This window comes from Brassica napus, chromosome C3 (assembly GCF_020379485.1).
Source record: "Brassica napus cultivar Da-Ae chromosome C3, Da-Ae, whole genome shotgun sequence".
Lineage (NCBI taxonomy): Eukaryota > Viridiplantae > Streptophyta > Magnoliopsida > Brassicales > Brassicaceae > Brassica > Brassica napus.
Window position 1 is genome coordinate 14,974,646 of NC_063446.1, and position 61,086 is coordinate 15,035,731.

The window sequence follows — 61,086 nt, forward strand, 5'->3', positions numbered from 1 at the left end:
CAAAAAAAAAAAAAAAAAAACTAACCATAAATTCATTATTAATGTCATTTATTATTTCCTTAAATAAAGATTACGGAATTTCCTAATGTGACTAAAGTATATATGACAATTAATGATTTTGAATAATAAAGATCTGATAAAAAAAATTATGTATCTTCAATCAAATTTGTTTAATTTTAAACTATTAAAATAATTTAAGAAAATCACAATAACCATATTACAAAAATTTAGATTTTTATGTATATGTTATATTTTAAATTTTAAAAAATAACTATAAATTACTAAAACTGTTAAAAGTCTCACATTCAAATTTTGCGATCCACGGTTTAAAATTTTTGTTATGACAAAATACAAATGATTACATTAATATAAATAAAAGTCTAATTTAATTAATCATTAAGATTTAAAATATATATTTATATATATCATTCTAAATTAAACTATAAACCATATTGAATAAATAAATATTTTAATTTCAAAATTTACTTTGAATAATTTTTTTTGATAAAATTTTTGAACTAACATTGATAATTTTTTTAAAATTATAAATTACTAAAATTATTAATCCCACAATAAAAATTTGTTATCAGTAATTTAAAGTTTTTGCTATTAAAGATACACATGATCAAAAAAACATATGAGTAGAAAAAATCATTTAATAGACATTAATATTAAAAATATACTATGTATGTTAATATCATTTAAATTTAATTATATATGCTATCAAATTTTTAAAAAACTTGTTTGGATTAGTAAAATTGATTTATACGTTCGCACCAATTTAATTATATATATAATAGTTACTGATTTTTAATTATTCAATATATATTTATTATTTCATAATATGTAAGAACATATAATACATAAAATAATTTTTATATATAATGTTTATTCCGCGCAAGGTGCGGATCTTAATCTAGTAATAAAGTAAATCATGAGTTAATTCAAATTTGTACTTCACTTTTAATAGATTAAGATACTATGATCATTTGAATATGGACTTGGTCTTAACGTTTAGCCGAGTTTTAATAAAATCGTTCTCAAGATAATCTTTTCTAATCAAACAAGTCCGGGATCGGGTCGGTTCACATACACCAACAACCTATTTGAACGATTAAAATCTAATGACCTTAAAAATACATTCTATATCGTGATGTCTAACCAAGAACAAAGAACATATTATATAGGGAAAATTGCCAAATATGACTTACAACTTGATTTCAAACACAAAGGTTAACCCAAACTTGAATCAAATGGAAAAGTAACCTAAAAGACTATTGAAATTACAACCAACCCATTGTGAACAAACAAAAAAACCAAAAAAATTTTACGTTTGTAACCTCCGTAAGTCGTCTGGACTTGTTTTACTTAGAAATAATTTAAAAATTTTGTAAAAAATATTTTGATAAGTGAAAAATTGAAATCATGTAATTAACATATGTTTTAAGAGATATAAATTAAGATATAACAAAAGTTAATTATTTTCAACATAGATGAGTGAAAGTAGTGAGTCATGATATTCTTTGGTTTAGGTTTTGCCAACATATGTTGTAGTATTATATGTGTTCCTAGGGTTAGATTTTGGAATGCATAAATGCTTTTTGAAAACTTTAAAATTTACCTAAGTGTTTTTATTTTTGTGTATAGTAAACACTATTTAAGTATAACTACGGGTTTATAACGTGGTTAGTTAGTTAATTTAGTCAATTTAGTTTAGGGGTTAAATTTAGGGTCTGGGACGACTTACTAGTAAGTCGTCTGATGTACAGTATTCAACAGACGACTTACTAGTAAGTCGTCCAAACCGGACCAAACCTTTAATTTTACAATGTACTTTTAAACCTAACCGGATTATTTACCGGCCATATATAAGGTGTTTTTTTTTTCACTGTTTATCGAAAATCAGAAAACCCTAAAGCTGTTTCTCTCAAAGGCAATTTCGAAGGCGATTTCCGTCGATTCTCTCTAATCCATCGTTCTCATCGTTCTCACCGCCGGTTATCTCTCCGCCGTTATCACCGTCGTTCTCACCACCGTTCTCACAGCCGCTTCATCTATTTAAGATCCGAGAGGAAACCCTAGCGCGCATTCTCTCAGAGGCGTCTCGTTGAACTTCACCGCCGGTAAGTTATATCTCTTACTGTCGAGTGATTGATTGAGGAAAAGGTGAACATAAAACTCGAAGTCTTGGAAGACTTATAATTAAGTCGTCTGGAAAGTCTTCCAGCTGGAAGACTTTCCACACGACTTAATTATAAGTCTTTCAGATGGAAAACTTGCCAGATGACTTAATTATAAGTCTTTGTTGTTTGAAATGATTTGTCTTTGATTGTGTTGCAGGCAAAAAAAATGGAGATGCCATAACTCCCCCGTAGGATATATACATTAGAGGAAGAGCCCCCCGCAGTGCATAGCATTTCGTATCATACTTGTTGGACGTTGCATGCTGCTTTAAAGAAAGCTCTTCATGATGACGAATATGAAGAGCTAAAGGAGTCGAAGTTGGGAGTTTTCATCAAGTTTCAAGAGCTGGGATTTGATTGGGCTTCAAGGCTGGTTCACTACATGCTCGGTTTCCAGCTGGACATAAAGAAGAAGTATGAGCTGTGGAGTCTTGTTGGTCCAGAACCTGTGAGGTTTTCACTGTTAGAGTTTGAAAACCTCACTGGTCTAAACTGCGAATACATCGAGGACCTTGAGAGACCTCACTCTGTTGTTATAAAGGAGTTGACTTCTTTTTGGGAGATGCTGGGAGTTCATGTCGAAACTGGGCCATCTACTCAGGAGATAATAGCAGCACTTGAGAGATACGAAGGGTGGTCTCGGGATGATCGCAAGCGGCTCGCGTACCTTGCCATCTTCACTGGATACATTGAAGGGAGAAAGTATTCAACCCCTACACGGGTTAGGCTGGCAAGGCTAGTGATGGAGCTAGAACGGTTTGAAAATTATCCATGGGGAGAGTCGCGTTTAAGGTGCTGATGGACTCTGTGAAGGGCAGAGATATTTCGGGTTGTTACACTATTAATGGGTTTGCGCAAGCTCTCCAGGTCTGGGTGTACACAGCTCTTACGGAATTGGGTGCTACTTTTGGTAATCCTCTCCCAAACAATCCGTCTCCACCGATACTGGCTTACAAGGGTCGCAAAGGACGCAGACAGTTTAAAGAGGCTATCCTCAGTCAGGTATTTACTTCAATCTGGACGACTTCGCAGAAAACTTATAATTAAGTCGTCTGATAAGTCTTCCAATTAGACGACTTAGTAGAAGACTTATAATTAAGTCGTCTGAAAAGTCTTCCAGCTGGATGACTTAGTAAAAGCCTTATAATTAAGTCGTCTGGGAAGACTATCCAGACTACTTAATTATAAGTCTTCTACTAAGTCTTCCAGCTGGAAGACTTTCCAGACGACTTAATTATAAGTCGTCTACTAAGTCGTCCAGCTGGAAGACTTTCCAGACGACTTAATTATAAGTCGTCTGTGAAGTCTTTTCTTTCCATCTTTCTTAATCCGTCAAATATCTAAGTTCATATCTTCTATTTACTGCAGACTAGGGTGATCAACTTTGTTCAAAAGGACACTGGTGAAATGTTTCCAAAATGGGAGTTTGATGTTGAGGACACGCTCGCGGAGAACATAATTAAACTCATGTTTGTGAAGAACCCGTGGAAGTGGACCATGGATTGCTGGGAAGTCACCGGTACTTGAGTCAATACAAAGCTGGCGGTTGTGAGTCCAGTGAAGAAAAAGGTAGTGAAGGAAGACAGTCCAAGACCTCGGAAGAAAGCTCGTAAAGAGGCACCTACTGAAGCTAGTGAAGAGGCAGCTGCAGAGGCTAGTGAAGAGCCAGATGCAGAGGCTAGTGAAGAGGTGACTACGACTGTTGGTGGGTTGACCAAAGAGGATATTAAAACCATGTTCAAGGACATAGCTGATGCTATGAGGGAAGGGTTTGGAACATGCCTTAAGGAGATCAAGTATCTGTCGGAAATGGTGGAAGCTGTGGAGAAGAAGGTTGGTATCACCACAAAACGGAAAGGGACATCATCTCAAAACACTACCTCTCCACCTAAACCGACGCTCGAACCCGGGGTTAGTAACGAATCCTCTCACAACAAGAGATTGACTAGACAAAGTCTTAAGAATAAGAATTGACGAGTTGCATTTGCTTTGTTTCTTGTATGTCAGAACATGTGTGCTTTGTTTATAGTGTATGGATTTTATATATGTATTTTGTTTCATGTTTGAAGACACTCATTGGTTATTATTATTTGAAATGGATCTTTGGTTATTATTGTATAAACCCATCTTGTATATTGCAGAGTGAAAGTGTCAATGGGACGAACGCGGGAAGGAAGAGCTTGGCGGAGGATAAAGGTCCAGATGTGCCCGCAGATGTGCCCGCAGCTGTGCCCGCAGATGCTAGTTCCTCGGAAGATAAAGCTCCAGAACCGAGCCTTGTTCTATTGGACAAAAATCAATCCACTGTTTCAGATTTACAGAAGGAGGATGCTAGATATCTAGAAAAGAGGGATGTTGCTTTGGCACTTTGCCGTGCAAAGAGTGATCGAACAAGGAAACTTGCTGCCTCACAGAAATCTCCTTATACGGCAAACAGCACGGCCAGAGTGATCATTTCAAACAGAAAGCTTTATCCAGGCTATAATTCTTTTGCACCAATTGACAAGACGAAGTTGAAGGAGCTCGCTGATTGGTTGAAATCTTGTCCGTAAGTGTTTGCTTTTCCCATAATAGCTTGCTTTTCACATAATAGCTTGCTTTCCCATAAAACCTGATTGCTTTTCAACATTTTGTGTTTGCAGTCATTATAAAACAGCTCTCGATAAAAAACCACGTAAAAGTAGAACTTGGTGGTATCAAATCCTCCGAACCTCCCTAGAGTAGCTGGAGGACTGTGTAAGTCTTCTGCTATGACGTAGATGACTTACTTGTAAGTCGTCTACGTAGAAGACTTACCACTAAGTCATCTGATATCTTCTGATTTGTACTCTATTTTATATGCAGCATATTGATGCTTGGATTAATGTGCTGAGGAAGAGGTACGACGCTAACCCACAACATTTCAGGAGCGAGAGAAAGTCCTTCCTTGATCATCTCTTTGCTCAGCAATGGAGATTCAACTTCAAGGATTTTAAGGACTCGAAGCCCGATCACAACGGTTTAGGAAGAAGACTCCCTGGTGGGGCGTGGAATTATTATGCAGGCACTATACCATCATTTTGCCAATCGAACAAGGTTTGGGGGACGGATATTGATGATATCTATGCGCCAGTAAACTTCGCCGACAGTTATTGGATTGCTATGTGGATATCGATCCCTAAGAGGCACATAGTCGTCTTTGACAGCATTTGTTCCAGTATCTCCCCAGAAGAACTCGATGTGGTAATGGAGCCTTTTCTCTACATGGTCCCTTATCTGCTTGTTGAGTGCTGTTCCTCAGACGAAGTACGTGCCCAATACAGCCTGGAGCCATTCACATATGAGAGACCAACCAATATACCTCCGGCCCAAGCTGGTGATTGTGGCGTGTACACTCTAAAGTACATTGAATGTCATGCTCTTGGGATAGAGTTTAGTAAAAAAACTGTGCTAAGCCCAACGGGAAGAGTATGAGGGATAAGATGGCGGTGGATATATTTCAAGAGCTTCCTGACGTGCATGAGTTCGAAAACAAGGACATGGATGACATCCTGGGTACGTATGACGGGTGATAAACAAGCCACTTTAGATTATTTTGTATGATAGATTAGGCTGATGTGTGTATTTGAACTTGATCCCTATTTTGTATTTGAACTTGATCCCTATTTTGTAACTATATTCTGCGCATAAGACTTACAGTTAAGTCGTCTGGAATGTTGGACGACTTAACTATAAGTAGTCTGGAAATACTTCTGAACAGTGACCTTTTGTAACTATATTTCGGATAATATAAAAGGCAAGACCATCTCAAATTTGTATGGTAGTGCAATTTGACAAAGAAGTTGACACAGATAAGTTCATAACACAAATTTTTAGTACATAGACTGAACACTGGACGACTAACTTGAAGGTCTTCTGGAAGAAAAAACCCTGGACGACCTTCTGGACTACTTCATTGAAGGTCTTCTGGAAGACTAATCACTGGACGACTAACTTGAAGGTCTTCTGGAAGAAAAAACCCTGGACGACTAACTGGACGACCTTCTGGACGACTTAATTGAAGGTCTTCTGGAAGACTAATCACTGGACGACTAACTTGAAAGTCTTCTGGAAGAAAAAACCCTGGACGACTAACTGGACGACCTTATGGACGGCTTAATGGAAAGTCTTCTGGAAGACTAATTACTGGACGACTTACATCGTGGTTTCGTATGGCCAGTTTCCTTGCATTTTGAGCATCTATAAACCCTGTGTTGCTTCCGGGGTTTGCGTTCTCTCATCCTGGATAGCTCCAACCAAGATTGCCATCTTGATTTCTTCTGTCTTCCCGGACCACGTTTTACTTCCGGAGGAAAGCATGTGTGTTCCTCAACTTGTTGTCCAACACAAGGATATATATTCTCTGAGTATCCTGCAAACAGAAAATCCTTTGAGTACACTGGACATACAAGTGTGGAGATATGCAAACCAACAGATGTTCCAGCAGCTATAGAATGAGAGCAAGGTATTTTCTCCACTGCATAGACACCACAATCACACTTTCCATGTTCCAAATCAACCACACAGTCCATTTTCCCACCTTTCACAAAGAATCGCCATCCATCAATTGGTTGTACCATCATCGTATCCGCTATCTCCGATCGAACGTCAAGCAAGTATTCAACACCTCGACTATGTTGAGTTGGGAGACTCAAAGCATCTTCTCTCCTTTTCCAAAACCACTTTCCTAGCTTCTCCCTTATGAATTCCAGCAGGAACTGAACCGAAAATCCTCTAGCTCGCTTCAGAGCGGAATTAATAGATTCAGCGATGTTGCTTGTCTTTATGTTGTACATGTCCCCCTGACAATAAACCCTTGACCATAGGCTGACGTCGGCATTCTCCAAATACGTTGCAAGGTCCGGGTTTGCACTCCGTATCTCAGCCATGTACCGGTCAAAATCTGAAACCGTGTGAGCATAAGCAACACCTTTCACCAAGTACAAGAGATGTTTTCCTTTAAACTTTTTGACAATGTTATCTTGAAGGTGATAATAACATATTCCTCGGGTTGCCCAAGGAAACACCTTATCACACACACTTTTAATGGCCGCGTGCCAGTCAGAGACTATCACCAGAGGCTGCTCATCAGATACACAACTAGCCAATTTTGTGAAAAACCATTCCCAAGAAGGTTCATCTTCAGCATCTACGATCCCAAAAGCCAATGGAAATATCTAAAAAATCCCATCTTGTGCGGCTGCAACTAACATAACACCCCTATATTTCCCACTTAGGTGAGTCCCATCCACCACAATGACTCTTCCCTGATACTTAAAACCTTTGATAGAAGCTCCAAAAGAGAGAAATAGATACCTAAATCTATTGATAGAATCAAGTTCTATAGCCATGATAGAATCGGGATTTGCTAAGGAGATTTGCTCGAGATATGATGGCAGACGCGAACACCCATCTTCTGCTGATCCTCTCACCAATGTTTGTGCATATAAAAGTGCTCTGTATGAAGTGGTGTAATCAAGCGTCATGCCAAACATGTTCTTCATTGCATCAGTGATATACTGCGGATTCAACCCATCAATGATTCCAACACGATCAATGAAAAGCCTACCAACATACTTCGGAGTACAGTGTCTCCGCTGAGCGAGTCGGTCTCCCGCTGAGCATGTATGTTTTTCCACATACTTTGTTACCCAAAAAGTGTTTGTCCCATGTTTCACACTCGCTCTGACCTTCCATTGACAACCACTAACCGGACATGTTGTCACAAGGAGCGTTTTCGTTGACTTGTATATTCTGAAGGAGAACTTAAACCTCACTGCTGTCAACCGCAGCTCTGAAAGCAGTGCATCCTTGCTAACAAAACTCTGGTTGACATAGATACTGTTACCATTCGATCTTCCTCCTTCAATCTTTTCGATATCTTCAAAACACATATCATCATCTTCCTCATCCTCATCTTCAACCTTTCCATAAACACTGTAATCCTCACCATTCTCGTCCGCTTCAGCAACAATAGAAATACCAGCATCCTCCTCCCCATCGTCCTCCTCCCCATCATGATTTTCATCTTCAACCAAATCATCATCATCATCTTCAAAACATTCATCAGCTTCATCATCTTCCCTGAACTCTGAAACCGTTTCCACCTTGCTACGGCTTGATACACATAGCCGTACTCCATGCGCTTTGGTTATCTCGAGCAAGTTTCGAACTTGTCTATCACTTGTAACATGAATAGGTGGGGTGTCTGGAGCCTGCATCATTTCTGCTGGTAATGAGTAGGTTATCTCCACAGATTCTGTGCTCATGTCCAGGTTATAATCTTCTTGAGCCATTGCAAGAAGTTCAGCATGTGTCGAACCTTCCCCCAAAAAAATGATTCTCGCTCCTTTGACATTATCAACAACATAATTCCAACGACAATCATTCGACAATCATTCTCCATACACTGCATGTAACTGACGCATCATCTACAAAAATTCAAAATAAAACACATTAGTAAACATATAGAAAATGAAAGTTTACTAAACATTGACGCAGACGACATACCAGTAAGTCGTCTGGAAGACTTACCAGTAAGTCGTCCAAACAGATCATTTTTGCAATTGAATTTTAAATAAGACGACTTACAAGTAAGTCGTCTAGCTTTGTTTGTTAAAAAAAAAAACCTTGACGACTTACCAGTAAGTCGTCTAGTAAGTCGTCTAGGATAAATGAGTTAGTTTTGCATTTGACCGAATTGTATCAGATATTTGACTTTTCCTGGACGACTTACCAATAAGTCGTCTCAGGGAAAACAAAAATTCAATATTTTATTAAAGCTAGACGACTTATTTGTAAGTCTTCTCAGGTTAGTTTGCAATTCGAAAAAGAAACTTATATATTTAACTTTACCCAGACGACTTACTTGAAAGTCGTCCATGCAGACGACGTACAAGAAAGTCGTCCGAGATAAACAAGGTTTGACCATAATCTAGGAAATAAATCTGGACGACTTTGCTTATCCTGGACGACTTTCAAGTAAGTCGTCTTACTTGACGACTTCCGCGTAAGTCGTTTGGGAAAAGTTAAATATTTAAGTTTTATTTTCCAATTGCAAAAGTAACCTGAGACGACTTACAGATAAGTCATCCAGATTTAATAAAATATTGAAATTTTTGTTTTCTCGGAGACGACTTACTCGTAAGTCGTCCAGGAAAAGTCAAATATCTGACACAATTCGGTCAAATGCAAAACTAACTCATTTATCCTAGACAACTTATCAGTAAGTCGTCTAGGGTATTCTCTAGATTTTTTTAACAAACAAAGATGACGACTTAAAAGTAAGTCGTCCGTTTGACCAGAAGACTTACCCGTAAGTCTTCTACAGCCAGACTACTTACGGGTAAGTCTTCTACACAAACAGATCTGGAAAAAATTTCAATTTCATACCTTAAACTATTCCTTAGCACACAGAGTCTTTTCCAACCACCCAGAATCTCAAACGAAAGTAACCCACCAAGAATTGTATGTTTGAATGGCTCTATAAACCATAAAAAATTTTGAATCAAAAGCTTGAGTTTTTTGGATGAATATGGAGGCAAAGTGAAATAGATGTTGTTTTTAGTTCATAACAAGTGAGAAAGAGAGAGTGTAAATCGATTTTAGGTGCATTAAGAGCTTCAAATTGGTTGTTCATGGTTGTTGGGGTATTGATGACAATGACAATCTTGTAATTACTTGAATATGATTAGGGTGAGAGAATAAAAATATCATTTTCGAAAAAAAAAATAAAAAAAAATTTGATGGCATTTTCGTGAATATCATGAACTTATGGGGTAAATAGAACAAAATAGGTTTGACTTTGAATTTTGAGTCAATCTTGCAAAAAGCCCTATTATATATGTGCATTCGTATATACAGCTAAACTGATTAGCTCGATAGCCTCGATCCATTATAGTTCGATATTCGTTGAACTAAATCTAAAGTCTCGCTTTATTATTATTTTTTTTGAAAACTGAGTCTGGCTTTATTATTTTATCAAATAATTCAGATGAAAAGAACTAGAAATTTTACATCGTACGTCACTAACATTTAAATATATATATATATATATTTGGTTGCATAATTAACAGTGGTTGCTTAAGTAACGGTGTTATTATCACATAATATATGGGTGTTATATGTTCTTGAAGGTTCTACGATCGCGTAAGACCTGTATACGGACATTTTTTTTTCTGGTAGAGAGATTAAGAACTTAAAACTCTACAAATAAGGGAAGCAAAACCAAAACTAAGAGCAATAATGGAGGATTTTTAAAATATTAAGGCCGGATCCATGTCGTGTAATAGCTTTGAAAATTTATATTAATCAAATTTAATACATACTAGAGATTGACCCGCACGCTCGTGCGGATGTTAGTTTTTATGGTTTTATTAATTTTTATTCGTTATTTTATAATTAGTGTTATATATTTAAGATGTGTCATCGTATAACTAATTGTATTCAAAAGATTTTGATTGAATCAGGTAATAAGAATATTTTTGGTACAAATATACGAACACCTTTCAGATATATTGGTTATTTAGATATTTTTATGTTTCGCACATCAGAATCAAAATCATTCAGACCCGGAAAGATCCAACTCAAACCTCATAGATAAATTTATAATATCCATGTGGCGCCTAATTTCAAAATCTAAAAAAGTTAATCCCGAAAGAAACAATTTGTACCTAAATGAGTATCCGAATGTCTATACTTAACTGATTCTGCAAATAAATTAAAAAGAAAGCTATTTCTATATATTTGGCAAAAATAAGAAAATAGAAAGAATTTTTTATTTAGTATAATAGTTATATGAAGTGAAACATTAAGTGACAATAAATGTAATATTTTTTAATTATTTTGATTTAAATTATTATTTTGTTCACATAAATTATGCCTTTGAATTATGTGTTTGAATATGTAATTTTTCACCAATTGGAACTAATACAAAATAAAGTTTTAGTAAAACGGATTAAACCAAACTATTAACCATATGCAAAGCTCGGTTATCTTACATTTTTGTTTTTTTATAATAGCACAAAGTTAATATTGATTAAATAATAAATAAAAAATCTGCATTATTACTTTTATGATATATTATAATTAATGATTTGATGTATTGTTACGGTAAATATAATTAATGATGTGATGTATTGTTAAAGTAATATAATTAATGAAATTACTAAAATAACACTATAATTATATTTTATACATTAATATATTTTTTTCATAATTAGTATTTTATATTTAGGTATGTCGTAATATAACTAATTGTATTCAAAAGACTTAGATCAAATCAGATAATATGGTTATTTTGGTACAAATATCCAAACTCGTTTCAAATACATTGGTTATTTAGATATTTTTAGGGTCATATACATCAGAACCTAACTCATCCACACTCAAAAGGACTCAACTCAAAACTTACACATAAATTTATAATATTCAAGGAGGAATTTTAAAACATAAAAAACAATACCCGAAAGGAATAACTCGTAACTAAGTGGATATTTAGTGTTCATGCCTAACTGATTTTATAAACTAATAAAAAAACATTTTCTATGTGTTTTGCTAAATTAAGTGAAATAGAAAGAGTTTTTTTATTTAGTAAGACAATTATATTGAGTGAAAAAATAAGTGACAATAAATGTAATTCATTTTTATTATTTTGATTTAAGTTATCATTTTATTCACAAAACATATCTTTGAATTATGTTTTAGTAAAACAAACTAAACCAAACGTTTAACCTTATGCAAAACTCAGTTATGTTATTTTTTTATTTTATAATTGGCACAAAATTAATATTGATTAACTACTAAATAAAAATCTACACTATTATTAGTATGGTAATATAATTAATGATGTGAAATATTGTTAAGGTAATATAATTAATAAATTTGTTAATATGAGTGAAATATGGAAATACAATTAATCTAATATTGTTATTCTCATTTCCAAACAATTCTAGGTTGTACTACTATTCATGTTTCCAAACATTACTAAAGTGTAGTTCAGTTTTAATAATATAGATGATGTTATCCAAAAAAAAAAATTTGTGTAAAAGATTTTTTCTTTAGTAAATCATACATATTAGAATGAAAAAAATATTAGATATCTTGGGAAACTTAATTTTAAAGAACTCACCAAATATATATAAATAGTTATAATCTACCACAAAAATTTGAAAACCATTCTCTACGGTAGAATTTTAAAATATCGAACCATTACTTGGTTGGTGGTAGCCTAGTGACAATTTTTGGGTGTTTGGTGTGTACCCACATCAGATTTTGATACAATTTCTTTGGAGAACTAAATTATCATCACTTGGCCAGTATACGTTTGGGCTTCGGTCCAAGTAGTTTATACGGTGGATCGTAACAGGTGATCGGTTCACCTCTTTGCATTTGTTGGAATTTATTCCAAACTCGGGTTAGGCAGTGAGATAGTCAGTCCATTTTATAACACTAAGTGTGTTCCTGCCGAGGCCAACTTGATTATGATGGGATTTATCAAAAAAAAAAAAATATCGAATCATATATATATATATAGTGAAAGATATGTGATACGACTTTTTCAAACATATGTGTTACAAATAATTTGAAACTCGGGTAGATGAATCCGTATTATATTATAAATATATCTCCATATGAGAAGCGAATTGCCACATACAATGTAAGCACGTACGTTTTTAAATTATTACGACATAGTGTTCAACTTTCAAGGACTGCGATGGTTTGGAAATGATAATATTCATGTTTCTCACGTAGAGATAATTTTAGCTAACATTCCAAATCATTAATAAGTGTATAATTAACGAATCGTTGAATTGACTGACTATGTTTTCTTATTTAAAGGGGTTTACTTAGCGAGTCACGACAATTAAGAGGTTTACTTCAGCGCTAATTGAGGATCCTTGGAATGCGCCGGCGTGGCCCTATCCTTTCAGAGTCAACTCAAGCATGTCCCATGTTCACATGAAGGAACTCTCCTTTGTTTCCCGGGTCAAAAGGTAAGAACTTATTACTATTTTAATTTTCTTGACAGTCCTGTGTTTTAAAAAATAATAATAATAAGTTCCAGTCATTCGATTCGTAATTTTAAAACTGAAAGTATTATACTTGCGATGATTCCATGTTACACAAACCATATGTTTATATTCGCAATAGTACTCAAATTCTGATTTTGATCTCGAGTGATTTTATTTTTCATTCTTTATGCCATAGAATCATAGATCACTAACTTTTTAATTAACGCCATTTGAAATGGAATAGTTTATTAAATTATTTTTTTATTATTCAATAGATTATTATCTATACTATTAAAATAAAAGTCATGATTTTTTTTTCATCTGTGATATTTTAAATAGACTATCCCTAGAAAGTTGTTTATATATTTTTTTTTATTTTCATGATAAAATCTTAACAACCTATTTAATTCTCTTTTTATTCCATCAAAATATTATAAGATATGCATAATTTCGAAAATATAATATTCCATCAATATATATTAATACTATTAAAAAATATATTTTTTATCTACTTGCAAATAGTCTAGATTGGACTATTTCATTTATTTAGTTTTTATTATTTGGCATAGAACAAACTTAGTTATTATTAAATATACGCATAATCTTTACATATTATTTAAATAATTTCAAAATAAGATCAAAAGATATTATTGAATATTTTTTTTCTAATATTTCTTTTTAACAATATCTTTTGATATCTTTTTTTTTAAAATATCATTATTTTTTTAATATTTATTTTAAATAATGAAAATTTGTAATTATTTTAAATTTTACATATGAATATTAATTCATTTTTGTTTATCGAATAAGAAATAAAAATTATATAATATTTATATATACATAATTTATATTCATTATTAAATCATTACAGTAAATAATATATATAACATAACTTAATGTATTTACTGACTGTTTTATAAGTTATAAATTAAAAGATTACATATACATAATAACACATATTCATACAGTTTACAACATACTTTGATCAATTTACTAATGCAAAATATTCAAAACAAGATATTTAAAATTAGTAAATAATTTAATATTTAATATAATATCAAATTAGAATATTAAAATATAATTTAATCTAATCAAATTTGATAAATAAAATAATAAATCTAGTTGACATTAATATTATTTGATTATATGGTATATTGAATTATATATCATGATTTACAATTACAGATATTGCAACTATTTCATAAAAATGTAAACATATATCAAGTATTAGATGGGTGTCATATAACTAATTTATATTATAATAAATATTTAAGATACTTATTTAAAATTTAAATACTTATTTTTAGATATAATTTCAAAATAAATATATAATTGAATATTTGAGGTACATATTTATGTTTCAAATTTTTACACTTGTGATTAATTTAGATATCTTTAACGGCCTGATTTATTCAGCTAGGTGGGTCACCGGTTTCTTGGAAAACATTCAAACAAGACACAATCTCTCGCTCGTCGACGGAGGAAGAATACAAGGCAATGCCGGATACAGTTCAAAAGTTTATTTGGTTGAAAAATATACTGACTACATTTGGCATCTGCTTTGACAAACCAATTACGTTTTATTGTGATAACATTTCAACAATTCATATGGAAACTAATATCATTTTCCATGAAAGGACGAAGCCTATTGGAACTAATTATCATTTCATAAGAGATAAGATTGCGAGAGATTTTGTTACAACAAAACATGTTTCGACAAAGTTGCAACTTGTTAATATTTTGACATAGGCACTTGGTAAGAAGGTGTTTATAGCATTTCTTGTATGTCGAGTTGGAAGTTCGAAACTTACACCCTCCAACTTGAGGGAGGGGGTATTGAGATATGTACAGATCTACAATAGTTATGATTGGATAGGATTATATATTTTGTGTATCTATGTTTTAGGATAGAAACCTTTTAATAAATATAAGATCTTGGACCTTAGAATTGAAAAAAAAAACACTTTTCATATATTCTGTTTTTGACAAAACATTTTCAATTTTAGTAAATTAATGATTCTTAATAAGAAAATCTAGACTTTTCAAAATTATATGACTTATCCACATTGTAAATTCAGTATCAACATACATGTATAAATACATATATATTTATATGTATAATTGATTAGTAGGCTAAAAGAAGAAGAGAAGACAACTTACAAAGACTGAAAAGTTCGGTGAACAAATAAAAAGAGGAAAATGGATACAGGTTCCTTAATCATAGTCTTTGTCTTTGTGGCGGTCAGCATCTTAGGTTGTGCAGCTTGTTGTATCATCAAACGGTTAGTGGGAGAGAAATATGTCAACGATTCATAACTATTATTCTGTTGCCAATTAACTATGCCTTTTTGTTAGTTTTCAATCAAGTGTTGTTCAACATAATGATATTGTTGTAACTATATTATATTTGCAAAATTAAATTATTGGTAAAGTCAAAGAACTTCCAAATCTACCACCTATTAAACAACACTACAGTTTATATTACCGAAACAGAGCTTTAGATTATTATTTTTATAACACAAACAAAGTTTTAGATATAAGAGAATACTACATGATAACCTGCGCGCATGCGTGGACAATGTTTTTATACTAATGTTTGTTCATTAAATGATTTTAACATTTTGCAACACTACAATCTTTGTCAATTGTAAAATGATGAATACAAATATTGGTCTCTTAAATGTATCATCATGATTGAAGAGTTAACGTATGACAGCTCATTTTAATTATTTTAAGACTTCAGTGGACAAAAAGAAATTAAGTTTTACGGCTGAAATAAATCACAAAAATCAAATAGGCAACATCGATTGTAAAATGACGAAAGAGGATTAGGTTTTTTTTTTTGGACAAAAGAGGATTAGGTTTTTTGCTCTCGATTTGTCTACTATTGACTCTCCAAAATTGATTTCATTTTCTATCTCTATAAAATTGTACTTTCGTTCTCGTTTCTGTTTCACATTAAAAAGTGATTTCATTTTAAAAAAGTTTGGTAATCACCAAGTAGAAGGAGAAAATTTTACTGAAATATTTGCACCATTTGCGAAAAATGACCACAAGGCTTTCTTGAGGTAGTGGCTGCCAGATATTTGGAAGTACAACTGATGGATGTGCATAATGCATTTTTGCATGGTGACCTTGTGGAGGAGGTAGTTACGAAATTACTATCTGGTATAAAAATTTAAGAAATACCAGAAATAATCTCCAGGTTATTTGTTCAGGTGGCTAATAACACTTTGGTTTAGGATATGTTTGTACAACAATCTTACAAGATTATTTCTGGTATTTCTTAAATTTTTGAGCGGATACGCATCGAGTTTTTTAGTTTGGGTTTGATTTAGACTTCGGGTTACGGATTTTATGCCCAAAACTACTTTAAATAAAGAAAATCTAGACTAACCACATAAAGGGTAAAAGACACTTATACCACTAAGGTTAAATAATCTAGACTAAGGGTTTAGAGTTGAGAGGTGGAGTAGGATTTTTCGAATGTGAAATTTAGGATTCTAATAAAGATATAAATAAATACTTAAAAAATATATAATTTTTTAAAATAGTTTCAAACATAATTTTTCATTTTCAAAAACAAAATTGAAAAAAAAAATTTAGAAAAAAGTTCGAATTTTAAAAAGTATAATTCGAAAACAAAAAAAAATATTATTTTTATTTAAATAATGATTTATTATATATATAGGGCACAAGGGTATAAGAGTCTTTTGTCACTTGATGAAGAATGTATTTTTGAAAATGTCCCTTTAGTGGTGGTAAAGATGAAAAGTGGTACCATGAAATTGGTAAACATGAAATTTTCCCTAAAATAGAAGTCATGACTTCTTTCATGTGTGATATTTTAAATTAACTATTCCTAGAAAATTGTTTATAATATATATATTTTTGTGTATTTTCATGATAAAATCTTAACAACTTATTTAATTCTCTTTATTATTCCATCAAAATATTATAAGATATGCATAATTTCGAAAGTATAATATTACATCAATATAATTAGATTTGCATATAACCATTTATAATCTACTTAATAATAATAACATTTAATTATTCTAGAGTTTATACTTGTATATGATCTAATTAATAATAATAATAATAATAATAATAATAATAACAATAACATTTATTATGCAAATATAATAGTGTTAGGATTTTTAATATTTGATTCGATTTTATTATTTCACCTTGCAAATAATAAAATCGAATCAAATATTAAAAATTCTAACACTATTGTATTTGCATAATAAGTGCTATTATTATTAATTATATCATACATGTATCAATATTTATATAGGTATTTTGTTAACAAACATGTATTGATAAACCTATAATATTTTAAAATACAATACTAGAGATTCAACCATATAATGTTTTTATAATAAATCGCTTAATACAAATAATTTTTTTTATTTAAATACAAATATATATTAAGCGATTTATTATAAAATAGTATATGGTTGAATCTATAGTATTGAATTTTAAATTATATATATATATATATATATACATGTTTTTAACACAACACCTATATAAATATTGATACATGATAATATAATTAATAATAATAAAATTTATTATGCAAATACAATAGTGTTAGGATTTTTAATATTTCATTTGATTTTATTATTTGAAGGTAAAACTTTATCATAAAATCAAATAAAAATCCTAATACTATTGTGTTTTCATAATAAATGTTATTATTATCATATACAAGTATAAACTCTAGAATAATTAAATGGAATTTTTATTAAGTAGATTATAAATGGTTATATGCTACTAATATAATCATATATTTATGGAATATTATATTTTCGAAATTATGCATATCTAATAATATTTTTATGAAATAAAAAAGAGAATTAAATTAGGTTGTTAGGATTTGATCATGAAAATACAAAAAAAACATAATATAAGCAACTTTATAGGGATTGTCCATTTAAAATATCACACATGAAAAACTCATGTCTTCTATTTTAATATTTACCCACAAGTAAAGGTAACTAAAATATTTAAGTATAGATAAACAAAACCCTCACAGTTGTGCGAGTCTAGCTTTTTTATATTTATTAAAAATGATCGTTAAAACGAAGTGAATAAGACTAGCTATTTATCATCATCCTTCATACCACCGGATTTCATAATGTTGGAAGTAAGATAATGCGATAATAGAAACCGAAATGTTGAAATGTAAACCTCATATCGCCATGGCAAACCGGATTGTATTACACTAAATTAATTATCAAATATAGAGTACTTTACCGATTTCATTTAATTTATAATCTAACTATTTATTTTTGATAAGATGAATTTGATCAATTTTTGTCTATGATAAATAAATAAATAAATAAATAGACTATACAATAAATGTCTCATCAGAGCATTTTTCTAATTCTTTAACTTTGTATTAACGGACTTAGAAACCAAAAATTCAATATCTACTCTTTTGAGTATGGACAACTTCAGAAATTAAAGATGATTGATGTCTTTCCATGAAGAAGATTGATGTTTTATAATGATATCGAGAATTAACAGGCTTGGTATAGTTAGCATTAGTCATAAATCATAACTGTTGAAGCAAGAACCTTTATGGAAAACATAGTAAGCTACTAACTCTCAAAATCAAATTACATTTTTATCAAAAAAAACTCTCAAAATCAAATTACATTGAAAATAATAATTTTTCGAAAAGCTATTCAATTAAAATATATGGATAGTATTATCCACGTAGATGACTTTGAGAAAAATACATTGAAAGTATTACACATACTAGTGGTTTTTCCGCGCTACGCGCGGAGCGATTGTTTATTGTTTTTATAAATATTTTGTTTATGTTGTACATTTTTTTTACTATGGAGGTTAGTATTGGTGCTTAGTTTTTCATGAAATCAGCAGCCAACATTTTGCTATACACGATGATGTTAAGTTTTGTTTTAATTGTGCGACTTTTATTTTACAATTATGTTTTATATATATTATTATTTTTTGTAATGTATATGAGATTCAGGATCAACATTGTGAATAATGTGTATTGGGTTTAGGAGTGAAGATAATTGCTATTAGGTTTAGTAGTGTGAAGATATATTGGAAGAAAATGGTGAATTGTATGTTATAGCCTCAGCATTTGAAGTTTAAATTTAGACATTTAGCTTTGTTTTACATTTGAAATGTATTTGCTTTTTATATTATTGTTATGAAAAAGTAATGGTGGGAATGAAAAATATATATTTTTGGGGATAAATTATTTAAAAAAAAATATTTTGCATTAAAATTTAAACAATTGTAGAAAGCAATACAACAATTAGAATGAAATTTAAACATAATAAACCCCATATTAATTTTGTGTAATCAGAAATCAAAGATTACTTTCTCTACATACCGGTCAACTTATGTTTGTACGAAGCCATTGATTAATGCAAGAAAAATAGAAATTATGTTCCCAGAACCTCAGAAGATGCACCTCCGCCTATTTGAGCAACGGTCTGCTCTCAAGTTGGCAAGAAGAACATAGGAAGACGACATATCTGAAGGCGTCTATCGGATTGCTTAAGCTATAAGATATCTCAATGGTGCAGATCTTTATCGCTCCAAAACACTTATTTATAGCTCGACCTTGGATATGTTACAAACGCAGCTTGTTAATGAGAATAAATGAGACGGAGTTGGAAGAAAGGTGGGGTGAAGCTTAATGATTGAATTAAGGTTGATTTTAAGTGAAAGAGAAGACATTACAGGAAAACGCAGTTGAGGACGATGGAAGGTGAAGGCGTCGATCAGCTGAAGATGGCATACCTAACTCTAAACACAAACGGGCCGCATATATCAAAGTATGGACCAAGAAATAAATAGAAATTTCCAATAAATAATCAAAAAATTCAGCTAATCCGCGAGCCAGAAACACCAAAGAAAAAAGAAGAAAAAAAACACAAATTGGAAGAAAAAGAAAAAAGAAGAAGCTCTCTCTTTGGTCGACACGTGTCGCAAAATGCAGATATGAGAGATGATGTGGCGCATTGTGGAGAGTTTCTCTTCAACTTTATTATTATAGATATGGTATTCCGTGACCAAGTAAAAAAAATGGGCACATCATGAAATACACATATTGAGAAATAATTTAAAAATATAGCCATGTATGTTTTTTTTTTTTTTAACACACTCATATCATATATTAAAACCTGCAGCCCAACTAAGAATAGTTGGTGGTATCCAAATACAATTTTGATTTAGCCAGTGAATCGCTAAGGAGTTTAAGTTTCTGAAAACATAAGAAAACGCAATACAATCAAAAGAAAGGGATAGACGCTCGATGTCCCGGGAAATTCCGTAGAGATCCTTCGGGTGATTCTTCGAGATGATAAGAGCAACAAGTGCTTGACAAACTGTTTTGATCCAGATTCTTGTAAAACCGGCTCCGAGGGCGTTGAGTAGAGCCGACCTTATAGCTAGCGCCTCAGCTACTAGGGCAGAAGATGTATTCTCAAATGTCGCCGTACACTGGTGCAGTTGGTCGTCCTGTTGGGAGATGAAGATCCAGCCACAGCCATGTATGTATATGTGAGGAAAGATGTGACATTTTGTTACTAAGATGGACATAATTGAACTTTTCAGCGCGTGACATTTTGTCAAACACGTCGACGAAGAATGAACATATCATCATGAAGTTGCCAATAGTATAGAATGTATAATCTTCAGTAGTATAGTATAGTTATTTAATTAATTGACTTAACACCATATTTTCATTCTATATTTCCAAATAAAATAGAAAACAACAAATATTATATTGCATTGCACATTTTTATAGAGTTTCGGGAAATGGCAAATAAAGTTTAGACGAGAAGATGTTATTGAAGACGGTAAAGAAGATGGTTTAGGTGGAGAAAGTGTATATAACCATGGTAACAAGTATGGTGGTAGAAAAGGGGGATTTTGCTGTTGGTGTCGGAGGTGAACAAGGAATCAAGGGGTTGATGTTGTTGTTAGTGCCATAAGCAAAGAAAAAAAAATCAAGAGACAGAAAATGAGATACTGTTTGTTGAGGAATTGGTAGAGTTTTCGCCAAAATTTATAGAAAAAGAAAAATATACAGGAGGTAAAGAAGAGAAAGAGATAGCCGAAGAAGGTGAGAATATGACAGATGGCAATGGTGATGGAAGAAAAGATGGTAGTGCTGCTGAAAAAACCCGCTGATAATAATAGTGACGATAATGCATATGTAGGTGACTGAATAATGAAAGAGGTTGAAAAATGAATGTGGAAAGAGAGGATGATATTAATATATAGTTTACAATTTGCAAAATTATATGTGATATTAAATATATACAATTTGCAAAAAGTTTGTATGCGACATTCAATTTTTATTTTTTTAAACAAAATAGAAGAAAATATTTAGTTTGTAGTAACATTTTATTTTTGATAATAGAATAGACTAATTACGTTTTATATAGAATAGAATAAATTTGTTATATTTTCATACATTTACATTATATATCAAGTTTCATTATATATGTTTGTTTTTAAAAATTCAAAACATATTATGTAAATAAAAAAATCTCTGTTTTTCAAATAAATAAAAGTTTCAAATAATAATTATTATATTAAAGTAACTAAAAGAATAGAGGGAAATGTAAAGAGGGGTAAAATGGCAAATAATGTATAAATATACTTCAGATTTTTTGTCATGGTTACTTTCTTAATTAAATTTTTTTGATGGCTATAGAGTCAAATTTCCCCTTTTTCAGTGTATATACGTTATACTACATGCATATACTTATACTTGAAGATGCAAGCCGATCTTGTATATGTCAATAGTCTTTTTCGATTAACTAGATGACAAATTCACTGATGTTGGACTTCATTAGTCATTAATGCATAAGGTATATGGAGTGGTAGATACTATGTAGATGCAAGATGCTTGATCTGGAGAAAGATAAACTTAGGTTTATTTTTGCTTAGTCGGTGAACTAGTTGTTGATCTAGGTTACAACATATAGTGCACCACTCTGGTGAAGACCAGGTGGATGCAAGATAATTATTTGGCGTGGAATAAATTTGAAGAGTAAGTTTATACCGTGGAGAAAAAGCAAGAGGATAAACTTGGGAGCAATTTTATTCTTTGAAAAAAAAGAATAAATATAAGGTACTCTAAATATAATTCCAAGAAATGTACTTATTAATATGTAAGTTGTCAATATCCATGGCTTCCTTGGACAATGATTTTGGAACGTGGAGATCATATTAAACAGTCATGGATTGATGGTAATTATTGAGTCTTATTATTTTAGAGGAAGGATGAGAATCTCTTGAAAGTGTTTTTAGATCGTGTTGAAACAAAAGCTGAAGTAATGAAGATAGAAAGACAAATTTGGATAGATTAAAAAATTTCATGGTTTTAATAGATATTGTATAAAGATGATTAAACAAATCTTGTAATAGATCATTTATGTGATTTCTAATAAAGTAAAGGTGTATGATTGTGTCCATTGTCTCTCCATTTATTTTTTCATTAATTTGTTGTGGTTGTATCTTAAACTTATAATACAGTTTGTAAAAACGTGTAGATTTGTTCATGTAGAAATATTGTATATTTTTTACTAAAGAAAATAAAATGAATTAAACATCGCTAAGAAATCAACACAAAAGGTAAAAGAAAAGCTATAAGCAACACAATAAAATAAAATTCACAGATTTGAAATCCTCAATGATATAAGAGAGTGAGAGTCTGACTCCTAAAAGGGTCCTTCTACGAAGAGGACGAACAAGAAGCCATCGAAAAAGGCCCTTTTGATGTCGGTTATGATTTATGAACCCTATCATGTGTACGTCCACGCTTATTTTACGTGTTTGCATGTGGACCATCTTATCTGTAACGATTTAGTTATATTAATAGAAACATTTTCCCTCTAGTTCAAATTACTGCTTGTGTATATCCTCTACTTGATAATCAGGATAGCGATGAAAAACAAGTGGAAAAATAAATGATTTTAGTTTGTTCTTTGATTCGTAAATGCATCTATTTCTTGAGGCCTACATATAGATCGGTCCCTATTACTGAATTGTTTACAACGAAATTAATCATTATTTGTGCAATTGTGCGCAAAGAGTGAAATTTACATGCATACCATGCAAGAAAGACTTTTTGTTTGAAACCTGACATCTAAAGTGAGATCACTGAGATGGGACATATACATTTATTTATATACAAAAAGAAGATTTTAACTATTCATCGCAGTTTCTAAATGAACATCTAAACATTAAAATAAATAACAAATAAGCAAATGTAAAAGAGATGATTTGTTAAAAAAATAGAGATGATAGAGAGGTTGTAAAAAAAACTGAAAAACCTAAATACATTTGATGAAAAAAAATCCCAATATATAAAAGGAATTGAAAGAGTGTTTTTAGTCTATCCACCTCAGCATGGAAAATCACCCGATCATGAATCATCATTATGCCCATCATTATGCCACGACAGACCTGTTATTGGTCTGAAACAGAATTTACGGGGGCCTACTCATATTGGTTTGTCAATATTCTCTCATAGGCCAAGTTAAGTCAGCCTAACCCTCTTTTGTAACCCAATAACTGTAGATATTGTTTAGCCTCTTCGGCTACGCCGATTGATTTCTGCAAAACACCGTTCATGTGGACCCATTCTCATTCATTCAATTCCATAACTGGCCTCATTAACTCAACAACAACTAGATGTCAACTCTCTCTTCAACTTCTTCTGCATTTCTATATAAACGTTGCTCAACACTTCCATGGAAGCCCTATTTTTAACTCAAACACCAATCGGGCTGAGATGCTTTAAATCATGCACGATCGGTAGTGAGGCAAAGATATTGGAGAACTGTTCCTTCTTGGCTGATGTGAGTCCACCACATCTTTTTTTTCCCTCTCTTACTGTTTCACAAAGTTTTTGATTAGTTTTACAGTTTTACTCAACTCAAGCCGAACAATTCCAGATCTTATGATATCATCATTCAACTTGGGGGAATCCTTCATGAGTTCAATATCTGAACAGAGAGTTCGTCCTTCTTATACGTACGAGAAAGTGATGTAGTCATCAGAGAAGAAGTCTGAGGCTCCGGGCTGATTACGGAGACGGAGACGTAGCGACCAGATGTGACAGTAACTTATTCTAATTCTTAAGAAACTAACTAGATATTGACCCGCGCTTGCAAAGCGCGGAATGTTTTATGACGAAAGTTTCACTAATAACTTAACAACTATTTTGATAATTTATAAGAATTTTGTGTATTTAAAATATTTTTGCATTTAAATCAGTGCTATTAAAATCAATCCGGATCCGCGGTCAAACCGGTTAATGGTGATCCAATAATATGGTCGAGGTTTATAAAACTATATTTAAAACCTTTAAAAATCACTGAAATAAGAGATTAACCGATTGAACTGATGGATGACCGATATGTAATCCAATTTCATTTAGATTGTTATAATTTTATAGTTTGTTAACTTTTAATCCATATTTTAAAGTTCACTGTTTTTTAGTTATATGAATTAATAACATTTTTACAAAAAAAATGAAAGATATAAAATAACTAAGAAGTATAAATATGTCTTGATCATATTACTTTTTTTTATATAGCTTAATCAGTTTTATTATATTTGTTTTGTGTAATTTATTTTGTTAATAATTTGGTTCAAATTATAATCGGTTTAAATTTTTTTTTTTACAATTAGTGTTAAAATATTTTTTTCTAGATAATATATATTTTGAACATTTCTCATAATTATTTTTGTTATTATTTTTATTGTACAATTGTAGTTATTTTCAATCTATAGTGTTTGTATATATATATTTTATGTAATGTCCATTATTGAATAATTATTTTACTTAAGTAAATGATATAACCATTGTTTAGGAAACATAAATAAAATAATATATAAATTACATGATTTGTTATTGATTGAAATGTTTTTGTAGTATCTAAACTTGTAAAAATAAGTTCTTTTTATTTTCATTGTTTTTATACATTATTTGAATTTCTAAATTATTCAATATATTTAAACAATTTGAAAGAAAATTGTTAAAGATATATTAAAAATATGAAATCTAGTGTTTTATATCGTTTGGACATAAGATTAATTATTGCATTGTTTTGAAACATATATAATAGTATAAGAAAATGAGTATTAGTGATTTAAGGTATGTTTACTTATAAAGTATAAATGTATATTTAATTTAAAAACTTACACAAGATAAAAATCTTGATTATTAATGCTAACACAATATAGATAATAATATAAATTTTACACAAACTTACACAAATTTACACGGTACTTCTTGCGCCATACCGAAGATCTCTAGTAGTCTTTTTTCCAATATTCTGCAAAATTTGTCTTCTCCGGAAATTGAAACTTATACTTCCTGGTGTAGAAGTTTTAATGAACCATAAAATCACTGGACCAAAGGAGCTTCCACGAGGGGCTTCCACAGTTTACGATTTTCTTGTATGATATTTTTATTATTAGATTTGAATGTTCCGGAATAAAATGGTTAAAGATTTCTTTTTTTAAATAATCAAAGATCTTAAAGTTCTTATCTAATGGCATATCTTTTGTTTTACCATATCAGAAGGATCTTATTTAATTGTTATGAATCTTTATATATAAAGTTAGTTTTTTCTCTTCTTATGACAAGTGGCAAGGGGGTTTGATGACATGTGTCTTTCATATTTTTTGTTTTATATTTTAAGTCCTTTTTCTTATAGATTATTGCAATTTAGCGAAGTACTTTCTAATTATGCACTATTTACTCTTTTAATATTAACCATCTTTGTATAAGATTTGATAATTTATTTTATTGGTCACTAAAATTCAAGATGAATAAAAAATAAATAAATAAAATAAATAAATAAATAATTTTAAATATTTTCTATTATTTTTGTTATTTTACCATTTTCTATTATTTTATGATAAGAGGATTCATGATGAGGAAGAAGAGAAGCATGACGAGCAAAACCAAGATAAACTTATGTATGCAAACTCTCACAACAGGATATGTATGATTCGGGAAGAGGCGGTCGGTATGGATATCGAGGAAGAGGTCGTGGTAGATTTGGATATCAACAAAACAGATATTATAGGCAAGAGAGAGACACATCAAAGGTTGAGTGTTACCGATGTGATAAGATAGGTCACTTCGCTCAGAACTGCCCTACAATTTCCACAAATAACCAAACTAATAAGAAAAAACTAGAATACAACGCATAATCTAAACCTACAACTTCCACAACCAAAAGAAAAAAACCAATTATACTATAGTAACACTAACTCAATAAAAGTTTGGAGCCGGAAAAATAACTGCCCTACAATTTCCACAAATAACCAGACTAATAAGAAAAAACTAGAATACAACGCATAATCTAAAACTACAACTTCCACAACCAAAAAAAAAACCAATTATACTATAGTAACACTAACTCAATAAAAGTTTGGAGCCGGAAAAAGATCAACAAAGAAAACTAACTTACCTCATCTTACCAATAATATCATGGATATAACAAGCAGATGTTAGAAAAGATAAAAGGATATTTCTTCTGTTCCAAAATATTTGATGTTTTGAGTGTATGAACAGGAATTAAGGTATACATTTTTTTCTAAAAGAAACATTAAAAATATAAACCAAAATTAATTCTTCCAATCCTTAAAAATAAATATAAAACATCACTGGTCACACAGTTTTCAATAAAATTTAAATTAATATAAAATATCAAAACATCATCTATTTTGAAACATCATAACTTTTCTAAAACATCATCTATTTTGGAACAGATGGAGTAAAATATAAGACAAAACATTCCTCCGAGCTCAAAGGAGCGTGATCAAGCACCAACCCAAAAAACCCAAAAAAACCAAAAAGGTCAGAGAAAGAATAATCATCAGGAGACCAGAGTCACCACGAAACAAGAAGACACATGCCACAAGCACCGGAATCACAACCACCAGCTAAAAGGTAAGAAGCACCTCACAAACTAAACAAGCACATACAAGACGTTCATGCCAGCGAAGAACCACAAAGCTCTAAGTAGAAGAGACCAAAGCTCCAAAGACTAACTCCGCACACCTACACCAAGGAAAGTAAGAGAAGAAAAGAAACAACCTGAGGGAGGGAGAATGAAAGCCTACCACCGAAAAACAAGAGCTCAAACTTTAGACTAGAAATAACCTTCCAAGCACATAAAGCATACACAGAAGAAAACACTATCCAAACCTGGAGTAGCAAATATGGCGAAAAAAGAGGCACCAGAGAAGCGAGCAGCAATGAAAGGTGCAACAAGATGAGAGAACAAAGATAGAAAAGGAGACGAAACAAAATCATCAAACCGTGGAGCCATCCTCGAGATATGAAAAAGAGCATAGAAGTCAGATCACCAAAAACCAGATCTTGAAAACCAAGACGAGCAGAGACTATCGACGGCAAGTCAACGAGAGGAAGACAACATCAAAGACAACTGAACTCTGACCCAACCCAACAAGATGTAGTTCCTAAAATTAGCCAAAATCTAAAAAAGAAGAGGACCAATATTGACCAAAACAACCTACAACACAGTGAAAAACAACCGCACAATTGGGAATTTGTAAGCATGATCTATAACAAATACCAGATAATATCACAAGAGATGAATGTGAGGAAAAACAAGAACACAAAGGTGAGTCTTTTCTCAGTGATGGCGAGAAGCACCGCACACCGGAAAGGTAAGCGAGTTACATAGATGAGAACGGCTCAGGGTCAAAATATGGAGAGTGGGCAAAAAACATTTTAAAATAGTAATGTTCAAAAATGTGACAAATTAAAATACAATTCTGACGCTAAAACCATCAATCTTAAAATTAACAAATGCCTAAATGCAAAGTTATTAAAATTCAATATAATTTACATTAAAAGCTCACTTCACCACACAATTACTATTATACACACAACAACATATTATTGAAAAACAAACACATAATATATTAACATATTACCTAATACTACATAACACAATAAAACATCAATAATTCTCTTTACAAATAAGAAAGACCACTTAATTACATCATCCAAAAAATCATATCTAACAGCAATAAAACAATATCCCGCGCGAAGCGTGGACACCCTTCTAGTATTTTATATAAATAGTGAGAAAATCAAATATATGAATCGTTTTATGGTTTATGATTCCATAAAACATCATTGTCAAAAACATACCTGATTATAAAACAAATTGTTCAGATTCATGAAACTATACGTCATCGTCAAAAGTTATACAGTTCCTTCATTTGAGAAACCAAAGTTTTCTTCTCCTCAGAAAATCTGAATGCTTGCTCATTCACATCCATGCGCAAGTCACAACACTTCCGTCTCAAGGAAACAAATCCCTTAACATATTACCACGTCTTTGACCGCAGTTTTGAGACAAATTGAACATGCAACAAAGTCAAAACCATCTCATTCGTCCCAACAATCCCCATCGCCGCCGAGATCTGGATATTCGTCCCAAATATGAATTTGGTAACAATGTTGCCTAAACCTATAGACAAAATCCAAACAAATCTCAAAACACTTTTCGTCTAGCTCGAATCACCACCGAGTCTCACTCCCCAATCCTCACGATTCGATTGAATCTCGTCACAGCCAAAACCCAGAAGAAGAAAGGAAAGAAAAAAAACCATCTTTAAAGTTTTTCCGTTTGATGTTTTGTATAAAAAGGATTTTGTTACACGCATAGAAAAAAAAAGTATATATCCATGATTTGAAGGTTAATGTTATAAGGTATGAATTAAAACAAAGTATAATTGTAAGTTGGTTTAATTTAAGTATATTGGTTACCATAAAATTATATATCAAGTGTGTTTTTATATTTAGTACAACATGTTCAATAGGTCCAAAAAAACATATGCCACGGTAAATTTTAAACATGACTCTGTTTTAATAGATTAGATGCTTTGTTCTTCACTAATCTGGTTACAAATTGCTGACGCTGGGAGAAACTTTTTGGATTGGAAGGTTCGGTGGCTTGGAATTCTTTTGATCAAACGGTGCGTATTTGAAACACTGAACCTTGCACCCATCAATTTCTTTGTCTTTAATCAAACGTGTTCACTTACAAGTGCCGAAATTCATATATGTTTTTGCCGTTGGTGTAGTTTCCATTGAGTTTTTGATGCAGATTGCATAAATGAGGAAATACATTGCTTTATCAAATGGAATAAGCTGGCATCATTCTCAGCGTAACATCAATGAAACTCTCATCAAACAAAACCGTGATTACTGATTCTATTATTTAAAAAAAGAAGAAGAAGCAAATTGACACAATATTGATAGATTTATTATCATTATATTTAACAATAACCTGAGTTTCTCTGCGACTGATGAAATTGTTTCAAGTGGTCTCTCTCTCTAATACAAGTATCTCAACATAAGTATAACAAATAAGACCCTTTTAGTGTTTGTTATGTCGTTTTACTTATCACTCTGTTTTCTAATAATTGTGTATTGTTTTTTCTGTGTTTATAGATTTGATTGTTGGGTGAACATAAGAGAGATTCTCAGGTTATAGAAGTACCGAAAGAAGAAATATTTTGTTTGTTTTTACTGAGATATTTTGACAATTTAAGAACGAAACTGAGATGTGTTTTTGATATATTTGACATGGAAACTTGGTTGCTATGATCAGAGCTTTATCAGATTATGTTCATAGCAAAGGGCTTAAGCTTGGGATCCACTCTGATACTGAACAGATAAGAGCTTTGATCTAGCCCCTAACAATTTTAACAATAGCTCTCATTTAGGTTCGTAAGAGACCTCTGGGGATATATGTTGATGCCAGTTTCATCTTTTGCTTCAGTGATCCTTGATTTTTTGTATGAATTGGCTGATCAGATGGAAACATAAAATCTGAAGGAAGAAACAGACGACTCGGTAGCAACCAGGGAGATCTCATTACAGGACAAGACCCATTCAGATATGCAAACAGCTGTTCCTTTTTGAAGAAGTCAATGTGAATATCGAGAAAACATCATCTGAAGTGAAACACTCATCTTCCTTGAGATTGGAACTTGAGAAAGAAAAATCAATACTTGACTCGACCAAACAAAGAGAAGTAATGGAATCTATAGAGGTATAACTGTCAAATGGGTGTCCAATGGGTACCCACGTCCATTTAAATATGGGCTTTAATTGGTCAAACCTGTTTTCAGTGTGGGTTTTAAATGGACAGAAATAAAAAATCAATAGTTTAATGGGTAATTGTTCTTTCTGAGCCCAAGTAAAAGAAGCCTAGGAGGAAATAGTGAAGCTACTGAAGCAGCTGCAGCAAGCAACTCAATCATTCAAAGAACTTTTCTTTTGTATATTGTCAAATAAAGATCTGTAGTGTAAAATTAAAAGGATACAAAAAAGGAAAATAGAAATAAAATTAATTAATTTTTTTAATTTTGATAAGTTTTAACACCTTATCTTTTTGGTTAATGTACTTTTAATATTAAAAATGAATTCTATTTATAAACTTTTGCGACTCTTTATATAAACACTATACACGGACATAATAGTTTTAATTAAGTTACATTTTTTTGGTAAAAAGTCCGGGCGTCGCCCGAGACAGTCTCTAGCAAAAATAAATACATTTGTTACTCTACTAATATTCAATTCCAATAACTTTAAAAATTTTAAATTTTTTTTTTACTATTTTAGAAAAACTCACCAATTTTTTTATCAGTAGTAATTAATGCTCTAATCTAAAGTAATGTATAAGTGACATTGTCCAATCCACTAAGTATCAAATGATTTGGAGTTGAAAATCTATGAAATGTTTCTCATCATCCAATCCACTACGTATCGAATGATTTGGAGTTGAAAATCTGTGGAACTTTTCTCACCATAGATGTATATATAACACGTCGTCGCAATGATTCTTTCTACAGATCTAAAGCATTGTTCACCATTTGTGTTCACACTTTTTATTCAAGTTGCACCTTATTCTATTACCAGACCAATAATAAAAATCTATAAGTTTCTCAAGTTTCAGCTTATTTATGTTCTCAGACTAAAAACCAAACAATCCTATATATGTAAAATTCAAGCTTATGCAATAATTTTAAGAATCTGATAATGTGTTTATCATGGATTGGCTGATATACTTCATCTTATTATGACAACTAATACAAACAACACATGGATACGTTAACTAGGATACAACTCATGATCATTTATTCAACACCTTCTTATTAGCTCACAAGGGTAATTAAGACAAACACATACCATGAAACGGGCCTTTAAACCACATTTAACATCTTTAGCAACTAAGACTAGTTCCAGGAGTGATCCCAAACGTCCTACAGAACTCCAAGTAGCGGTCAACTCTGCTTTGCACCGCTGCAGGACGCCGACCGTTGCATTCCCCACCGTTGATCTTCCTTGTGGTAGCTCCAAAGCCTTGGTCCAGGACCGGACGAACATTTTGGTTCCAGAACCACATGGCACACTTAAAGGCAACTTCAGGGCTACGAGCCACCATATCTGGATCAGTCAAGAGAGGGAGTCCAAGGAACTTTCCTGCTGCGCCGTAGTTGTAGTTCCATGTGATTTGGATCGGACCGCGACCGTAGTAGTCCTTCCCCGGTTGACAAGGGTATACTGTGCTAGCTTGGCAGTACCTTCCTCGCGCTATTTCTTCTTTGTAACAAAAATCTTTACAGAATATCCGGTTTTATTTTTATTAAAAATGAATCAGATGTCCCAAATAATCAGTTAAATACAGAATATTTCAAAAGACAAACTAAGAAAACAATCTTTACAAAAAATATCATTTGTCCACCCATGAAAATTCATAAATAGAGTTTATGCTTGTGTATTAGGGTTTGTAATTAATTTTACTATAATAAGTATTTTGATGATGATAAACATATTAAATTTTGCTAAATTAGTTAGGTAATAATTTCAATCATTGTCTGTATTTAGTATTTACTAAATTACATAAGATCCTTTTTCTAAATGAATTAGATGTCCCAAATAATCAGTTAAATTAAGTTCTACTCTAAAAAAAGGAAAATTAACAATCTTTAAATAAATGTTTATCATTTGTTCACCTATGAAATAAAATTTTGATTTTGTGCATGTGTATTAGGGTTTCAAATTTTAATAGAAATAAGTATTTGATGATGATAAACATATATATAAAAATGGCTAAATCATGGTAATAATTGCAATAATTGTTTTGAAATAGTACTATTTAGTAAACCAAATAGTGCGTTCTATGTAGTGAGACTAGAAGGTTTTATAGTGAACACTTACTTCCAGATTCGTGTGAGAACTGAGCCAACATGGCCGCAATCTCACGCTTAGAGACGGCTCCCTGATAGGCTGGGAAAGATTGAGCTGCATCAATGAAAGCCTGACGAGTGTAGAACCCTTTTGCTGGACAGCCGTTTCCTACTTTGCTCATGATACCATCGAAAAACGATTGTGTGACAACGTTTGCAATGGTATCACGAGGCTCAGCGTTTAGACCGCCTGTGCCGCCGGTAGGAGTTGGTGAGACAGGTGTGGCTCCTGAGCTGCAAGGTCCTCTTCTGCACCCGGTGCCGCAGTAGGCAGATGTGGTGCCACAATATCCATATCTACTGCAGCATAGGTTGCCCGCACAACCGGTTGTACTGCAGTGTTGTGAAAACACGGTTTTGGTTATGATGGTTAAGGTGAAAAGAAAGAGGATTACTCTTTGATGAGTATCCATTTTTTTTTGAGGATTGAAGAGATAGTTGTGTGGAGAAATGAAGATGGTGTGTGGATGTATTTATAGTGTAAAATTCGTATATTTTAAATGATATCGTTTGATAAAGGTATGTTTCGATTATTGATTGGCCTTTTGTTAGTCTAAGTCAATGACTCTGAACCACAAAAAAGCAAGTCAATGACTCTTGTCGTTCTGTGAACTGTGATATTGCATGTCGGTGATGAGTTAGATTTAAATCTTTTCCAGTTACTTTATATATAAATATATAAACAAGTTTGAAGCTGATTAAAGTCTTCAGGTTTTAACTGAATAATTCAAGTTATTGCTGATTAATTACCAAAAAGAAAGGTTTGTGCTGATTATGAATGTAAGCTTAAACGATATTAAGCAAGTCTGCATTAAGAATGTTCTAAGGTCTTAACTTATTCAAATCGAACCAAGTCCTGAATGTATAATTAGACTCAAATTCTGATGAGCAGTTCGATTAGAACTCGTAAGAGATTCAGTATTGTGAGCTATCTTACCAGAGTTAAGAACTTGTAAGAGATTCATAATCACATTGAGGTTTTTCTTAGGTTCAGCATCAGGGTTTGAAATCTATTTCAAAATTCAATTGCTAAGCAACAAGTCAATGTGAGAACAACAAAAGGAGAAATCAAAGTTTCTTGGTGGGTTTACTAGTAGTGGTTGAAGTGCCTTCTTTCTTCTCAGCCTCTGTGGATTTCTTCCGGTCTTTCCTCTCCCTCTTCTTCAAAGCAGTCATGTGAGCCTTAAGAATAGTAGCATATGATGCTTGAAATCTCAGGTGATCCTTAGCCCCAACCTTAAAACAAGAAACCATTGCAACAAGTGTGAACTTGGAAGATCAAAGACATTCCTAATAGCCACTATCAATTTATAACAACTTAGCAAGTATGAGTAAAGAGCTAAGAAAGAATGTCATCTGTTATGATCAACCGTTCTTGGCGAGAGAGAGAGACTAAAATAATCTTCTGACTAATGGATATGATGGTCTACTCAGTAGTCATGGCATAGTTAAAGGTGTAATCTCGAGATCAATGAGTAGAGACACATACCGAAGTAGAGATCGTTTTCTTAGCATCAGTTGCTCGAATAAGGCATCTGTACTCTATAGATTCTCCAGCTGAGCTCAGCTTCCTCTTCTGCAGCTTAGACTTCAAAGACGCTGACACACACAAATCACATAAAGATACCTCCCAAAAGACAATTCAAATATAACAAAAGTGGAATAAAGAACCAAACTTACATCTTTTCAAAGTAACCCAGACAGAACCCTTGTCTTGACTTTTCTCAAACATGCTCGTGAGTTCATTGAGGAACGGATCCAACTGTAGTAAAACCTGAAAAAATCCAAACAGAAAATTATGATCAGACACAAAACCAAAGCATATGCAAGTGAGAAAGATTCGATTTTTATCACTGAATCGATAGAAAGTTTAGGTTTTTCCTTAATCAAGCACTGAATACTATAGTTTAACCTCAACGCTGAATCAAATCACACCGAAGGAAGAATGAACTAATCTCACAATAGTCTTAACACCATTAGCTAAAACCGCAATACACACACTGTTTTACAATCTCTTGAGCTTCTGTAAAGTATCATATAGCTACGATAACTCTAGGGAAGGATCGAGATTACCATTGTTATAGACTTTAGATGGTGTGATCTGCTCTCGTAACCCACCGGCCGGACGAAGTTTTATTCCGTCGCTGAAAATAAAAGACAAGGATGATATATCTATCATGTATGCCCTTGGGTGTTAAAAGGACTTATTTAATATGGGCTTTGTTTAAAAAACTAATGGGCCTTACTAAGCCCAATAAATCGTAAAACCCTAGCAAGGTTTTAATCGTTGCCTTCTCTCTATCTCTCTTCTTCGTAGAGACGATTGATAACGTTTGTGGTCGATAGCTAATTAGCTGCGTAGATTTCATCTTTGCGACGTAAACCCCTAGTTTCTACGTCCTCCGAATCAGCACAACGATGGGGAAGAAAGGAGGGTTTAAGAAGAGAGTTAGCAAAAGCGCCAAGCCCCGCAACGATTTCGTCGACGGCGAATACGATGACGAGATTGACGCCTGTAATTTTCTTCCCACCTGAAAAAGTTTTCTCCTTTTTTTTCTTACTTCGATTATTTGAATGACTTAAGTCTCTGTTTCTTAGCTCTGTTTCTACTGAGTAGTAAAACTATGAGAATTTGTTGAGATGAAATTTGATTGGGTTTACGTTTTTGAATGGAGATGATGATTGATTGGTTTGATTTGGTTTGGTTTGGTTTGGTTTGTGTGTGCAGTTCATAAACAGAGGGATATTGTTCCCTTGGACGTTAACGATGATACTGATGATTCATCCGATGAGGATGATGTGCAACCTGTTTTTGATTTAAAGGTTCTTACTTTCCCTCCTAAACTCTTCTCTCTGATTATTTTCAATGCTTACCTGCTTTGGCTTATTAGGGTGTGGATGAAGATGAGGATGAGGAGGATGAAGACACCGAAGAGGAAGAAGAAGATAAAGGACTGATTGCTAAAAGTAATGAATTAAGATGCCTTTTTGCGTTATTGTTATTATCTATAGTTGTCAAAGCAGAATGCCTAAATATACCGAGTTCCCTAATCACTTTTTGTCATTGTTTCCTTTGTGCAGTGGTAGGGCAAAACAAATATCTGAAGGCCAAGTTTGGTGCTGTTGATGATGAAATGGCTGATGATGATAACGATCAAGATGAGGAAAACAAAAGGGTCACTTGGGGATCCCGAAAGAACGCATATATGAATGCTGATAATGTAGATTTTGAGGTAAGGAGTGTTGTCATCTGCCTCTGATCCGGTTCTTCTAAAATTTATGTTCTCTATGAAACAACTTCACATGCTTTGTTTAATTTGGTTCAATCTGATTTTGAAGAACCTATCAAGTGATGACGAAGACCTTAAGTTGGAAGAAGATGAGGTGTTGAGAATGCGGGCAGAACAAACAGGTTCCATTACAGCAGCTGATGCTGGGTTGGAAGATGATAGTGAAGAAGAAGAAAGCGACAGAGAATTAACCATGGAGGTGTGTTACCAAGAACCCATCTTGTCTCTGTACTCCATCATGTTGCTTAGATAATTGACGCTTCTTTATTTTTGACAGGAAATTTCTGTGAAAGGCAAGAAGGGTACAAAATCCATCACAGATAAGAAAGAGAAGGATGTGGAAGTGATCAAGAAAGACATAAACTCTTTGTCCAAAGAAGAGCAAATGGATGTAGTATACAGGTAAAGCTCATGTCCTCTATTCTAACATTTTAATTAGCTTGATATATTTGTGTTACATAATACTCATTTGATTTTGTCCTTGTCATTCGTGTAGCTCTGCTCCGGAAATAGTTGGTCTTTTATCTGAGTTGAACGATGCAGTTGAAGAGCTTGAGAATAAGATAAATCCTGTTATGAGCAAGGTAAAGCCTCCTAACTGTTCCATGATTTTTGTTTAATTTTCTTTATTGCCACTTTATGTTACAACTGCACTCTGTAAGAAGTCAACTGGTTCTCCTCTAAAAACTTAATGCTGTTCTGTTTCCTCACAGTTAAAGGAAGAAGGGGTTCCGTTGACTGGTGGAGCAAGGTACTTGGAGGTTAAGCAGATTCTGCTACTGGCATATTGCCAATCTATAACATTCTATTTTCTACTCAAGTCTGAAGGGCAACCCATCCGTGATCATCCGGTCCTTGCCCGTCTTGTAGACATCAAAGCTTTATTAGATAAGGTTCTGTGGTACCCTCCGACGATGCTATTTACATGTTGTATGACTATACAAGTAATGTTTGATAATTTATCATAGCAGCTTAATTAACGTCTTCCTCTCTGTAATTAGATCAAAGAACTTGATGGAGAGCTTCCCCCTGGATTCGAGGAGTCTCTAGCGAGAATGCAAAAGGTCGTCAAAGAAGATGCGACCTCTTCACCGGTTTCTGCTTCAGAAGTCAAAATCACACAAGATACAGTCGAGGTAGGAGTTGGATCTTACTCGCTGTCATATGAATTATTCTCTTGGGAATTGTCTGACACTTCTTCTGTATCCACGTGTTGATCTTTGTTTATACAGCCGGTGAAAATCAGTAAATCAAAGGCAGACACGAAGAAGAAAGGAGAGAAACGCAAGCACCAGGTGAAACAGAGATCTAAACATTATACTTACTTTTCTATTGAACTCACCCAGTCTCTTGCTTCCTGAAATATTTCTTTTATTTTTATTATCACCAATGCTGTTTTGTTAATTCTTCCTTCTTTGTAGCAGAATGATCAAGTTGATATTCAGAGTGAGGAAATGTTGAAACTTCGGGCTGCTCTAGAGGGAAAGCTAAGAAGCAATGGAGTTTTTGGCTCTGCTGTTTCGAAGCCTGATAAATCTCAAAAACGTCAGAAGTTAGCTAATAGGTAATATCCTGTGCTTTTTTTCCCTTAGTCCTTTACTTTGTACGATGACTCAGATTCTGATATTAATAATTTTCAACCCCGAATGTAACCAGGAAGCTAGAGACATTCGATGATTTTGTGGATGACGCAGACAATAGCACACGTGATGTACCAGCTGATAAGCTCACCAAACATGTGTCCACCAAACGGAAGCCCAAGGTAAACATATATCACATGTGAAACTTAGACATGCTTTTGTAACTTTGTACGCCCATTAGTTTGTTAAATCCTTTTCACCTTGTGTTTTTGGAAGACTGTTTCTGGAGATGATGATTTACCGCAAAGGGATGATATTGGAGAACGGCGTAGAAAGTTTGAGCTCAAAGTTTTGGCTGGAGCTGGTGTGAAGTCAGAGGAAGATGGCAAGAATGAAAGCGAGGTCTTTGGATCAGATGACGACAATGATAAGGATGATGATGGTGATAATGACATGGTTGATAGTGACGGCGAATCAGAAGGCGAAGATGAGTTTTACAAACAAGTGAAACAGAATAAACAAGCTAAACGAGCTGCCAAAGCAGAGATCTATTCAAGGTTATTATTAGTATTCAGTACTTCAACCTTTTTCAAACCGTTACATGCGATAATATAACATGTGTTCATCTCATTGGCATGATTTGTGTTGTTTCAGGGAACCGTCATCGATCTCGTTTGAACCAGAAACCGTGGATGGCAAACGAGTGGTTTCAAATGCGGTTAGAATGTTTCCAAAACACACAATGATTATCTTCTGTTTCTCTAGCATCTCTAAACTGTCCTTTTCTTCTTCTTTGTTGATGACCACCAAAACCTAGATTTTGAGTAACAGAGGATTGACTCGACACCGCAACAAGGACAAAAAGAACCCGAGAAAGAATTACCGGGTAAACATTCTTTGGATTGCCAGTTTCTGCATTGTTCTTCTTAGCTTTGTTTCTTTGCCCCTGCTCAGATGTTTATGGACCTTGGTTTTGTTTGCAGGACAAGTACACGGACAAAGTCAAGAGACGTAAAGGACAAGTCAGAGAGATCAGGAAACCTACGGGTTCATATGGAGGAGAAGGTTCCGGTATCAATCCCAACATAAGCCGAAGCATCCGAATCAAGAGTTAGCCTCCATTTCCTATGTCATCTTTTTGTTGTGGTATCCTTATTGGATCTTCTACTTTTCGTTTCACGCTGCTTCATCACTTGAGCAAGTCGTTGCTCTGTAGTTTTTGATGGTTTCTGTTTAAATCTTTTCATTTGCATTTAAAAGAGGAAGAAAACTTGTATTACATTAAATTCTACTATTAAAAGGTGATCTTTCATTTGATTTAAATGTTGATTTTTCACGCCTGTTAAAGTCGCCAGATTTTATGTTACCAGTTGGTGTCTAGGGATGAGATTTTGAGTTTGTGGTTACAGTTTCGGTTTTACGTTGAGGTAAAAAAAAGGTAGGCCAAAGTTGAGTGATAAAGTGGCTAACTCTTTCTGTGTCTTGATGATGACAATCGAACTGATAAAAAACACCGGAAAGGTGTAAGTGAAAACAGGAAAGAAAAAGTTTCAATCTTTCATCCCAAAGTTAATTTACACAAGCATATAAAGGATTAGAAGACTAATACTTCTCTTAAACACCCATTATTATGAAAATATAAAATTTTAACACTTTATAAAAAAAAAAAGCAGTAGCAGAGGATAGACAAAGAGGAAAAGGAAAAGGAAAATTACCAGACAGGTGTCTTTCTTCTCTTGCTGCTTCACTTCTTTCTGCCTCTCTCTCCTTCTACTGTTTCTTAATTCCCTTTTTAGAAAATCTAGAAGGGAAAGCTACCAAAAGTCTCAGAAGCGAGGTAAGCAGTTCTTGTTACTTGTGAATTATACCGAGGAAAATGTTTTTTTTTTCTTTAGTCTCTCTGAATTTAATAATCATTTTCAGTTTTTCACTTTCATGCTTTCTGGGTTGTTTCAAAAGAGCCGTCTTTTTCTGCTGTTGTTGTCTTCCTCTGTTTCTTGTCGATCTCTCTCTCTCCTCTTGTTGGGATGCGAAACACATGATTTCCGAGGAGAGAGTGAGAGATAAAAGAAAGGGAGAGAGCTCACTTGTGAGTTGTTGTTTACTGATAGCATATTAAATTCATAGCTTTTACACTTGTAAACAAGCAAGCAAGCAAGCAAATGCCTCTGTCTCTGTTCTTTTGCATTAAACAAGCAAAATATGTTGTGATGATTTAGTCACTTCACCTAACTTGAAGAGAAGCATACAGTTGGGCTAAGAGTTGTCAAGAAAGTTAAAATTTCATTTTCATGGCAGCTCAACAACTTAAAACTACATCTTTCTCAGTGACAGTTTCTGTATCTGAGTTTTTGAATATTCTTTGCATTCCTTTCCTCTGTCCTTAACTACTGTTTCATTTGAATCATGCAGGTAAGGATTGTAGCTGCTGCCTGTTGAAGCTGTTCTTCATTTGTAGCCATCACTCTCAGTAAGATATGATTCTTGATGGATGCTGCAGTTTTAATCAATACACCGTTATAGTGGTCTTAGAATTCTTCATGCATGGGTCTAAGAACTATCATAAAGGTTTATTCTTTAAGATGTGTGAAAGAACAAGGCTTGAACAAAGGTTGAGTTATGTTTTTTTTACTGTGACAGATAAGGAAAGTAATTTTCTGATATGGAGAAGAAAGGAAGCTGGTTTTCTAAAATCAAAAGGGTTTTTACTCCACATTCCAAAGAGAAGCTAGGCAGTGTAAGCTTGTTACTTCAAACAAGTCTTTACTGGATTTTACTAGGCTTGCAATAATGTTTGATGAGATTAACTTTGGCAGCAGGAAGCAGAGAGAAAGAGTGGAAAAGAAAAGAGGAAGAAGGGTTTTGGGAAGCTAAGGTGTGGAGAGACCAGTTCGTTTCTTCCCATCTACAGAGAGCCTAGTAGTATTGAAAAGATCTTTGGTGAGGCTGAGAGAGATCACAATCTTGTTTTCAGGCCTCCTGATCTCTCAAATCCATCCTCACCCTCTCCTCCTCTGATGCCTGCTTCTCCAAAGCCCCCTCCTTCACTTCCTAGAGCACACCTTCCAAGATCTATATCCCCAAAGCCCCCTGATGGATCAAAGCCATTATCATCCTCTGCTAGTGCTCCTCCACCACCTGCTTCTACTCGAGTTCCTTCTCAGAGAGTTGCCCCTCCCAGTGTTCTTACTCCAAAACCAGTTCCACAAAGAGTTGCCTCTCCACAAGCTGTTTCTATAAAGCCTCCTTCTCCAAGACCTACTTCACCAAGAGGTGACTCCCCACAAGCCCTCCCTCTAAATCCTTCTCCAAGATTGGAAACTCCAGAACCATCTTCTCCAAAGCATCCTTCTCCAAGAGCAGAGCCACCAAGGTTGGATAGTCCAAGGCTTCCTTCACCAAAGCCTCCTTCTCCAAGAGAAGAACCGCCAAGATTGAATGCTCCAAGAGCCACTACATCTAGGTCTCCTTCTCCAAAAGCGGTTTCACCTAAGGCTGTGCAGCGACAAGAGAGTGTTCCTAGACCAGAGCCAGCTCTCTCGGTCCAACATGCTTCTGCAACAAAGATTCAAGCAACTTTCAGAGGTCACAAGGTAATTATTCACATTCTTGGTTTCTGTTAAAGATATGTCCCATTACACTAGCCTCCATATCCAAGGCATTGAAAATGTTAAATTTGGATGAAACAGGCGAGGAGGAGTTTCAGGGCTCTCAAAGGTCTAGCCAGACTTCAAGGGGTGGTGAAAGGATACAACGTGAAGCGGCAGACGGTAAATGCAATGAAGTACATGCAGCAAGTAGTCCGCGTTCAATCCCAGATTCAGTCATGCCGCATCAAAACGTTGGAAAACCAAGCTCAGGTTGAGAAAGATGAAGCAAAATGGGCTGCATTCAAAGCTGGTAATGAAAACTGGGACGACAGTGTGCTGACAAAAGAAGAAAGAGATGCAAGATCTCAGAGAAAGATTGATGCAGTCATCAAGAGAGAAAGATACATGGCATATGCATATTCTCACAAGGTAACAACACTCAAATCTTTCCTCATTGATGCACCTTTTTGGTTTTCATCAACATCTCTCTCTCTCTCTCTGAACAGTTGTGGAAAAACAGTCCAAAGTCTGCTCAGGAGGTTCAACATTCAGGTGGGCTCTCTCTTTGGTGGAACTGGGGTGATAGGCAGCTTCCTCTTGCTAGTCCTGTACCAAACCATAGGCAGCCACTAAGAGATTACATGCAAACACCAACAAGACTGAGTCCAAGCCGTTGCTTCTCTCAGTCAAGCAACCAACACCGTTTTAGGCAGGACAACAACTTTGACACTTCCACACCAACATCGTCAAGGTCTAGATTTCTCACTCCATCCAGATACTCGTTAGGAAAACTAAGAGGTCAAGATTCACCTTTCAAAGACGATGACAGCTTCGCAAGCTGCCCTCCATACCCGAGGTACATGGCTCCAACGGTCTCTGCCAAGGCCAAAGTTAGACCGAACAGCAATCCAAAGGAGAGAGTGATGAGTACACCATCTGTCAGTAGTGAGACAAGAAGAATGTCGTATCCCCTGACTCAACAAGGTCTCGATATGTTTAGATGGAACAAAGGGTCATTGCATATGAGCAACAGTGGTAGCCACAGAGGTCCTGGTTCACCTGGAGGTGTGGTTCTTGAGAAGCACAAGACACTTAAGTCAGTAGGAAATTTGAGTATTGATACAACTGTCTCTATGCCAGCTACAGTTGGTAGGAAACCGTTTAACAGATATGTGTGATTTGTTTTGATCGAACCTTTTTTTTAATGTTACTTTTGCTTCATTTGTGGATGGTGTTGATATTGAGTGTTGTTGTAATATAGATTGTGAAATTTGTGTATGTAACATAACAAAAAGAAGAATAACAATAGCATAAGATTTGGTTTGAAGTAGATGTCATGTATGTAAACTAAGACCGATGTATTAGTGATTAGAAAAATATATTCATGCAAAGACTTTGATTCTGTAGGGAACAGATGTTATAACTTGATAAGCATACTAATATGTATCTGCCTTCACAATGATCTTTAAAATTATCTGCTAGTCAATCATTTGAGTTCTGAGTAGTCCAAATCCTTAAGAAATATTTTGTTTGCCACTTGTTTCATCTTTTGGTTACGGTATGATTTAAGAATGATTTGGACAACATGCTAAATTAATTGATTTCAGACAAAGATTCTGAAATTATGTAGCTATGTGTCTTATATATTTGCAGGTCTTGTGACAAATATATTTCATATTATCAAGTACATAAACAACAATACAAATTAAAAATCATTTTACCAAAAAACACACAAATTAAATTATCTTCATCTTTAGTTAACAGTTCAATCAGTTGATGAACATGTCTTGTAGAATCAACTTGTTGATGGTTCTAGTGATTATTGCCCTGATTAATACTGAAACCTCGCTTGGCAGGCTGGTTATGGAGGGATCCGCCGGGGTTTTTAATGGTTTCAGGACGTTGACAAACACCAAGAAGCACGTCTATGGTCAAGCCTTCAGCGAAGAGCCACTCCCTTTCAAGAATTCCACCAACGGTAACGTGACTTCTTTCTCTTTGACCCTCTTATTTGCTATCGCTCCTGAGCACAGAGACAGAGGCTCTCACGGTATGGCGTTTGTCATCTCACCCACAAGAGGTATCCCGGGTGCTTCTGCTGAGCAGTACCTTGGAGTTTTCAACGATACAAACGATGGAAAAAGTTATAACCATGTCATCGCTGTGGAGCTTGATATTCACAAAGATGATGAGTTTGGTGATATTGATGATAACCACGTTGGTATCAACATTAACGGTATGAGATCTACCATGTCTGCTCCTGCTGGCTATTATGATCAAAATGGTCAGCTCAGAAACCTTTCTTTAATAAGTGGGAATCTACTACAACTCACAGTGTTGTATAGCAAAGAAGATAAACAGCTTAATGTCACCTTATCATCACCAGAAGAGGCTTATTACCCCGTGAAGCCGCTTCTTTCACTGAACCAAGATCTTTCACCCTATGTTTTGGAGAAAATGTATGTCGGCTGCACAGCCTCCATAGGGTCGATAGGAGCGTTACATTATGTTTGGTCCATACATGCGTATTCCTTCCTTATCGTTCCAGATCTGGACTATGACATACCCAAGTTTCCTCCATATCCTAAGCCAGAGTCTCAGGTTAAGAGGACTGTTATGGTGACCTTCTTGACGTTTGCTCTCTTTGTTGCGCTTGTCGCCTCAGCTTTCAGTATCTTCTTCTATAAGAGACACAAAATGGTGAAGGAGGTTCTAGAAGAATGGGAGATTCAGTGTGGGCCTCATAGGTTTTCTTACAAGGAACTCTTTAAAGCCACAAAGGATTTCCATGACAGACAACTCCTAGGTAGAGGAGGGTTTGGTCATGTCTTCAAGGGTACACTTACCAGGTTCTGAGGCAGAGGTTGCGGTTAAACGGGTCTCGCATGATTCAAGACAAGGAATGCAGGAGTTCTTGGCCTAGATATCGACAATAGGTCGGCTTAGACATCCGAACCTGGTCAGGCTTCAGGGTTATTGTAGGCACAAAGAGCAGCTCTACTTGGTTTATGACTTTCTTCCCAATGGAAGTCTTGATAGGTTCCTCTATCAAGAGAAACTTACTTGGCACCAACGTTTCAAGATCATTAAGGATGTTGCCTCTGCACTCTGCTATCTTCATCATGAGTGGGGACAAGTTGTAATTCATAGAGACATCAAGCCGGCTAATGTCCTGATTGACCATCAGATGAATGCAAGACTCGGAGATTTTGGGTTGGCTAAGTTGTATGATCAGGGTTTTGATCCACAAACATCTAGAGTAGCTGGAAATTTAGGGTACGTGGCACCAGAGATCATAACAACCGGAAGAGCATCCACATGCACAGATGTCTATGCTTTTGGGTTGTTCATGCTGGAAGTCTCCTGCGGTAGAAGGCTGATAGAGCCACGAGGAGCCACCAACAAGGTCGTAATCGTGGAATGGACACTAGAATGCTGGAAAAATGGTGATATTCTAGAAGCATCGAATGAAAGACTCCGCCAAGAACACAACAGAGAACAGCTTGAGCTTGTTCTGATACTGGGAGTGCTATGTTCTCACCAGGTCCCAGGAGTTAGACCGGACATGTTGAAAGTGGTGCAGATCTTGAATGGTAATTTGCAGCTTCCAGATAATCTACTTGATATTGTCAAAGCTGAGAAGGTCAGAATGTGGTCCGAGACTTCTGAGAGAGTAGTTGATGTTCTGACATCACAGTGTTTTGTTCGTACCTTGGCGTTTGCAGAACCTTTCAGTGGACGCTGAAAGGTTATGTCAAGGCCCGTTGTGAAATAATATTAGATGTGTTGCTCTATAGACAAAAGGTATGTTGTTCATTATATTGCTTGTACCGTGTTGTGTATGGTTTACTTAACTCCGCTGTAACATTGCGAAGTCCTATGTATTTGTTGATGAACATATCTTGCGCTTGGTTCAGCTCACCTTAGCATGAAACAGAACTGAGAACTGTTTAACGTGCGGTGCTATCATCAAGCGCCTGGACAGAAAAGTAAACATAGTCAGATTGTGGTTTGATAAATTATTTTATATTTTTTTATAACAATGCTTTTTGTAGGAAACAGATGTCATTAACTGTATGCAATGTCGGCTAATTTAAAAATTTGATGTAGAATATTTGACTAGCTCTTTGTTTGTCCTATGAATCATGGATATTTTGGACACCATTGACTCTAGCAGCCTGTAGCTTTCTGTCCTTGGGTATTTGCAGTTCTTGTCTAGTTCATGTTTCTCTGTGTCTGACGTCATTAGTTGACTTTTTGTTATAGATATAAACTAGTTATCAATTAAATTGTTCAAAAATGTGGACTCTTCCAACTCTATGTCTTTTAATCTTCCACCATGACTCACTCATGTGTTCCTTATAGCTTAGTTAAACACTAAAAACCTGGTTTTTATTTAAAATTTTGACCTTTAATATTATCTTCTGGTCACCATTCAGATTTTAAGAAAATGTCTTTCTCTGACCAGCTAATTTGTTTATTTCCATGAACCATGTATGATTTCGACACCACGTTAATCAATTGATTTTAAACTCTGTAAGTCTACAAATCTGTACTCTCTGGTTTTAGTTATTGCAGGTCTTTTGACTAAGTTCATGTGTTTCGTGTATCTGAAGTCATTAGTTGACTTTATTCACTGAATATCAAGATATACAACAATAGAGACTATATCTAGACTATATAATCTTCTTCCCTTGTAACCCTCTCAAATTATCAGTAATCATGTTTAGTAAACTTTGGTGGATGGTTGTAGTGATTCTTTCTCTGTCTAATTCTGAGAGATCTTATTGCAAGCTGGTTTGGGAGGGATCCATTGGGTTGATCAATGGTTTCACGTCGTTGACAAACACCAAGAAGCACGCCTATGGTCAAACCTTCGACGACGAGATACTTACTTTCACGAATGGTACCGTGCCTTCTTTCTCTGTCAGCTTCTTTTTTGCTATTGTCCCTGAGCATAAGCACAAAGGCTATCATGGTATGGCGTTTGTGATCTCTCCCACCAGAGGGATTCCTGATGCATCTGCTGATCAGTACCTTGGAATCTTTAACAAAGCCAACAACGGTAACATCTCGAATCATATCATCGCTGTGGAGCTTGATATACATAAAGATGAAGAGTTTGGTGACGTTGATGATAACCACGTTGGTATCAACATTAATGGAATGAGATCTATTGACTCGCATCCTGCTGGTTATTATGATCAAGATGGTCAGTTCAGAAACATTTCTTTGATCAGTGGAAAGCTACTCAGAGTCACGATTCTGTATAGCCAAGACAAGAAGCAGCTTAATGTCACCTTATCATCACCGGAAGAGGCTTATCACCCCGACAGGCCGCTTCTTTCGCTGAACAGAGATCTGTCCCCATTTGTTTTGGAGAAAATGTATGTCGGCTTCTCAGCCTCAACGGGAATGGTTGGAGCAATGCATTACTTGTGGAGTCGGTTTTTCACATACGATCTTAATGTTCATGAACTAGACTTCCCTATACCGACGTTTCCTCCATATCCAAATCCAAAGTCTCAGGTGAAGCGGACTGTTATGGTGACCTTCTTGACAATTCTTCTCTTTATTGCGCTTGTTGCCTCGGCTTTAAGTATCTTCTTCTATAAGAAACACAAAATGGTAAAGGAGGTTTTAGAAGAATGGGAGATTCAGTGTGGTCCCCATAGGTTTTCTTACAAGGAACTCTTTAAAGCCACCAAGGGTTTCAGTGACAAACAACTCCTAGGTAAAGGAGGGTTTGGTCAGGTCTTCAAGGGCACACTTCCAGGTTCTGACACAGAGATTGCTGTTAAACGAATCTCGCATGATTCAAGACAAGGAATGCAGGAGTTCTTGGCAGAGATATCGACTATTGGTCGGCTTAGACATCAGAACCTAGTCAGGCTTCAGGGCTATTGTAGGTACAAAGAGCAGCTCTACTTGGTTTATGACTTTATGCCCAATGGAAGTCTTGACAAGTACCTCTACCGCAGAGGGAATCAAGAGCCACTCACTTGGAACCAACGTTTCAAGATCATCAAAGATGTTGCCTATGCACTCTGCTATCTTCATCATGAGTGGGGACAAGTTGTGATTCATAGAGACATCAAGCCGGCAAATGTCCTGATTGACCATCATATGGATGCAAGGCTTGGGGATTTCGGTTTGGCTAAGTTGTATGATCAGGGTTTTGATCCACATACATCTAGAGTAATTGGAACTATTGGGTATATAGCACCTGAGCTCATAAGAAGCGGAAGAGCAACCACAGGGACAGATGTATATGTCTTTGGGTTGTTTATGCTGGAAGTTTCTTGCGGTAGAAGGTTGATAGAGCCACGAGCACCCTCCAACGAGGCCGTCCTTGCTGAATGGACGTTAGAGTGCTGGGAAAGTGGAGATATTCTCGAGGCAGCTAGTGAAAGACTCCATGCAGAACAAGATAGAGAACAGGTGGAGCTTGTTATGAAGCTGGGAGTGTTATGTTCACACCAGGTTGCAACAATTAGGCGGGACATGTCTAAGGTGATCAAGATCTTGAACTGTGATGTGCAGATTCCAGATAATCTACTAGATATTGTCAAAGCTGAGAAGATCAGAGTGTGGTCTGAGATATCTGAGAGAGCGCTTGGTGTCTTGAATACACAAATGTCCATCGGTACCTTGACGCTTACGGAACCTTTTACCTCTCATGGCCGCTGAGACGTGATGTCCAGGTCAGTCGTGCAATGATGTATGACGTGTTTGTGTTTTTAACATGAAAACATATGAAGTGTTGCTTTATAATATTTATTTGTATATTGTATTGTATTGAATGTATCGTTGCTTTATAAATATTTTATGTTGTTCATTGTATTAAATGTATCGTTATCTGGTTCATTGCGAACTTCTTTATTTGTATATAAACATAATTTTTCATGTTGGTTCGGCTCACCATAGCACCAAACAAAAATGGGAGATGCTTTAACGTGCGCTGCTGCAACAAGAAATTGCGCAAACAATTAAGCATGGTGCAAGGTTGCTAGGTTTGTGACAGCTCTAGCTTGTTTTGAAGCTAGGAGTGTTTAAGTTCGCATAAGGCTGAAGAGGTTTAGACCGGATATGCCTACGGTGGTTAAGATCATGGACGGAGTTTCTGAGCTTCTTGATAACCTGCTCGATATTCTTAGAACTGAAAAGTTGGGGAAATGGTACGAGAAGTATGGAGTGTGCTTGATACGGAAATGACGATGGAGTCTGCAGGTAACTTGACAGTCAAGAACAATGACTTCTGTCGTACGGTAAATGTGATTGTAGGTGACGTAAGATTTTTAACATGTGATGGTGTTACCTTTTCAAAAAAATTTCATGTTGTTGATTGTAATGAATGTATCGTATTTATTACTGTTCTTACTTTATACCGGCGGTGTGTTTATTACACATGTGACCTGAGAAGTACGTGTTTATGTGTTTACATTTATGTTGTAGTACTTGTTGTGTTTTCTTGCTTGCAAACTACTAGTAATTGAATAAATTTTGTATATTTTCAGCTGACCAATGGATTTAGTTTTGCTAATCAATATATATACTCCTTTTAATAGATTATTGGTATTGTAAAACTGGAAAGCACCAATCAGGATAATTAATTACTAACACATACTCCCAAAAAATTATTAAAACCTTAAACCAAATTAGTATTATAATCTTTCGTCGCGGTCTCTATGTCAAATCGTTGTGCTCTCTATGTAAAACGTTGTGCTGAAACTGGGAGAGCATATAATAAAGACATTCAATGATGCAGAGAGATGCAGAACCAAAGACCAAAGTACGGTCAATATTACTTTCATTTGCCAAGTGGGACATCCACGTGGAGAAGCAACGCCATTTGTCCCCTCATTTTCTCGTGGATTCTCACGCCCTAACATTGAATATTGCGAAATTAAATTTAAAAAATTAACATTTGTATTTTATTGACCTTTTACCCCTGTTAGATCTAATTCACAACTACAATTACACAAAGACATGTTTAAGAAATGAAATAAAGCTATCTAATAATCTTAGTATATCTTACCTAAGGAGCTCATAAGTCACATCTAATCATGTACTATATATTAAGCCAAGAAATAACCATCAAGTTGGAAGCATATAACATATTCTTTAGATCGCACAAATAAGCAAGTAAAACTAACTACATTTTCCAATTCGAAAATGTTTATCATAAAATTCAATTAATTAGCTATTGATATATAGTAGATATGATCACATGAATAAATACTATTTAGTATATACATTTATAAATTATATAGAGTAAATGATAGAATCTTCGCTTCAAATATTAGTGTTAATTGTCATTTATCTTATAGAGAATACTAGAAAATTTACTAACATATGACAATATTAAATTAAAAAAATTCCAACTGCTCTAACGAAGTTATGTATCCATTGTTTCATTTTGACTATACAAAATAATTTTTTCGACATTGATAACCATACAAACAATTAAGAGTGGTAACCGATCGAATACTATCTTAATTTTAGTATTTATGATTTTTTTAGTATTTTACAAATATCTAAATTTATCTTTTGCTTCAGAAATATATGAATATCCAATTTTTCGTATTCAAAAAATATTTACGGATATATTATCTATTTTGTTCAATATAAAAAAATTAAATTAAATTTATTTTTATGATATAAAAGACAAATTAAATATTAGTAAAGCCATAATGTTTCGTAAATTTAGAAATTAACTAAATTTATCATAAAATATAAAATATAGAAAATTTGTAGTTTTTATAAAGATTTTATATTCCTTTCTTAATTAAATATTTTATAAGTAATTTTATAAATAAAATTAATAAAATTATATGTTAGAAATCGATCACATAAAATTATATATATTTAATTGTTGATATATATTTATTTGAATAAAATTCGGAGGATAGCGAATATTCGACTCTAAATTTTTTAGTATTTGTATTTTTTTAATGGACGTTGATTTTTAATATTTTGTTATGCTCAGAAAACTTATGAATATTTAAATTTTATGGATCAAAATGAATAACAAATCAAATCATAATTAACGGATAAAATGTTTGGCTCTATAGACAATGTTGTGATGTAGAAGAAACTCGAGGGCAATTTAGATCAATGCTTAACAAAAAGAAAACGAATTTGATTTCTAAAAGAAATTTGTTTTAACACATAATATATGGCGTCATATTTCCATTTTAATTATTATTTATTTATTTCGTGACTCTTCTCTATCTCTCTCTCCTCAAGGGTAAAAGACTTCTTCCCTCGCCGCTGTTTATTCATCTATTCTGTGGACGAAACTCAACCTTTAAAAAGGAGTCCAACCAGAGATAGTGTGAGAGCATTAGCCTTAGAGAGAGAGAGAGAGAGCTCGCTTGTCTCTGAAAGAATCCACAAATGGCATTGAAGCTTAACAACCCTTTGGCATCTCAGCCTTACAACTTCCCTTCCTCGGCTCGTCCGCCAATCTCTACTTTCAGATCTCCCAAGTTCCTCTGCCTCGCTTCTTCTTCTCCCGCTCTCAGCTCCAAGTCTGTCTCTTCCCCTCTCTCTCTCTCCCTCTTGTTTAAGGATGAGATGTGGTTCCTTGTTTCACTGTGTTTCTGGGTTCTTGCTTGCTTGTCGATTTCGGATCTTGATTTTCTTGATTCTAGCGTGGTCTTGATTACTCACATTGGATTAATCTATCAAATGGATGTGCTTTTTTCAATCTGGGAATAGTGATTAAAGATGGGGCCAGCCTCTGATATTCTCTGTTTCTCAGGCCATTGATTCATTTAATGCTTTCATTCTCTTATTACACATCATCATAGCATTCTGAGATTGCTCCATGTATAAAGTCTTTGCCTTTACCATCATAATCATTCTGTTAAGATTAACAACATTTGCTAATGATCTTTAGATTCCTTAAGAGTCATTAAAGAATCTGACTTTCAACTAGCTTCTTTACTCAAATCCTGTTCTTCCCCCCTTGCCCAAATTTTCAACTTTTGATGTTTTTTTTTATTTTCTGTGCATTGAGAGGAGATTCTTGAAACGTGTCACTTTTCGTCTGTTTTCTTTCTTCTTAAGTGAGAATACAACTTGCGTCTATGCATGCGTACTTCGTGGCCTCCTCTCTCTATAGTTTACGTCCAAAATGTCCTTTGATTTGTTTACTCTTTTTTTGCCTTTTTATCTTGTCTCTATCTGATCTTTATCTCTTGTCTCTTGTCTCTACCTTTCACCCCCTGCAAGTTTTTTTTTTTTTGCTTCACATTGCCAAGTGAATATTGAACTGCAAGATGGATTCATAGATGCATATATAACATCTGTTTAGAGATGTAGACATGAATGTTTATCCAAATGTGTTCTTGTCTCATCTGTGTGCATCAGAAATAAGACCTTTCATGTTTGTTTCAATGAAGTATAACTATATGCTGATGATGCCTCTCTTTTCTTATTATTGATGCAGGGAGGTTGAGAGTTTGAAGAAGCCATTCACACCACCAAAGGAAGTGCACGTTCAAGTCTTGCACTCCATGCCACCCCAGAAGATCGAGATCTTCAAATCCATGGAAGACTGGGCCGAGCAGAACCTTCTAACTCATCTCAAAGACGTGGAGAAGTCGTGGCAGCCCCAGGACTTCTTACCCGACCCTGCATCCGATGGGTTTGAAGATCAGGTAAGAGAGCTAAGAGAGAGGGCAAGAGAGCTCCCTGATGATTACTTCGTTGTTCTTGTGGGAGACATGATCACAGAAGAAGCGCTTCCGACCTATCAAACCATGCTGAACACTTTGGATGGAGTGAGAGATGAAACTGGTGCTAGCCCCACTTCATGGGCTATTTGGACAAGAGCTTGGACTGCAGAAGAGAACCGACATGGTGATCTTTTGAATAAGTATCTTTACTTGTCTGGCCGTGTTGACATGAGGCAGATTGAAAAGACCATTCAGTACTTGATTGGTTCAGGAATGGTAAGAGAGAGACTAATCATAATCCATTTCTTAACATGACTTCCTAATCAGTACTTAACTTCTATGTCACAGGATCCTAGAACAGAGAACAATCCTTACCTTGGCTTTATCTACACTTCATTCCAAGAAAGAGCCACCTTCATCTCTCACGGAAACACAGCTCGCCAAGCCAAAGAGCACGGAGACCTCAAGCTAGCCCAAATCTGCGGCACAATAGCTGCAGACGAGAAGCGTCATGAGACAGCTTACACCAAGATAGTTGAGAAGCTCTTTGAGATTGATCCTGATGGTACTGTGGTGGCGTTTGCAGACATGATGAGGAAGAAAATCTCGATGCCTGCTCACTTGATGTACGATGGGCGCGATGAAAGCCTCTTTGACAACTTCTCTTCCGTGGCTCAGAGGCTCGGTGTGTACACTGCTAAAGACTATGCGGACATTCTTGAGTTTTTGGTTGGGAGGTGGAAGATTGAGAACTTAACCGGGCTTTCGGGTGAAGGAAACAAAGCGCAAGACTACTTGTGCGGGTTGACTCCGAGAATCAGGAGGCTGGATGAGAGAGCTCAAGCAAGAGCCAAGAAAGGACCCAAGGTTCCTTTCAGCTGGATACACGACAGAGAAGTGCAGCTCTAAAAAGGAACAAAGCTTTAAAAACCTTTTCACTCTCCGTCGTTCCTCATTTGATCTGTCTGCTCTTGAAATTGGTGTAGATTACTATGGTTTGTGATAATGTTCGTGGGTCTAGTTACAAAGTTGAGAAGCAGTGATTTAGTAGCTTTGTTGTTTCCAGCCTTTATATGTTTTTGTGTTTGGTCCCTTTAGTAAACTTGTTGTAGTTAAATCAGTTGAACTGTCTGGTCTGTACTCAGTTTTCACTGTGGAGTTTTGTTTCAGTTTGAGGTTAGTTTCATTGCAGAGAGAACTTACTTATCCATTAATATGAAACTTGCTTCAAGGTATGGCTAACTTGTAGCTCCTCCCCCCCAGAGATTTAGATGTGCTGAATTTGGAGAAAATGCAAGATAATCATTACTCATTAATCAAATATTTCCAATAAAAGTTGAGTAAAGCTTTTTGATGTCTTATTGCTGAAGTTGCGTTGAAACAAAGTTAATTTCACATACCCTTTACTAAGTTCTCTCCCCTGCAGTTGCTAAATGTCTCAAGTTAGCTTATTTGTGTATACTTCGTTTGAGTCTTTTATATCTCAACTGTTTTACTTGTTCATGCTTATTTTCAATTAGAGATGGTGAAGTGCAAAAAATTGAAGTTGTGCATGAATGTTGTAAGAGTAGCTAGTGATTGAAGTCTGAAACTTTAGTCTTTCAGTGAGTTTTTTTTTGAAGATAGTGTGGATGGTTCTCGTAGATAATCACTTAGTTAATGTTCTTTAATCCGATATGTAACCATTGTATATGGCTCCCAACTAACCTGGTGACAAATTCAGAATAATACTTCAGCGTCAACTGCAGATTTTGTGTAATAAAAACGAACTATCATACATATACAGAAACAAAATGGAGGAAATAATGAGATGTCAAGACAAGTTAGTGGCTGCTAAACTAAAGAAGATGAGAAATGATTTGGAGCAGTGTTAAAACCAAACAGTTCATTATCATAGCAGAGCCTCCTGATTACTTTATTTCATAGTTTAATAGGGATACATCATAACAAGCTGAGAAATAAAACTATTGTTGAGACTGACTCTATGGAAAGATTAGACTAAGCCACATGAGTAGTCTAGTAAAACCATATAGTATAAGATCAAGAAGTCTTCACCATCACCGCTTGCTTGTTGAGACATCTTCCCCGTTGATCGCCATAACATTTGGGACCAGAAGCCTCACATAGAAACCAATAGATGTCAGCTGAGCATGGTTACAAGTTCCAAAGAAACCTCCAAATTCACGGCGTTCAAGTATCCCTGAATGAAATCCATCTTCTCAAGACCCACTTCTCCTGCATCGAAGGTCCAGTGAACCGCATAGTGTGTACGTTCATTTGTTTGAAACGCCAGAGAGGAAATGTAACCATTGTGTATCTCCCCGCATATCCCTTTCACAAACTCTGTCTCATGGTTCAGCCTCAACTGCAGATTCATGTAATCAAATGAAATATATCACACACACTATATGAAGTTAAAGTTGGATGAAAGAATGAATGATACTTACAATACGCCTGCTACAGACAGATGATGATGAACCGTATGTTTCAGACATGACAACAGCTCCATTCTCGACATATCCGAACTGAATTAAAGTTACTCCGTGTTTGTTGAATGAGACGTTAATGTGCGATATCACATTGTGGGGCGTCTCATCCCACTCGAAGCACCCAGAGCCGGTACGGGAGTGACCAAGCGGCCCCATTGTTATCATCTTCATAATCAAAAAGCTAAGGTCTAAGAATATAGCATAGAAAGGACAAATAAATAGGCAGGCTCGTGAGACTGTACAATGACCGAGGAGTTTTTGTTTTACATGGCTTGTGTGTATGTGAAGCAAGCAAAGTAATAGGCCACACTACATTTAAGAAGCCTGGAGATATGTGCCTTTAGATGACTCTGGAGATATGTGCTTAAGAGTATCACAAATTTTTATGCAAATTCCTAGTAAAAAGAACATGAAGAAGGAAACAAAAGGTTTCATTTGCAAACGAAGGATCAGCTATTAGGTGAAAAACTAGGTACCTAGGCCTGGGCATAAAATCCGGAACCCGAAATCCGAACCGAACCCGAACCGAAAAACCCGACCCGTTATCCGACCCGAAACGTAAAAATACCCGAACGGGTCTTGTAGGGTGGTACAAAAAATATCCGAACCCGAAATGTTATTAACCGAACCTGAACGGGTAACCCGAAAAATCCGAAATTAATAGTCAATATAAATATTTTGAAATATTTATAAGTATTCCAATTATTAAATTCAATATTTTTGGTAATATTATATATAATAATAAATATTAAAATTCTAATAAATGCTTTAAGTACACAATTAGTTATAAATAAGTATTTTATAATTTGCTCATTGAAATAAAAAGTCTACTCTCTATAAGACAATACATATTGTTTACAAATGATGTTTGTTTTCATGCTTGATTTAACATTTTATTGTTATTTTATCAATTTTATATGTGATAGATTAATTTTTATTTAATTTAGATGTTTTTCTTTATGTTTTACTTCAAAAATTTTGTTTTTTACTTTGGTTATATCCGAACCAAACCGATATAACCCGAATCCGTACGATATATGATTACTTTATGGGTTTTATGATGAAATACAATTTTGAACCGAACCCGAAGTGTTATTATCCGAACCCGACCCGTACTAATAAAATTTTAGTATGGGACCTAGAAGCGTAAACCCGAAAATCCAAAAACCCGACCCGAATGCCACCGAGTACCCGAACACCCAGGCCTATAGGTACCAGTCACAATATTTTGCTCTTCAATATATTCAAAGCCATGAAAATTATTTTACATTTGATATTTTCTTACTATAGAATAGCACTATGCCAAGATAAATTGCAGTGCAAAGAGCTGCAAGATTAAGTGTCCTGAAAACATGTAGGAATCTTTGCTGTGTTTGTGACACAAATGAAGAAAAAATTAATCACTAGTAAACTCAGATTGCTTTACTCGCTCGCTAATATCATAAACTTATCTTGTTTGTTTCATAGTAGGAGTTGTGTTTAATCGAGCCATCTGACGGGTTCACTAAGACGATGCTAGTCTTCGCTGATGTGTTCTATCCGGGTTTTGCTCATGTTCGTTTCATCTCGGGTCTTCCCTTTACTTTCGTTTGAAGGATTGTTTGGTGGTTCTTCTTGGTTCAAGCTTGTTTGACGGTCTGGTGGGGCTGTCATTCTGCTCCTGTGCGTCATGCTAGGTCCAGTCTTTTATTGATTCAAGCTTGTTCGATGTTATACGTCAACCGTTTGTTGTTGTAGGTTAAATGAATTGCACTTGTGGCTTCACCGAAATCTATAATTATCTTGGGATGAGGGTTAAGCAAGAGATTCATATTTACCTTTTGTCCCGTCAGTTTGTGCAGACTGGAAAGCAACTCTTTACTCGATGAAATATTCTCGAGACCTTTGAAATTGTCTCAGTAAACAGACTGGTGGTTTCCTCTGCTATGTAGATAGCAAGTAATGTCTCCTTTGGTTACAGCTTTGAGCAAGCTGGATTTCAGGACGAGATGCCATGGAATTGGTCCACAAAAACCAGTATGTTGGTTTGATCTTTTTCTAATATGGATTGTTGTTTTTGCTTGGTTGAGCTTTACTTATATCACCTACTGGTGAGTGGAACTTTGTTCCTCGTGTTTGAATTAAACAGTGTTAAAAGAAAAATTATGCATCCACGTTTGATTTGTTTTCTCATTTTCTCGTTTAATCATTGGGGCCTAAAAGCCTGATTTAAAGTGAAAGATGGGTCAAACAAGTTTTTTTTAATTTGTTTTCAAACTTTATACGTTTTCCATTGTTTTTTAAGATATCTCAATTTTATTTCCTTTGTTTAAATAAAAACATTTGATTTCCTTTTAGTTGTTTTACCATACTAAACTCTGTATAACAACAATTGAAAATATTTTTAAATATTCTTTTAGCATTATATCTTTTGTTTATTGAATATAATTTCCTTAAAATTAAAATAACTTTCAAACCTCTAATACGTATAGTTTATATGACAAATATTTAAAATTATATTAATAAATTATATTTAATTAAATTAAATTAAATAATTATGATCCCGGTAAAATTATTTTCAGGCTCTGCCACTGCTTACGGAAGTTTTCGGAGAATCAAACATAGCAAAAGTCTCAAATTACACTGATAAAACTTAAGTCATGTGCAAAGATTACTCAAGTCTAAGAGGCTTTAAAGAACCAAGCCAAGGTGTGGTTAAGTAGATGCCGTAGTGAACAATCATTCGACTAAAAAAAATAGGCCAGCTGAAAACTGATGCTTATAAAAAGATGACAAAAATGTGGCTTCATTCATTAAAGTACGTATATAGCTTCTAGTTCAAAGCACAAATTAAGGAACTAAACATAAAAATAAGACTCAAGAGTACTAAACATCTTGCATGGATGCAAAGAAAAAATGTAATCAAAGGTTAATGAGAAACTGGATGGCTTTATTAAACTTGGAGAGTATCCTGTCTTTGAGTTTGGACTTACGACAACGTATGGGCTCGACAGGAAAACCGTCGACGACGACGTTGGGGTATTGATAATGACCGCTCGGGGTTGTATGATCCAGTGATTCCACACGAACGAATTGGTGATCGTAGGTGGCTCCGAAGCTGGTTCTAGGGACTTGGTCAATGATGCTTCTATTGTGAGAGATATACATGCCAATGGATGTCAGATAGCCGCCATATTTTTTCTCGGAGAAAGACCCATATAAACCACAAAACTCACTGCGATCACATATCCCCACATCAATTTTCCTCGCAAAACTTTTATGATAGCCAGAATATCTCTTACAAAACGGTCCGTGTCTCCCCTTGTTAGTGTGAAATGTCAAAGACGTGATATGGTTGTCACAATGATCTCCACTCAATGCAGTCAAATATTCATCGTTTTCCAGTTTCACCTGTATATATATTTGCCTTGACTTCATCATAAGTACAAAAAAACTATATAATATAAACAAAAGAACTTTTGTAGAAACAAAATCTGAAGGTTCCTGCAAACATATTTGATTTTTGTAACTACCAATGGAAAAAAAAAAAAAGAAAGCTGAAGATTCTACCAAAACTTACTCTTATGGTGTGTTCACCTCCGAAGTAACCGTGCTTTTGAGACTCGACATGAACTCCCTCATGAAAATAGATGAACTGAATAGATTTAATGCCATAGTCGGTGAAAGTTACATATATATAAGAGATCCTGGCGTGTCCCTTCTCGTCCCAAATCACGTCGGAACTAAAAAGAGTTGATCCGATTGGTTCCAATTTGAACATCTCTGAGTACACTTTTTCGTTGATAATTGTAAAATAATTTGTTCTTGTGACTTGTGAGGATACATATATATACTCGAAGGTCGAAAGATTTGCATAATTTCTTTTAAGAAAGCTACCTAAAACAAACTATAAATAAACTTGAAAACAGTAAGTTCATCAAATCCAATAATAGTTAACCAAAAATGCAATACTAAAATATTTTCCTAATCTCTTGTTCACCTTTCGTTTTATTTACTTGCCATTTATGCATTCGTGCTTTCCATTAGACTTACGATTTTCGTATATACGGCTTTGGAACATAATGTAAAAAGAGAAACTCAGGCTTCTGAATCTTCAATTTCCTCTCATATTATCTCTTCTCAGAACTCAATAAATAACAGAAATAACTCGAGTTGTTTTTATTAAAGACAAGGAAAGGAAATTAAATAAAAATAATGATTAAGTAAGATAAATTAAAGGATGGCGACTGCCGAGGGAGAGAGACTACGGAGCAGTGCCGGTGCAGAACAACTGGACGCCTAAAGCAAAATTTCAAAATTTGCCCTTTGGAAATTTGTAAGCCTTCCAACCACCATACTAAAGAAATTATTTGTAATTGATGCCCCAATTTTTTTTATAAAATTTGGCGGCTAAAGCACATGACCTTGCTAGGGAGGAAAGGCTTGCAATAGTCAGATAGAGACCGATCGAGTAGAGACGAGAAGAGGTACAAGATCCAAAGAAACCAGCAAACTCACTGCGGTCATGCATCCCTGAATGAAACTCTCTCTTTGTAAGCCTTAGCACAAAGCTGGAACTATATAGAGCGAAATGCTTCATGTGTCCTTTCGTTTGTGTAATATCACCATAACCCGAACACTCTCCGCTAATTCCAGTGACAAACTTAGACGCATGGTTCAGCCTGACCTGCCAGTTTTTTTTGTAGATCATTATAAACAGTAATTAATAAATAAGTTAATTGATGAGCTTGATGAGAGACTTTACAATTCGTGTGCTATTGCTGTTGGATGAGCCATGCTTCTTAGACATGACTAGAGCACCATTCTTGACGTACCGAACTGGATTGATGTTAAATATCTGTCGTCGAAAGAGACGAATATGTGTGAGATTCTGTCATTGGTCACCCCTTCCCAGGTTACTATAGAGCTATCTCCTAAAGGCCCAAGTTTCCTCATCTCCATGATGTACAAAGCTAGTATATACTTTTACATCAAGATGCATACATGTTATATATTGGAGACTTATAATAACCGAGGAATTTTGTGGATTCTTAGTTATTTTGTGTTCATGAGTTCTTTTTGTTTGTTCTAATAGTTCCTTTCTAGAGTTCAACTAGAAAACTCTCTTTGAGTGACCTCCTTTCTATAGTTCAACATGCAAAATAATGTAATGGTATAAAAAATAACGCATCATGATTATAATAGCCGAACTTCACCATGCATCATGTTTAATCCTTGGAGGATAGGCTTAATATAGAATACTATACGTATATTGATAACAGACAAGAAGATTCTTCGATCAAAAACAAAAACAGAGGAGAAGAGTTAAGAGTACCAAAGAACCTCCAAACTCACAACAATCATGTATTCCATAATGAAACTCTCTCTTATCAAGTATCAACCTTCTCCTCGAACACTGAGGTCGAGCGAAACGCTTCATGTGCCTTCCAATTATGAATAAATAAACTAGACTATAAATTTTTCAGTTTGCAATGTGTCTAATACAAGCGTCAGAGTTGTTTTCTACTGGTTTTCTAGATACCAAAATAATCGTATAGCTTGCTCGGCAAACAATATGATTTATCAATTTGAGCCATTGTTGAAGCTATGATATGATGATGATTGTGCGGACTCTGAACACAATAAGAGAAAATTTTCTTATGATGTTTCGTTCATTCAGTCTCTTATCCATGATCTCCTCAAACTGCATCAAAACTGAAACAGAGTAGATTTGCTTTTGCATTAAAGTTAAATTTTAAAGAAAAGCATGCATGGAACCCTAGCTCTGACAAATTATAAAATAAAGATGATGTTGACATTTTATTATTAGAAGTTTGAGAAAAAAGAGATGAAAATAAAGACCACTTAAATTGAATATTTCAATAGAAAACTGCAACATATTGAGGCAGACTACTGGGGCGTTCTTGCTCACACAACTTTGATAGAACCGTATTATATAATTTACGGAAAACTGAATATTGTAAAGAATAAGATTGATAAAATTATACCAAAGATTAAGAAAAGGATGATACAACTGCAGAGGCGGGATATTATCTCTTTCCTTATATGTCCCGTAGTGCGACGGTTCGATAACGTAATGAGTCCCAAGATACAACTGCAAAAAATCTTCTGATTTACGTCACTCTATCAGAAGTCTGACGAAAATAGTTTTGTGTGTACTCTCAGACTCAAAAGAAAAAATCTAAGAAAAAAAATATGAAGGATTGTAAGCTTTTGCTTAGTCCAAGGAATTGAGATTACTGCAATGTTTCTTTTCTATTTTTAAGACAACCGAAACACTTCGATCCTTACGGAGCACTAACGTACATAGTCATTAATAGCAATAAAGGAAATTGATTCCCATGACTACGATTCAGAAACGTTAGTATATCAAGTCATAAAGTTGCATTGACCACATCAAAAGCCAACAATATACTTTAATTGAGTTTATATTTAACCAAATACCAAAATATTTTATGAATATAATTTAAAACAAGTTTATTGACATTTAAGTCTAATCAACTTATCAAATCTAAATTCAAACTCAAATATCTAAAGTGAAACATTTGTTAAATTTTATATTTAACCATATAATAGCTTTATAAACTTTTCATGTCATTCACTTTATACCTTCATTTCTCATTCAAAACAACTCCGATTTTGACCAACAAATACACTAACTCATAGTTTTCATGGTGACGATTACATCGTATCCAAATTCCGGTCTTTCCGACAGACGTCTCCGTCGAAAAACCCATCAAAAAAATGGCCCACACCACTTTGTCAAAAACGAGTTCCAACAATCCCCCACATGAATAGAAATGACTCTATACACATGACTCAAGAAAGAGAAAAAAAATAACTTTTGAGAGTATGAGCGAAAAATCCACTGCATGATGAGTTGGTAGCAATTTTTCAGCCTTGAACCAGTCAT

At 34.5% G+C, this 61,086-nt stretch overlaps 7 protein-coding genes and 1 pseudogene across 16 annotated transcripts; 5 read left to right on the forward strand and 3 right to left on the reverse strand.

The window, feature by feature from the left end:
* Positions 1-31,344: 31,344 nt before the first annotated feature.
* Positions 31,345-32,997, reverse strand: LOC106388337 (endochitinase At2g43620). The gene is made up of 2 exons (XM_013828389.3): positions 32,511-32,997; positions 31,345-31,907 (listed from the first exon to the last, which is right to left on the reverse strand). Exons 1-2 carry the CDS (start codon positions 32,950-32,952, stop codon positions 31,513-31,515), a joined length of 837 nt encoding a protein of 278 aa, XP_013683843.2. The 5' UTR covers positions 32,953-32,997; the 3' UTR covers positions 31,345-31,512.
* A 489-nt stretch (positions 32,998-33,486) lies between these two features.
* On the reverse strand, positions 33,487-34,744 carry LOC106388338 (signal recognition particle 14 kDa protein). Its single transcript, XM_013828391.3, has 4 exons — positions 34,613-34,744; positions 34,220-34,313; positions 34,029-34,138; positions 33,487-33,775 (listed from the first exon to the last, which is right to left on the reverse strand). The coding sequence occupies exons 1-4, from the start codon at positions 34,613-34,615 to the stop codon at positions 33,608-33,610; spliced, it is 375 nt and encodes a 124-aa protein (XP_013683845.1). The 5' UTR covers positions 34,616-34,744; the 3' UTR covers positions 33,487-33,607.
* An 86-nt stretch (positions 34,745-34,830) lies between these two features.
* Positions 34,831-38,726, forward strand: LOC111197784 (something about silencing protein 10). Its single transcript, XM_013828381.3, has 16 exons — positions 34,831-35,054; positions 35,268-35,362; positions 35,431-35,506; positions 35,621-35,772; positions 35,879-36,028; positions 36,107-36,231; positions 36,326-36,413; positions 36,543-36,722; positions 36,831-36,965; positions 37,062-37,124; positions 37,254-37,393; positions 37,486-37,591; positions 37,686-37,966; positions 38,064-38,127; positions 38,227-38,295; positions 38,393-38,726. Exons 1-16 carry the CDS (start codon positions 34,958-34,960, stop codon positions 38,522-38,524), a joined length of 1,953 nt encoding a protein of 650 aa, XP_013683835.1. The 5' UTR covers positions 34,831-34,957; the 3' UTR covers positions 38,525-38,726.
* Positions 38,727-39,097: 371 nt separating this feature from the next.
* Positions 39,098-42,329, forward strand: LOC106388335 (protein IQ-DOMAIN 14). Of its 10 annotated transcripts, none has more exons than XM_048752671.1 (6): positions 39,098-39,246; positions 39,822-39,879; positions 40,050-40,146; positions 40,229-41,002; positions 41,099-41,428; positions 41,506-42,329. In XM_048752671.1, exons 3-6 carry the CDS (start codon positions 40,072-40,074, stop codon positions 42,175-42,177), a joined length of 1,851 nt encoding a protein of 616 aa, XP_048608628.1. In that variant the 5' UTR covers positions 39,098-39,246; positions 39,822-39,879; positions 40,050-40,071; the 3' UTR covers positions 42,178-42,329. The 10 variants fall into 10 exon arrangements, with proteins under 10 accessions (XP_048608628.1, XP_013683837.1, XP_013683840.1 ...); XM_013828383.3 differs by having other exon boundaries at positions 39,099-39,246; positions 40,226-41,002; XM_013828386.3 differs by having other exon boundaries at positions 39,148-39,498; positions 40,226-41,002.
* A 265-nt stretch (positions 42,330-42,594) lies between these two features.
* On the forward strand, positions 42,595-44,826 carry LOC106386732 (annotated as a pseudogene).
* Positions 44,827-45,594: 768 nt separating this feature from the next.
* On the forward strand, positions 45,595-48,425 carry LOC106386866 (L-type lectin-domain containing receptor kinase V.4). Its single transcript, XM_013826681.2, is given in 2 exon segments — positions 45,595-45,669; positions 45,671-48,425. Coding segments are annotated over 2 exon segments (2,094 nt in total). The 3' UTR covers positions 47,690-48,425.
* Positions 48,426-50,219: 1,794 nt separating this feature from the next.
* Positions 50,220-52,864, forward strand: LOC111197705 (stearoyl-[acyl-carrier-protein] 9-desaturase, chloroplastic-like). Its single transcript, XM_022699163.2, has 3 exons — positions 50,220-50,532; positions 51,456-51,960; positions 52,033-52,864. Exons 1-3 carry the CDS (start codon positions 50,399-50,401, stop codon positions 52,591-52,593), a joined length of 1,200 nt encoding a protein of 399 aa, XP_022554884.1. The 5' UTR covers positions 50,220-50,398; the 3' UTR covers positions 52,594-52,864.
* A 688-nt stretch (positions 52,865-53,552) lies between these two features.
* On the reverse strand, positions 53,553-54,442 carry BNAC03G24440D. The gene is made up of 2 exons (XM_013826053.3): positions 54,132-54,442; positions 53,553-54,049 (listed from the first exon to the last, which is right to left on the reverse strand). Exons 1-2 carry the CDS (start codon positions 54,342-54,344, stop codon positions 53,825-53,827), a joined length of 438 nt encoding a protein of 145 aa, XP_013681507.1. The 5' UTR covers positions 54,345-54,442; the 3' UTR covers positions 53,553-53,824.
* Between the last annotated feature and the right edge of the window lie 6,644 nt (positions 54,443-61,086).

Excerpts from the sequence above, each read along its gene's own strand:
- LOC106388337 (XM_013828389.3), bottom strand. The coding sequence starts at position 32,952 with ATGGATACTCATCAAAGAGTAATCCTCTTTCTTTTCACCTTAACCATC. Across the intron at positions 31,908-32,510 it reads GTTCTCACACGAATCTGGAA|ATTTTTGTTACAAAGAAGAA; the intron begins GTAAGTGTTCAC and ends TATTCTGTAAAG.
- LOC106388338 (XM_013828391.3), bottom strand. Across the intron at positions 34,139-34,219 it reads CTGGGTTACTTTGAAAAGAT|CGTCTTTGAAGTCTAAGCTG; the intron begins GTAAGTTTGGTT and ends TGTGTGTGTCAG. Across the intron at positions 33,776-34,028 it reads AGAAAACGATCTCTACTTCG|GTTGGGGCTAAGGATCACCT; the intron begins GTATGTGTCTCT and ends TCTTGTTTTAAG.
- LOC111197784 (XM_013828381.3), top strand. The coding sequence starts at position 34,958 with ATGGGGAAGAAAGGAGGGTTTAAGAAGAGAGTTAGCAAAAGCGCCAAG. Across the intron at positions 36,029-36,106 it reads ACAGAGAATTAACCATGGAG|GAAATTTCTGTGAAAGGCAA; the intron begins GTGTGTTACCAA and ends TATTTTTGACAG. Across the intron at positions 36,966-37,061 it reads TCACACAAGATACAGTCGAG|CCGGTGAAAATCAGTAAATC; the intron begins GTAGGAGTTGGA and ends TTGTTTATACAG.
- LOC106388335 (XM_013828383.3), top strand. The coding sequence starts at position 40,072 with ATGGAGAAGAAAGGAAGCTGGTTTTCTAAAATCAAAAGGGTTTTTACT. Across the intron at positions 41,003-41,098 it reads CAACTTTCAGAGGTCACAAG|GCGAGGAGGAGTTTCAGGGC; the intron begins GTAATTATTCAC and ends TGGATGAAACAG. Across the intron at positions 41,429-41,505 it reads CATATGCATATTCTCACAAG|TTGTGGAAAAACAGTCCAAA; the intron begins GTAACAACACTC and ends CTCTCTGAACAG.
- LOC111197705 (XM_022699163.2), top strand. The coding sequence starts at position 50,399 with ATGGCATTGAAGCTTAACAACCCTTTGGCATCTCAGCCTTACAACTTC. Across the intron at positions 50,533-51,455 it reads TCTCCCGCTCTCAGCTCCAA|GGAGGTTGAGAGTTTGAAGA; the intron begins GTCTGTCTCTTC and ends TTATTGATGCAG. Across the intron at positions 51,961-52,032 it reads ACTTGATTGGTTCAGGAATG|GATCCTAGAACAGAGAACAA; the intron begins GTAAGAGAGAGA and ends TCTATGTCACAG.
- BNAC03G24440D (XM_013826053.3), bottom strand. The coding sequence starts at position 54,344 with ATGAAGATGATAACAATGGGGCCGCTTGGTCACTCCCGTACCGGCTCT. Across the intron at positions 54,050-54,131 it reads CTGTCTGTAGCAGGCGTATT|TTGAGGCTGAACCATGAGAC; the intron begins GTAAGTATCATT and ends ATGAATCTGCAG.